The sequence below is a fragment of the Elephantulus edwardii genome, unplaced genomic scaffold (genome assembly GCF_000299155.1).
Source record: "Elephantulus edwardii isolate Elephantulus edwardi_28Jun2011 unplaced genomic scaffold, EleEdw1.0 scaffold00055, whole genome shotgun sequence".
Lineage (NCBI taxonomy): Eukaryota > Metazoa > Chordata > Mammalia > Macroscelidea > Macroscelididae > Elephantulus > Elephantulus edwardii.
In genome coordinates this window covers 12,511,421-12,583,125 of record NW_006399805.1, presented here as the reverse complement: position 1 = coordinate 12,583,125, position 71,705 = coordinate 12,511,421, and the positions used below count along the sequence as shown (strand labels likewise).

At 48.0% G+C, this 71,705-nt stretch overlaps 3 protein-coding genes across 3 annotated transcripts; 2 read left to right on the top strand and 1 right to left on the bottom strand.

Annotated features, from left to right (window-relative positions):
• The first annotated feature begins 42,238 nt into the window (after nucleotides 1-42,238).
• Nucleotides 42,239-43,216, top strand: LOC102843112 (putative olfactory receptor 10AC1-like). The gene has a single exon (XM_006887258.1). The coding sequence runs from the start codon at nucleotides 42,239-42,241 to the stop codon at nucleotides 43,214-43,216; it is 978 nt and encodes a 325-aa protein (XP_006887320.1).
• An 11,966-nt stretch (nucleotides 43,217-55,182) lies between these two features.
• Nucleotides 55,183-56,127, top strand: LOC102877379 (olfactory receptor 2F1-like). Its single transcript, XM_006887257.1, has one exon. The coding sequence runs from the start codon at nucleotides 55,183-55,185 to the stop codon at nucleotides 56,125-56,127; it is 945 nt and encodes a 314-aa protein (XP_006887319.1).
• Nucleotides 56,128-70,095: 13,968 nt separating this feature from the next.
• On the bottom strand, nucleotides 70,096-71,031 carry LOC102876987 (taste receptor type 2 member 41-like). Its single transcript, XM_006887256.1, has one exon. The coding sequence runs from the start codon at nucleotides 71,029-71,031 to the stop codon at nucleotides 70,096-70,098; it is 936 nt and encodes a 311-aa protein (XP_006887318.1).
• Between the last annotated feature and the right edge of the window lie 674 nt (nucleotides 71,032-71,705).

The window sequence follows — 71,705 nt, the reverse complement described above, 5'->3', positions numbered from 1 at the left end:
GCTTGCTGCAGAGGGTCAAGGACTGCAGCCTCCAATACGGATTGAGGCTCGATGTCAAGAAGACAAAGACTCTCACCACTGGACCAATTGGCAGCATCAGGATGGATGGTGAAGAGATTGAGATTGTTCACAGCTTTAGTTTGCTTGGCTCCACAGTCAACACTCTTGGCACCAGCAGCCAGGAAATTAAAAGACATATTGCCATGGGAAAGTCTGCTGTTAGGGACCTCTCCAAAGTACTGAAGAGCAGTGGTGTCTCTCTGGAGACTAAGGTGCATCTGATACAGGCCATGGTCTTCGCAATCACCTGTTATGCATCAGAGAGTTGGACAATGACCAAGGAGGATAGAAGGAGAATTGATGCCTTTGAGCTGTGGTGCTGGAGAAGAGTATTGAATGTGCCATGGACTGCTAGGAAAACAGATTCATCCTGGAAAGGGTCAAACCGGGTGGCTCCTTGGAGGCAAGGATTCTGAGGCTCCATCTAGCATACTTTGGACATGTTGTAAGGAGAGAGTGGTCCTTGGAGAAGGACATCATGCTTGGGAGGGTGGAGGGACAGCACAGGAGGGGAAGGCCCTCTATGAGGTGGATTGATTCAGTGGCTGGAGTAATCGGGATGGGAGAGTCAGAGACAGTGCAATTGGCACAGGACAGAGCAGAGTTTAGGGCTGTTGTACATAGGGTCGCTATGAGTCCGCAAGAGACTCAATGGCACATAACAACAACAACAACATCAGGATGTTGCCTAATCTGTCCAGTGGTGAGGATTTTTGTTTTCTTGACACTGAGATGCAATTCATCTTGAAAGTTTCAGTTTTTAACCTCCGGCCGAAAGTACTTGAAGTCTTCTTCACATTCAACAAACAAGGTTGTGTCATCTGCATAACAAAAGTTATTGATGAGTCTTCCTCCAAACCTTGTTAGCAGTGTTCTGCATTCTTCACAGAGTCCAACTTCTTGAATAATTTGCTCAGCATACCTACCAGGTGTGGAAAAAAGATACAACCCTGATGCATGCCTTTCTTCATTTTAAACCATATAGTGTTCCCTTAGTCTGTTTGCACAGCTGTGTCTTGGTTTAGGTATAGGTTTTGCATGAGTACAATTAAGTGTTCTGGGTTTGCCATTCTTACCCTGAAGGAAACTCTTTAAGAATTCTATTCTGTCCTTCAGGATAACGATGCATCAATCAATAACTGTCAGAGAAGGAAAAGAAAGCCAGTATTTTAATAAATTAAGATTGACAGAAATGCCTGCACCTTGTCAATGCCAGAAAACTTGTAGTACCCAAAACCTAACAGTTCTGTCACATTCTGGCTCTCGCAGGCTTCCTGTAATTTTAGCTATTTAGGAGACAAATTATTCAACACAATGTCAATAAAATAGCAAAATTTTTACTAGACAAAATTTTATACACCTTTGAAAACATTGACGATGAATAAACACCTTTGTGATTATTCACAGTCTACACTAAAATGGAGAAGATGTTCCAAGGAGGGAGGAAAGGGTTCTTCCTCCTCGTGCTTCTGGGTTCGGGGCACATGAGTTGAGGTCAGGCTCTCATCTTCTGCCTCACTTCTCTCTCTTGTCTCACTTTGAGAACCTCAATCAGGATCAAGAGGAAGTTCTAGAAGGGATCTCGAAGTTAGCACTTAAGGGAGGATCTGCTCCCAACTGCTGGTGCTTGAAGCTCCGGTCTTCATCCGGAGGCTGGACAACAGTCTGCAAGGCCTGCTAATTGCCTCTCATTGTGGCTGTGGCCAGGTGGGACTGACTAGCCGTGATGCTTGATGGGACCCCACACAGGCTCCAGCTGTTGTCGACGTGCCCTGGCTGTCAGATAACAGAACATCTAGACTCTCTGCTATCAAAACACAACCTGGAGTGAGTACAGAGTAACTGCTTTGTAACTGAATTATCAGTTGCCCAGTGCTGCAGCCAAACACAAAGAAGGGGTACATACCACCACGTTTTATTAAGAGGCCTGGAAGTTGACAGATCTGGAAGGCAGGAGATCTCTCCAGAACTGCCTCCCTTTCCTTCATATGATTAGACTTCTTACACCTTTTCTTCATTGGAAACATTTGACCCTTTCAAACAACTTCTCTGGCTTAATTGCAAACACAGGGTGAAAGTTAACCATTAATCACTGCGCTTACTGAGGCTCGTCTATCTAGTCTGCAGAAGGACACACAGGTCTTTGTTCTGCTCCGACCAATCGGATGATAAAGAGTCACGGACATGAACAAGGTGGAACTCATAAAGAGGGCGACCCTCACAGTGTCTGCATCACACTGGCAAGGCAGCTGCATGGGACCGGGAGCTGCTCTCAGGTGATGGTGACAGGACAGCCATGATCTGCCCAGGTACAGGAGGAGAGGCGCAGGGATGCACCCTGGGTGGTGTTGGTGGCTCACAGGGCATCTGCCTCCCGCCTCCTTCGCCGCAGGGAGGTCATCTGCATCTGTTCCATGAATTCCAGTGAAACTGGGCTCTGGGGTTTCAGTGAGTCGGTTCAGGGAGGTGTGCATGGGGGCTGCAAGGATTTAGCAAGGTGAGGAAGATCCCAGCTTCTGCAGTTTCCTGGAGAAGCCCTGGCCTCCACTTACCTGAGGGACAGATGGCTAAGATTACACTGCCCAAGCCGACGTCAATTCAGGCCTGAAGGTGACGTGAAGCTCCAGGCTGCCATTCTCTCAAGCACACCCCAGAGCAGAGGGCCAGCACCACCTGCTTTACAGATAGGAGGCTTGGGCCTTGGGGGTGGGCGTGGACAGGCGGGTGGGCGCCCTGCCAGAGCCAGCCTATGAGGTGAGGGGCTGTCAAGGCGGAAGTCAGCGGGATGGGGAGCACGGTGGGAACCGTTGTAAAGACAGCATATGGGAGGCTCCAGAACATTTGCCTTTTGCTGCCCTCTCTGGTCAGTAGGAGGTCTCCTGGGACCCTTTCTGACCCACCCACCCAGTCTGTCTGTGGAGGACCAGACCCCGCCCCCTGAGGAAGCACAGGGCTCTCCAGGATTTGCCTGGGGCTGAATTAGATCCAACGCAATGAAAAGATTCACAGACAAGCAAATGAGGGTGGTCAGAGAGAGAGAAAGGAGATGTAGTGGACACAAGGGTGCTCAGACGCCAACCTACCCCCTTCCAGTGAGCCCTGCTGCTTGGTTGCTCTTTCTGTCACCCTGCTCCCCGTGTGTGCATCAGATGGCACACACACCGCACAACACAACAAGACACACCCTCTACGTGCACACACCACACGGCACAGGCACTCCCACCATGTTACTAAACAGATAGGCTGTGTGTGCACACGACTCTCACACGACGTGAACATGCAAAACCTATACCCGGACCAGGCGGCTGCTGTCTGAACAGAGCAAGGGACCACTGCATGGTTTAAAATCAAGAAAGGAGTGCATCAGGGATGTAGCCTTTCTGTGTATATTTCCGTCTATATGTAGATCTGATCATTTGGGAGGCTGGGCTTTGTGAAGAGGAAAGTGAGTCAGGATTGGAGGAAGACTCATCAACAACCTGCAATGGCACAACATTGCTCATTGAAAGTGAAGATGACTTGAAGCATTTACTGCAGAAGGTCAAGGACTGCAGTCGTCAATATGGATTGCATGTCAGCTTCAAGAAAACAAAGATTCTCACCACTGGGCCAATTGGCAGTATCATGAGAGATGGAGAAGAAATTGAGATTGTTAACAATTTCAGCTTGTTCAACTCCACAATCAACATTCTTGGCACCAGCAGTCAGAAAATCAATAGATGAATTGCTTTGGGATATACCTGCAGTCGGGTATCTCTCCAGAGTGCTAAAGAGCAATGATGTCTGTCTAGAGACTAAAGTGCACCTGATCCAGGCCATGGTCTACTCAATTGTTGCTATTTATCTAAGCTGGACAATGAAAAAGGATGACAGAAGAACAATTGATGCCTTTGAGTTGTGGTGCTGGGGAAGAATATTGAACATTCATCCCCTGGCCTGCAAGGTCAACAAACAAATCTGCTCTGGAGAGGCTGAAACCAGGTTGCTTCTTGGAGGAAGGATTGTGAAGCTCCGTCTCACGTACGTCAAGCATGTTGCCAGAAGGGACTAATTCTTGGAGAAGGACATCATGCTGTGAAGGGTAGAAGGTCAGCACAGGAGAGGAAGATCCTGGATGAGGTGGGTTGACACAGTAACTGCGGCAATATGATCAGATTTGTCAGACTGTGAGGTTGAGTTAGGATAAGGCACAGTTCAGAGCCATTGTTCACGGGGTTGCTACGGATCATAGTCGAGCTGATGGCATACAAAACAACAACAACAACAATCTCTTTGGAATTGGTGTCTGGTTCTTAATTGTTCACATGACCTCTGTAGAACCAATCAGGGCCCTTTCTGATGAATAATCAAGACACTTATAGAAATTAATCGATTTCCGTCTGAGATCATCGTTTAAAGGGACCAGGTATGTCTGAGACTAGCTGGAATTATCGCTCTCCTCACATGAATCAAGTCTAAAGGACCAAGAAGTCAACAAATGAATGTAATGGCACATCAAAGTGCAGAGAGAAAAGCCTAGATTCCACATCTGTCTAGTAGTGCTTCAGGCACTGGAGACGTTCCAGACGCTTTCTGTTCTCTTTCTTACTACTCGTGTTGTCTGTCGTCCGTGATCAGAGAAGTCTCTCTCGCACATTCACCCTCCCTCCAGCTCTCCAGTTCACTATGGTGTGGTGCTTCTCCCGCTTTTTTTTTGTCACAGAACATTTGCCCCAAAACAAAGTACCTGGGTTTTGTGTCTCTTTTCTAACAGCAAAAAGATTGCAACACAGGGCAAAAGCTGCTGCGTCCGTCCCTGCTGAAACTGGGTCACTGCTGTGGCACTGAGGACAGTGGTCATCACAGCCTCCACTTCTAGAATTCCATGATTCTGGGGTCAAACACCCCTAGTTTGGATTGCTGGGTTTCTACCTTCAGATTGGCAGAGGGCCAAGGAATCAAGTTCTTCCCCGCTTTGGAAAGCCAGGAGTCTGGTCAGTAAGGCTGGCTGGTCTTTGTTTCATCTCTTCAATTATGATGTAAAGTTGATTTCTTAGTGAAATCTCTTTAGTAGCCGTGTCCTAACCATGCACCTTACCATCACCCATACTCACTGAAAGCTGCACTGCCAACCAAAATAAGCACGGTTCAAATGTATTTCTCTTTGCATTTCTCACCATAACAGGGCCTAGCGCCACAGAGAAGCTCCTTAGCAATGAGAACGCTAAAGAAACCCACAGAAGACTCACCAAGAATTTCCAATCGCTGCCCCCATTGAATATCCGTAAGGCCTGTGATATTGTGTGATACTCATATGTTCACGGCTCTAGGAGAAAACTTCTGTATAACTTTCATTCTTCCTCTGGGTTTTTCCTACTTCGTAAAAAGCAGTATAAACTTTGGTTCTATTTGCGTCAGATTGAATGAGAGGAAACTTTCCATTGATGCAATTTACCCTGTTCTTTAGAGATCTCAGATTCAGTCCTCCCAAGAATCTGTTCGCTGTTATAAAATAGGACAGACGCCAGTGGGGGGCACGGTTTAGGGAGAGAACAGGGAAGGAGTGGATGTGTAGTGAAGTCTGCATTAGAACAGACGAGGAGAACTGTCTGAAAGGAATATACGACCAGGCAGTATGTGTATGACAACCATCTGCAACAAGGGGCACATTGTGGGGTCGGGGGAGAGAATGTACAACAACGGATAAGAAAGATAAATTGGAAAAAACCTTTTAACAATTTTGTTGTTGTTGTTAGAAGAAATGATGGGAATTCTGGGGGAGAGGAGGTAATTAGCTTTTTATTAAGTTCCCAGGCCCTGGCGTTTCAGCTGCCTCTTCACTTCTTTCCACGTCTGCTTCTGTTCCGTCCTCACTTAAACTGCAGCCCACATTCCCTTTGGATAGATGTTTCTCTCTCCAGGCCGTCATATCCCCAGGGTCCTGTTTGTATCCTTACATTCTGGGTCAAATCAGACTCCAAATGTCAGGATGATCCCCACTCTTTCTGTCACCAGCAGCCTCTGTCACCAGTTCTTCGCCGTGTTTCCTCAAGATGGCAGGCTAAGCACAGACTGCAGCCTCATCCCTTTCCTAAATGACTAGAAAATAAAGATCTTTTTCTAAAGCAGCAAGGGGACATGAGAAGGCAGGTTCTGCCTGAAATATCTGGAGAGAGGTGTCACATGGCAAGAGGAAACCAAGGACCAGAGCAGGAGAGAGGAGGCAGGAAGGAAGACGTGGTGCTCAGGGCCCCCTGGACTTCTGTGAAGGCTGAAGGAGAAAATGGTAAACAGTTAGTAACGATGTTCAACAGCATGTCCTGTCATCCGTATTCATTGTCCAGCTCTCAAACGCATAGCAAGTGACCGAAAAGACCACAGCCTGAATCAGGCACACCTTAGTCTGCAAACTGGCATCATTACTCTTTGGTATTTTGGAGAGGTCCCTGGCAATGAGCTTGCCCCAAACAATACATCTTCTGATCTCCTGGTCCTGGTACCAAGGATGTTGATTATAGATCTAAGTAGGATGAAATTATTGACAGTTTCAATCCTTTCTCTATCATGACGTTGTTTACTAGACCAGTGGCAAGGATCTTTGTTTTCTTGATGTTGGGATATAATCCACATTGAAGGGATGGTGGATTTATGAGAAGAAATTTGATATGTGAATCCAAACATTAGAGGTTTGATATATGGGAAGACGGGAAATAGGCAGTGGGATAAACGCGAACCACTTTGGGTTGACAGTGCAACTCCTTACCGTTAACCCACCAGAGTCTATAATGACAGTGGGATAAATGATTTAAAGAAGAGGTCAGGGTAGAAAAGAAAAATTTAGAAGTCATTAAACTACTGATGGTATTCAAAGATTTAAGCTGATCTAAATAACTTAAGAACAAGTGTACGTTGAGAATTCTGTAGGCTCATATTTAGACCTGGAGCTCTGGTAGCCTAGTGGTGAGGTACTGTGCTGACAACCCAAAGGCTTGCAGTTCAAACCCACCAGCTGCTCCTCGGGACAGGATGGGCTGTCTCCTCCCATGTCATTTACTGTCTCTGAAAACCTGCTGGAGGGTCAGCTGTGAGAATAGTACAAAACAGCAAAAGCAACATTTCAACATAGGCACATGAGATTGAGAAGGATTAGTCTTTTGAGATGAGAAAAAAGTCTAAACGTTTTATGATATCACAGAAGTGTGGGGAGGAAAGTATTTTTTCAATAGTGGGGGTGGACATCAACGGTCATATGCTGTTGAAAACATCTGAGAAAGTCAAGCAAATGAGGATGAAAAAGCAACTTTGGGTTCTCCCATCGTGCAGGCTGTTGGTAACCTTGACCGGGTGGTAGTGATTTCTAGACATCGACCTGGAAGGAGTTCAGGAGAGAATGGAAGATGAGGGATTTGAGATGCTCATTTTGGAAATGTTTTGATTCCTTTTTCTTGGTATAAAAACAGAGAAATGAAATGTTACCTGGAGGGTTAAAAGATCAAGAAGGGAGGTATTTTTTAAATTAACAAAGTGCCAGAGATTATGTGATATCGTTGTTGTTGTTATATGCTGTCAAGTTACCTGCAACTCATAGCAACCCTATGTACAACAGCTCTGAAGCCTGACGTGTCCTGAGCCACCAGTCTCGCTGACTCTGACACACCTAATCCCATCTCTCCTGTTACCATGTCAATCCATCTCATCCAGGGTCTTCCTTTCCTACACGATCCCTCCACGCTTCTGAGCATGATGTTCTTCGTCAAGGACCAGTCCCTTCTGGCCACATGCCCAAAATATGTGAGATAGAGTTTTGAAATCCTAGCCTACAAGTAGATACTTGATTTCACTCTCTCCAAGACAGACCTATTTGTTCTCCTGGCAGTCCATGGTATGTTCAATATTCTTCTCCAGCACCACAATTCAAAGGCATCAATTCTTCTGTCATCCTTAGTCATTGTCCAGCTCTTTAATGCATAGCATGTAATTGAGAAGACCATGCCTGGATCAGGCACACCTGATGTCTCTAAACCGATGTCATTGCTCCTCAGCACTCTGGCGAAGTCCCTGACAGCAGACTTCCCCAGTGCAATTTGTCTTTTGATTTCCTGACTGCTGATAGCAAGAGTGTTGATTGTGGAAGCGACCAAGCTGAAATTGTTAACAACTTCAATCTCTTCTCTATCCATCATGGTGCTGCCAATTGGCCCAATGGTAAGAATCTTTGTCTTCTTAATGTCTAGTTTCAATCCATATTGAAGACTACAGTCCTTGATGTTCTGCAACATGTGCTTCAGGTCCTCCTCAGTTATGGCAAGCAAGGTTGTATCATCTACACAGAGATGTGAATAATCCAGTTGTTGTTATTGTTGTTGTGTGCCAACATAACGACAATATTGAGTCAACTGTAACTCATAGTGCCTCTGAGAACAATGACTATGAATCTTGTCCTATCCCGAACTAACGTCGTCATCTCTGACACACCTGATACCATTGCCATAGTCACTGCATCACTCCATCTTATCCAAGGTCTTCCTCTACTGTGCTGACTCTTCACTCTTTCAAGCATGATGTCCTCCAAGGACTAGCCCCTCCTGACAACATGCCCAAAGTATGTGAGACAGAGTTTCAAAATTCTTGCCTCCAATGTTTCACTTTCTCTCAGACAGACCATGGTATGGCAGTACTCTTCTCCAGCACCACAACTCAAAGACATTGATTCTTCTTCTACCATCCTTAGTCATTGTCCAGCTCCCAGACGCACAGCAAGCAACTGAGATGACTATAGCCTGGATAAGGCACACCTTCGTCTCTAGACGGGCATCGTTGCTCTTTAATACTATGGAGAAGTCCTTGACAAGTTGATTTTCCCAATGCAACTTGCCTTCTGATTTGCTGTCTGCATGTGCCAAGAGTGTTGGTTATGGATCCAAGCAGGATGAAATTATTAACAACTTCAGTCTTTTCTCCATCTATCATGACAACTTCAATCATAACAATTATCATAACATAACAGCCATCATATCATAACATAAGTTCTATCATAACAACTTCAATCTTTTCTCCATCTATTGGAACAAACCAGTGGAAAGGGATAAATTATGCTTCAAAAAACTTGAAAGGGAGAAAAGGAGAATTAAATTTAGTTTCATGTGGAATTAAAAACTCATTTTCAAATAAAGGAAAAGGACTAGATAGAACATGAGCAGTAGGTCATACAGACAAACTAAGATTCTATAGAGTTACTTGTCCATCAAGATTCCTGTCCAAGAAATGAGAGATTCTCACAGCTGGAGCTCTCTTGATCTGATCAGACAAGATCCCTGAAACCATTCTTGAGTTTCACTCTCTGAATGTCTACATCTTCACCCGTCTATTGGAGTTATTGATTTATAGTTCCAACTGGGCCCACACTAGTCTACTTCTGGGTCACCTCAATATATGTTTAGAATGAATGTGAGAATATGTATGTCCAGAGCACAGACATCTAGAAAAGGGAATTTCACTTGTGTGTGCTGTTCTCCCCAGTGGCCAACCATCTCATTGTAAATGGGAGATTCTTAGTAACCATTTATCAAGTAAACAGATCCAAAAGGAGGAGAGGGAAAGACCCTCCATGGCACCACCACCTGGAGAACAGCACAGAACGATGTGGGGAGAGCGGACCAACGGATCAGGAGGGAAAGCATTTGGACTCTTGGGCTGCTCCTTTGAGCTCTTAGGACAGTTTTCTCTGTTTATAAAATAAAGAAGGGAAACAGATCAAGGTATCCTTCATCTCAGAAATAATTTGACTTGAGGATTATGAGACTCAAGTTAGGCACTATGACTCAGTCAGGAGTCTTGTGAAAGGTTTGTTGTGTTTTCTAAAGAATTGAAATTGATGAAGAAATGGCAATTTTAAAAAAGTTCTTTATCCCAGCATGTATGCTTCACTAATTAGGAGGGTTGTGAATGCCTGTGGGTCATGCTGGGGCATAAGGCACGGAGTCCTCCAGAAGGAGTACTGTCCCTAACGTAGGCTGTACCCTAGTGTGGGTTACAAATGTCACCTGAGGAGGACCAGAGAACCCACAAGCTAAACCAGAGTCCCCAGCATCTCCTAAGGCCTCTGTCTTCTCTGCATTAAACTCACTCATGCAAATTACTCAGCTGGGTTTTAATTAAAACTCTGTCTCAATTTTTCCCTTGAGTTTTTTGTTATTTTTTTTAATCATCTGCACTTCATAACGTGAGCCCTCACCTTATGTTATCTCTCTCCCCCTTTCCTTAAGCCCTTCTCCAGGGCTCGGAGTAGGAAGAAAAGAGAATAATGAGGTCCCAGGAACTGGTTCAAAGCTGCAGTAAAACTTTTTAAATTAAGCCCTTGAGATTTTTAAAAGTGGTAATTAGGACACACGCTTAGAAGCAAACTAGCATAACCCCACCATCTACCTGGCGTAAACCTGTGCCCACAAGCCTGGCAAGGCCAGCCGACTCCGGCCATGGAACAGTCTGCCCCACAGTGCACGGTGCCCTCTATGACTGTGAAAGATGCCCTAAACTCCCTTGTTGCTGGCAAGTGTGGCCATTTGTAATTTCACTACTAGGATCAATATCCTGGACAAAATCTATGGTGACAAGAATGTAGATTTCCAGAAATAAATCTAAGCTCCTGAGAAATAAGAAAAATCATAAAATGGTGGGGAAACTATGTAAAGAGAGAGGATGAATGAACAGAAAAGCTACTCCTTTGGAAAAAAAAAATAATGAGCAAATTGGTCAAATCAGGGAGCGAGAGGACACAGAGTAACCATTTTATAACAAAGGAGAGGATTTCACTGGCACTAAATAAAGACAATATATTTTCAAAACTGAGTTATGTAAAAATATATTCAGTCCCCTACCAAAAGCACAGCCCAGGAAAAGAAAATTTATAAAATTCTTCAGATTCCAAAGCAATTACACTTTGAAAGCCACTTTCATCAAGAACATGATGTAAACTGAGAAAAATACCTGCAAAGCACATTTCTGATGCAGAACTAGACGACTTGGTGAAGTCTCAGAACTCAGATCATTTTCAGGAACAAGTGATGCGATTTTTAAAGTGGGAAACTAGTGAATGGCATGCAAGCATGAGAAAAAAACACTCCACATCATTTATTGTAAAAGATATTTTCTTTACACGTTTCTGGATTGGATTTATTTTTACTTGTTAATAAGATCATATGTTGTTGTTGTTCAGTACCATCAAGTCTACTGAGACTTACAGCAACTCTACGCAATAGGTCTGAACCCTGCCCTATCCTGAGCCAATCTCACTGCCTCCTAAACACCTTCATAAACTGATTTTAGAATTAGTGAAGCTTTTCCTATTTTAAATGTTACTTAGTATAAACATCTGAGTATATTTCATCTGACACTTGAAATGATGCTCTTTTACATACATACTTGTCTGTCTGTCAGTCAGCTGTACTGGTGTAGCTCGTGGAGTGCTGAGTATGTGCCATCAGTGTCTGAAGGACCAGAAAGGTCCCCCAAGGTGGTGCGATTGTAACAGAGCTTCTAGCTTAAGGCAGACTAGAAGAAACATAGGCCATCACTTCTGAAACAATGAGTCTTCAAAAACCCTATGAACAGGAGAACATGGGTAAAATATTAGAGGTGGAGCCCAGATAGTCACTCAAAAATGAGTTGAAACAGTGGCAAACAAGATCCACAACAAGGTGGACTGACATGATGATTTCCGCGATGGGTTCTAGTATGTCAGAGATGATGATGTTATCACAGGACAGGGCAGGGCTCAGGTCAGCTGTTCATAGAGCCAATATAGTCAAGACAACAGCTAACAACATGTGAAACTCTATAGCCACACTCACAGTTTTTTGTTCATGTACATTGTTTTATGCAAGCTTGCATTTACATTGTTTCATGCATTCATTCATACACATTGTATTTTATGTAATTAATTACTGTTGATCTATGCCTATTACCACTCTGGCTTTTCAAGTCCCCATTGAATTTTTCCTATTCTTTCATCTACCCACTAAACTCAGCCGTCCTAGTGATTTCCAACCTTCTCTTTCATCTGCTCCCTTCCCCAGCCCTTTGGATGTGTATACATATCTAATCAGTAATCCTTCTATTAATATTTTTACTGGTTTATTTACAATTTGAATACACTTTTTCACAATGGATATTTCCCATTTCCTTTACACACAACCTCATCAAATTGTGCGATCCTGTGTTTAACCACCACCACCACACTGCCCATCCTCACCTGTCTGCTTCCACCTCCCCTTGAATCCTCATGTTCATTCTATGATAATGGTTTTATACAGTATTTGTCCTCACGAGACTGAGTTCACTCAGCGTAATGCTCTCCAGACCCGCCCAAGTTAGGTAGTAATTTTCAAAATCATTGCTCCTGCATCCTGCACAGTATTCCATCATGTGAATGTACCATAATTTCTCAATCCATTCTGTTGTGGTTGGACATTTGGGCTGCTTCCATGTTCTTGCAATGAATAACACTACTATGTATATTGGTGTACAAATCTTCATTTGTGCCCCAGTTTTCATTTTCTCATATTCTAAGTACTGGAATAGCTGGGCCATATGGGATTTCTATGTTCAGCTTTTTGAGGAAGCGCCACACTGCCTTCCAGAGTGGTTGTACCATTTTACAACTCCACCAACAATGTATAAGTGTTCCTGTCTCGCCACATCCTCTCCAACATTTATCACTTGCTGTCCTGTTAAACTTCGTCACTGCTGCTGGGGTGAGATGGTACATCATTGTGGTTTTGATTTGCATCTCTCGCATTGCCAGTGATTTTGAGCATTTCTTCATGTGTCTGTTGGCCATTTGAATATCACAGTTTTAAAGATTGTGAGAACAAAATTTAGTGAGACGCATCTGATTTTTTTTTTACTTAGTTTGTACATCTTGTAGTTGTTGTTGTTGTTAGGTGCCATTGGGTGGTTTTCTACTCACAAAAACCACACGTGTAACAACAAAACACTGTTGGGTCCTGTGTTATCAACAATGGTTGCTGTTTGGGTCCATTGACATGGCTCTATGTTAATCCATCCCATGGGGGGGGGGGTCTTCTCTTTTTCTCTGATCCTCCGTTTTACCAAACACAATGTCTTTTCCAAGGAGCCAACCCAGCTCATGATACAACCATAGATTCTTGCTATAGATTGTTGTTGTGGTTAGGTACCGTTGAGTCGACCACGACTCACTGCAACCGCAACGATGGAGCTGAGCATTGCCCCGTCGTGTGCCATCCTCAACACCACCACTCTCCTCGAGCCCATTGATGCAGTCACTGTGCCCAGTGATCTTCCTGAAGGTCCTGTCCTTCGCTGACCCTCCACCTTCCCAAGCATGATGTCCTTTTCCAAGGAATGGGCCCTCCTAACAATATGCCTGGTTGCACCTTCTCCAAGACATACGTGCTTGTTCTTCTGGTAGGCCTGTTGTTGTTATTTGCTGTCATGCTCGCTGTGACTCATAGCAACCCTACGAACAACAGCTCTGAACTCTGTCCTATGCTGTGCCGTCCTCCTCATCTCCAACACAGTCACTGTATTGACCCATTTTCTTGAGGTTCCCCTCTCCTTCACTGGCCCTTCAACTTTCCATGTATGATGTCCTCTCCAAAGGGCTGGCTTCTCCTTACACCATTCTTAAAGGATGTGGGACAGAGCCTCAAATGAGCTCCCTACATTCACTGTATCCAGTATAGACATTGTTCTCTTGGCAGTTCATGGAATGTCCTGTACTTTTCTCCAACACCACTAGTCAAAGGCATCAATCCTTCTTCTGTCATCGTCCATCACTGTCCAACTTTCAGATGCATAGCAAGCAACTAAGAAGACCGTGGCTTGGATCAGATGTACCTTAATCTTCAAACTGACATCATTGCCCTTGCGTACTCTGGAGAGGTACCTGACAACAGATTTTCTCAATGTGACTCATCTTTTGATTTCTTGACTGTGTGTGCCAAGACTGCCGATCCAGATAAGATTAAATCGCTAACAACTTCAATCTTTTATCTATTGACCTAGCAAGGAAGATTTTTATTTTCTTGATTTGGGGATGTAATCCATATTAAAGGCTGTAGTCCTTGGTCTTCTACAGCGAGTGCTTCAAGGCCTCCTCACTTTCATCAAGTGAGGTTGTGACATCTGCATAGTACAGGTTGTTGATGCATCTTCCTCCAATTCTGATGCCACAATCTTCTTCATAAAGTCCATCTTCTGGAAGAAATTATTCTGTATGCAGCTTGAATAGGTATGGGAAAAGGATAGAACCCTGATTCACACCTTCCTTTATTTTAAACCATCTAATGTTCCCTTAGGTCACCACTGGTGACCTAGTGACAAGAAGCTGTGCTATAATCCCAAAGGCACATGGTCGAATATGCCAGCTGTTCCTCCGGAGAAAAATGGGAAATCTCCTCTCATGCGATTAACTACCTCTGAAAACCCACCAGAGGGTCAGTTCTGTTTATGGCACACAACAACAATGTTCCCTTGCTCTGTTGCCACACCAGCTTTATTCTAGGTGTAGGTTTCACGTGAGCACAATTAAGTGTTCTGGGATTCCCATGCCTCTCAACATTAACCATAACTTTTTGTGATTCACACAGATAAATGTCTTGCATAGTCAATAAAACACTGGTAGACATCCTTCAGATATTCTATGCTTTCTGCCAAGTTCCATCTGACATCAGCAATAATATCCCTGGTGCAGTGGCCTCTCTAAATCCAGCTTGGCTTTCTGGAAGTTCTCTGTTGCAGTACTACTCTAGTCATTTATTTTAAGTACTTAATAAACACCAAACTGCTCTCTGCTTACCATGTACACCAGACCTTCTTAACCTTGTACCCCTACACTTCAGAATTAGTTTGACTTTTTTGAGATTTTATAGGAAAAGTTTTCACAGGTTCATATTTTAGAGTGGGCACCTTTAGTTTTGACACTGAAAGGGAATGTGGTTTAATTCTTAAAGGAATGGAGTCATAAAACATCACTGAGAATCACTGAAGTATATTTTAATAAAAATTCCTTTTGCTTTACATTCTTTAAAGGACTGTAACACCTAGTCCGTTTCCATGTCTTCCTAATCTCATGCCTTGACTGCATTTACCAGACTCCCGTGCAATTAAGAAAGATCATGGGACTGAGTTCTAGTCATTGGAATGAAAGAGGGAGTGATGCTCACCACTTCCTGGACTGAGCTCTGAAATGCCCCGGATAATACTTCATGCACTTTTGCTTCCCCTATTACCTGCCAAATCCAGGGCCTCTAGGGAAGTTCTAGAAAGATTGCTCTGGAGATTGAAGAGATGTAAAATGAAAGATGTCTCTGTCCTCAAATCACCACTTGTGACTTGAGCAAGAATAAAACTTACAGTGTTAAAAATAAAATAAATTTTCTTACTGTTGTTGTTGAGAATATGCACAGTAAAACTTGAAAAAAGTTGGCGCAATTTACGATTTCAGTGACATTGATTTTAAAACACGTTAAAAAAAGGATCCATTTTCACAAGCATGAAGTGACAGAGCTCTGTTATGTTACCAATTGGGGTGAAAAAAAATCCTCAGAAACGTTGACTCTATACTAAAGGTGAATAATGTCTCCTTAGACGCAACCTTTCATGTTAATACTCATTACTGGTGGTCCAATTCCAAGAAAAAGTACTCCCCAGACAGTTCCTTCTTACCCATCACCTCTGTCATGAGCACAGAGCCCTGGCAGCTTAGCCGAGGCAGTTTGACTGGTAACCCTAGTGGCTGCTCTCTGGGGATGTGAGTCCACCAGCAGCTGCTGGAGAGGAAGGCGTGCCAGCCCCTCCCTTGTGATGACGGCCTCTGAAGACCCACTGGACGGTCAGCTAGGAGTAGGCTCCGACTTGACAACAAGGAGTTTGTGTTTTCTGTCAGAATCCATGTTATTCTGGTGCCATTTTAACAGGGATGTTGGCAAGTTCAAGTTGACTGAAAGAAGTGCCAAAAGACAAGTAATAGGGAAAGTATATTGAGAATTAAAGGATATAAGTCTAAGGACAAATATGATACTGTCCTTTTAATACTTATGAGGCTGATTTTAGCAGAAAGAGGAGACTTGTTCTGAATAATTGCATCGGATACCTGTGCCGTGTCCACCTTCCAGATCTGGGGGAGAAGATCCACCTTATGGGTGTGTGGTTGACCTATTTTAGGGTAGACTTGACAAGACTTCATTTGTTGCTTGAATTTCAGAAGCTCTTCCTCTGACTGGGGACAGCTGAGATCCTCAGGAGCCCATACTGCTCAGAGTCTGAAGGTCACGGCCTTTCCCCACGGCTTATTTAAACTGGATACATAGCACAAGCCTCCTTCTGTGAGGGCATGGCACAAGTGTCATTAGCCTCATTTGTGGTCATTACGGCAGGGTTTATCCTCAAAGGAATCCTTCGTCCTTCTTTCAAGAATGTCTGGGTCGGTGGCAGCCTCTAATGCGAGTCTTAGAGAAGGGGTCCTCCGCGGTCTGCCGGCCCCTGTTCCTCATCTCTCTTGTTCATGTGTATGAAAATGGGAAGACTTTCATCAACTGCCTGTCTGCTTTACTCCTGACCAATCAATCGCTGTGCAGTCAGCTCTGACTCGCGGCGACCCTGTGTGTCAGTGCAGGACACGCTCCACGGTGTCTTCAGAGCTTGGTTGTGTGGAAGGAACACCACCAGGCCTTCCTTCTAGGTGCCTCTGGGTGCCCTCAAACTCAGCCCTTCAGTTCTCAGCCAACCCAGTTAACTGCTTGTATCACACAGGGACTCCACTCTACTCCTTAAAACCCAGATACATTGTTGGTGGCATTGTAAAATGGCACAACCACTCTGGAAGGCAGCTTGTTGTTTCCTCGGAAAGCTAAACTTAGGTATTCCATATGACCCAGCTAGTCTCAGCTTGGACTATAAGAAAATGAGGCAAAACCAGGGACTTGTACACCAATGTTCACTGCAGAGTTATTCACTATCGCAAGAACGTGAAAACAGCCCAAACATCCAACCACAATAGCATGGATTGAGAAATTATGGTACATTCATACAATGGAATACTAACAGCATGAGGAGCAATGATTTTAAAGTTACTACTTAACGTGAGAGGGACTGGAGAGTATTATTATGCTGAGTGAACTCAGTCCCAAGTTGACAAACACTGTATACGACCATTATTATAGAAACAGAAAACTAGTACAAACTGTATGCGGATGTTAGGCGGGAGGGTAGGAGCAGAGGGGTGAGGCACAATTGATGGGTGGAGGGTGGACTGGGTTAAGGAAACGGGAAAGATCTTGTGTGGAAAAAAGATGTACACAAACTTTCTAAGTAAACCAGTAGTAAATAAAAAATAGTGTATTAAAAACCCCAAATAACCCAGGTAGTTATAATCAGAAACCTCCACAAGTCACATCACTGTTTCTCACCCAGCTCTGCTCCTCTGTGTTACCTCTTGTGGCTGTAACATTAGAGGAGACTCTGACCTCCATCATCGCACCCACAGCGGGATCTTGGCCAGAGAAATAAATATAAAACACAGAAGAATTCATAGACTCAGAAGTCACACTCCCAGAAAGGTTGTCATTCTAAGGAGAACGTAACCGAGACATCATCACCTCTCCTGCTCGGGTCCCAGAATAAGATAACTGAGCAAAGCAGCCGGCAGTCAACCACCTGAAACATAGCTGCCTTAGTCAGTCTGCATAGGCACAAAGATGAATAAATACACATGCTTGCTAGGCAGTGGTAAGCAACCGTGAGAATCCATTCTCTAATAATTACACATATTTTAACAAAAATAATTTCATGAGAATATTCGTTTTTGTGATGATATGATGTAGTCTGATATCCTAGAGGAAGAATGAAATTATTTATATTTTTTTTTCTCAGCCATAAAACTACAAAAGACAAGAAATAACTCCAAGGTGATAAAATCACTTGAGTTTCTTCATGATTCATGGTTTTTTGATGGTACACAATTATCATTTTCTTAAGGAAAAGATAAATTATTGAAATGTTACTGAGAGCTAATAAAATTAACTGGAATCATCTATAAATCAGAGGGACCAAGGCAATTTCTGGACTGGAGAAGGCAATGAAAGCGGAAAGTGTCTAGCAGGAGGAGGACCTCGGTTATGATACCATGGATGGAATGGATGGCCTTGAATATTTTCAGACCTATATGAACTCTTCTGAGGATTCAAGTCCCAAGAAAAGAGAACGAGCTTGGCTCACCAAGGAACACATGCACATCTCCAGAAGAAATCAGGATCCCTCATTACAGCTCCTTCCAGGTGATAAAGAGGTAGAGCTAAAGGTAAAAAATGTGCAGAGTGGAGAAAAACGAGTAGCAGAACGAAGAAAGAATTTAAAAACTATACGTATTGTTCTGTAGAAACAGGTAGAACTACCAAGACCAATGGCCCTTCATCGTCCTTCAAGATTGGAGCTGAACTTACTCTTGTGACTCAAGTGTCATCTAAACGACAGACTGGTTATATGGTGACCACCACCAACAGGGATGTATGCAGTCCTTAGAATAATGAATCGTAAGACATCACAAGGGCAGCACTTACTCAGGGATAAAACTCGGAAGGCAGGAAGGACAAGTGGGAATGGGGAATACAGGAAGGAGGTGGGGGTGGCTGTTGCATTGTGAATTACAATCAGTCATGTGTAAAATGAGCACAAGTTGTTGAATGAAAACCAGTTTGTTCTATAAATTTTCACCTAAATCACAAGAATTTGTAAGGGACCATTGTTATAAAGTAAAGGCATAAAAACAAAAAGCAAATAAATGAACAAGAAGTTGTCTTCCAGAATTGGTAATCTCCACAGACCTTAAATGTTTTTGCTGTAGTTACCTCCAAGTTTATTCTCATTCAGTGCAGCCCCACGTCCCCGGTCTGACCGCTTTAGCCCATTGTTGCAATCATTGTGTTGATTCGTCTCCTTGGGCATCTCCCTTTTCTTCTCTGACCTCTATTTTTCCAAGAATAATGTACTGTCCTAAGGACTGATTCCTCCTGACAACATGTGCAAACTATCTGACACAGTCTTATCGTCCTTCTAAAGAGAACCCTGGCTGGACATCTTCCAGAACAGACTTAGTTGTTCTGTTGATGGTGGATGGTATACTCAGTATTCTTCCTAAATCTCAGGATTCAGAGGCATGAATTCCTCAATCTTCCAAATTCGTTGTCCAGCTTTGACGAGCATGTTGAAAGCAATGGAAAATGCCCCGGCTTGTATCAGACAGGCTCAGGGCTTCAAACTGACACCCTTGCTCTGCAGCGCTCTCAAGAGGCCCGTGGCACCAGGTTTTCCTAATGCAATACGTTGTTTGGTTTTGTGACTGTTGTTTCCATGAATGTTGACAGTGGGTACAAGTAAAATGAAAATCTCAACAGCATCAATATTCTCTCCACTTACCATGATGTTGCTTGTTGGTCCAGTTGGGAAGGGTTTTATTCCATTTGTGTTGAGGTGTAACCCACATTGAAGGCTTTAGTGTTCAATATTCCTCAATAAGTCCTTGAAACCCTCCTCACTTTCAGCAAGCAAGGTTGTATCATCTGCATATCTAAAGTTGTTGATGAGTCTTCCTCCAAACCTGATGATGCTGCTTCTTGGATTACCTGCTCAGCACACAGATTTAACGGTGGTGGTGGTTGTTATGTGCCATCGTGTCATCTGTGACTCATAGTGACCCTATGAACATTAGTTCTGATATATACCTGCCCCCTGCCATCATCACTGCATCAGTCCATCTCAGGCAGGGTCTTCCTCTCCTGCGCTGATCCTTCAGGCATACAAGTCTGAAGTCCTCTAAAAACTAGTCCTTTCTGGCAACATGCCCAAAGTATGTGAGATGGAGTTTCAAAACCCTTGCCTCCAAGGAGCAATTTGGTTTCACTCTCTCCAGGACAGACCAGCTTGCTCTCTTGGTAGAGAACAATATGTCCAATACTCTTCTCCAGCCCCACAACTCAAATGCATCGAGTGACTTGTTGTTGTTGTTATGTGCCGCTACATATGATAAGGAGACAACACCAACAATTACCTTTCCTAATCTATATTTGTTCCCATTCCAAAGAAGGGTGACCCAACTGAGTGTGGAAACTACAGAACAGTGTCATTGATTTCACATGCAAGCAAGATTCTACTGAAGATTATCCAAAACCGATTAGAACAGCACATCAGCAGAGAATTGCCAGAAGTACAGGCTGGGTTTAGAAGGGGTCGTGGTACTAGGGATATTGTTGCCGATGTTAGATGGATCTTGGCTGAAAGCAGAGAATACCAGAAGAATGTCTATCTGTGTTTCATTGATTATGCAAAGGCGTTTGACTATGTGGATCATAAAAAACTGTGGCTGACTCTGAGAAGAATGGGAATCCCAGAACATTTAATCATGCTAATGTGAAACCTATACTTGGACCAAGAGGCAGTCGTCAGAACAGAGCAGGGCAACACTGAATAGTTCAAAATTGGGAAGGGTGTATGCCAGGGATGTGTCCTATCTCCATACCTTTTCAACCTGTATGCAGAGCAGATTATCCGAGAGGCTGGGCTCTATGAGGAGACGCATGGCATTAGGATTGGTGGAAGATCTATCAACAATCTGCGTTATACAGATGCCACAACCTTGCTCGCTGAAACTGAGGAGGACCTCATGCACTTGCTGCAGAGGGTCAAGGACTGCAGCCTTCAGTATGGAGGGAGACTCAATGTCAAGAAGACAAAGATTCTCACCACTGGACCAATTGGCAGCATCAGGATGGATGGTGAAGAGATTGAGATTGTTCACAGCTTCAGTTTGCTCGGCTCCACAGTCAACACTCTTGGCACCAGCAGCCAGGAAATAAAAAAACGTATTGCGATGGGAAAGTCTGCTGTTAGGGACCTCTCTAAAGTACTCAAGAGCAATGGTGTCTCTTTGGAGACGAAGGTGCACCTGATACAGGCCATGGTCTTTGCAATCACTTGTTATGCATCAGAGAGCTGGACAATGACCAAGGAGGATAGAAGGAGAATTGACATCTGTGAGCTGTGGTGCTGGAGAAGAGTATTGAATGTACCATGACTGCCAAGAAAACAAACAGATTCATCCTAGAGAGGGTTAAACCAAGCTACTCCTTGGAGGCAAGGATTCTGGGGCTTCGTCTGACATATTTTGGACATGTTGCAAGGAGAAACAGGTCTTTGGAGAGGGACATCATGCTTGGTAGAGTAGAGGGACAGTGCAGGAGGGGAAGACCCTCTATGAGGTGGATTGATCCAGTGACTCGGGTAACCAGGATGGATGTGTCAGAGGCAATGCGATTGGCACAGGATAGAGCAGGGTTTAGGGCTGTTGTACATAGGGTCGCTATGAGTCGCAAACGACTCGATGGCACGTAACAACAACAACAACAACAACAACCACAATGTTAAACCATGCAGTGATTTTTGTTGTATTTAAATGACTGCTTCTTGGTCCATGTACAAGTTCCACATGAACACAATTAAATGTTCTGGGATTCTCATTTTTTATGATGTTATCTACATTTATTATGATCCACATAGTAAAATATCTTTGAATAGTCAATAAAATTAAACATTTTTCTGATATTCTCTGCTTTCAGGCAAGATTCATCTGATGTCAAGAGTTTGATTTTGGCTGAAAACCTTTATTTTCACATGAACCTGTTTTTTAGAAACCTTGATAGGGGTGGAGAGAGAATGCTCCTGCCAATAAGGGAGTAAATACAAATGACCCACCAATGAGGAAAGAGAGAGTCCACAGAGGTGGATGTGAAGGTTCTGTTCTGGATGGTGGTGCCAGTAACGCCAGAAGACACCTGAGTGGAACACCTGGCACTGGAGCAGGAGTGGTCGGGGCCCGGAGGGGACAGCCCTCCACAAAGGTAGAGCTGGCATCTGCCAGATAATGCGGAGATGGGCTGAGACATTTACACTCTTGGCTCAGTGTTCATGGTGAAATAGTTACAAGTACACAGGAAATTAAGCAGTCAAACCAATGACGTCAAAACTGGACATCTGTCTGTGGTAAACAGAAACAGAATCATCTCAAACCATACACAAAAACCAACTCAAGGTGATCAGAGGCCTAGGGGTAGAACCCAAAACACTAAGATCATAAGAGATAAAACAGGAACAAATTTAGAAGCCCTGGCCTACAGCATAAATGGGCTTGCGAATAGCCTAACATGTGCAAGCAGGAGAGAATAAAATCAATGACTGAGACCTTCTTAAAATCAAATCCCTGTGTGCAACAATAGGATAACAAGGAAGCCCACAGATTGGGAGGGGGGAGAAGTGAGAGGGAAAGAGGAGGGGGAGGGGGGCTGGAAACAAAATGTTTGGCAACAACATTTCAGACAAGGGTCTCATAACTAAAGTTTATAAGCACTACAGGGTCTCCCCTAAAGACAACTAATAACTCAACCACAAAATGGACAAAAGACATAAAGCCTTTTCAGAAAGGAGGACATTTGGATGGCCAACAAACACATGATGAAATGTTCAAAATCATTAGCAATCAGAGAAACAAATCAAAACAACAATGACATGCCATCTCACTCCAGCAGCAGTAGCAAATTTAACAGGCCAGCAAGAAATAAATGGTGGAGAGGATGTGGAGAAATGAGAAATCTCAAGGACTGCTGGTGGGATTGTAAAACCGTGCAACCACTCTGGAAGGCAATTGATGCTTCTCAGAAAGTCGACCATAAAAATCCCATATAACCCAGCTGTTACATATATCCCAAGGTAATTAGAGCTGAGTCCACCTATGTTCATAGCAGTGTTATTCACAAGAAAATGGAAACAGCCTGAATGTCCATCAACAAGTAAATGGATTGAGAAATTGTGGTACACTCACACAATAGAATCCTATGCAGCACTGAGGAACAATAATTTCATAAAAATACTATAATACAGGGGAGAGTCTGGAAAGCATTATGCAGAGTGAAATGACTCAGTTACATACAGACAAATACTGTATAAAACACTATTGTGAAAATAAGACAGTAACTGAACAAGATACACATAAATCTTCAAAATGAGAAGGGAAAGGGTTGCACAAGAGGAGAAGGAGAGAAAATGATCAGGATAGCAGAGATTATGGGAACTTGAAAAGATGGGTTATAGTAGACATAGCTCAACAGAAATTAATTATATAAAATGTATATAAATTCTTGCATAAAACACAGGTAGAAATGAAACACAATGTATATGAATGATTGCATGAAAAACAAACTAAAATACACACACACACAAGTACACAGGAAATCAAGCAAACCAACAAATGAGGTCACTATTAACTCCAGGTAAGACAAGGTCCTTTGCCCCAAAGATGTCATATTTGGTGACTCTAGCTTAATCTACAGTTCAGGCATGAGTAATACATAATTATTAATATTGTTCTGTACCATAATTATGATTCAGTCTGTGGAAGAAAGGGAGGGGTGCGTGTGTGTGTGTGTGTGTATTTATGTATTTGTGTTGGGGAGAAGGAGTATAAGGAAGTCAAGCTGTCATTTACCAGAGTAGGAAGCAGAGAGAACGGCAACACTGGGAGGTAGGAGTGGGGTATCAGAAAAGAATTTAAGATCCTTTTTTAAAAATGTAATAAAAGAGATAGACTGTAACCTGAGGATGATAAGTCAGTTAAGGAGGAGTGAGTGTGTGGTTGTTACTAAGTCTCATTTAGAAGGCTCCGATCTATGTACTATGTATATATATAGTACAATGTATGTACTATGCACACCTAGAAGGTTCCTGCCAGTGCTACATACAACAGATAAAGTGGCTGCTGAGCGCGGAAGCTTCCTCACAGTCATTGCTGTCTGAGCCAGTGCTGCACTCCCTGCTTCAGCCCCTCTCCGTGTGAGGATCTTCCTTTGGTTTTGGCTGACCCTTTACCATGCAGAGTAAGGACTGCTCTCGCATAACATGTCCAAAATACATGAGACAAATGGCTTCCTCCACTTCCAAGGAGCATCCTGTTTGCACTTATTCCAGGAAAGATTTGTTTCGTCTTTTGGAAGTTTCACCAACATCCAAGTTCAAAGGAGTCCGTCTCTCTTTGGTCTTGTTATTCCTTGCTCAGCTGTCACACGCATAGGAGTCTTCACTTCTAAACATGTTAAACAGGTCTTTTGCAGCAGCTTTTCCCGACGCAATATATTGTTTGATTTCTTGGATGTTGTTTCCATGGGGGGTGGCTGCAGATCTAAGTAAAATTAAATCATTGACAATATCAATCTTTTCTCCACTTAGCATGATTTATTCATTGGCCCAGTTTTGAAGACATGGAGTTTTTTGTGTTGAAGTATAATCCATCATGAAGCCTTTCATCTTCGGCACTAAGTGCCTCGAGTCTTCCTCGCTTCCAGCGACCTCTTATCTGCCTAGTGCGGCTCATTAACGAGGCTTCCTTTATCCCTGGTGTCATTTTCTTCATGAGTCCAGGTTGTCGGATTATTTGCTCCGCAGACAGATTGAGTAAGTGTGGTGAGAGGAATGTGATAGGGGTCTGATTTTGTTTTTCAGTCTTCTAGAATTATTTTCTTTTTAACTTCCATAATAATAAAAGTCTAGCTGCTCTGTGGGAGAAGGATGGGCAATCTCTTCCCATTTGATTTACTGCCTCTGAAAACCCACCGGAAGGTCAGCTAGGAGGCAACTCCAACTTACTGGTAAACAACAACAACAACATTTTTAAAAGTGCATTTCCTGCATGAAGATGAAGTGGAATGTATGATAAGACGCACAAAGAGACCTCTGAAGCACACAGCTGAAAGTAAGGAGCCGGGCTCTCATGCCGCCACACTGAACAGTGGTCCTCCAGCTCCGCCTGGGGGCATGGCTCCTGCCAGGGAATCTTCGCAGAATTCCACGAATGCAGAATTACACAGAGGAGACCACAGAAGGGCTCTGAGAAGACGCTGCTCTCTTGGCTCTTTAGCAAACACATTTTCTCTCCTCGTTTTAGAATCATTTAAGAGCGAAGTTGAGATGTGCGTCTACCTAGAGGCCTTCTACAGTCAAGAATCGTGGTCCTAGCTTGTGCAGAGGGTCCGTCCTTAAGGTGAGCAATGATCCTCTGTGGTCCTTTCTTAGGAGAGAAGAGTGACCGAGACACACGGTGCTTCACAGGACTTACATCAGCTCTTACTCTGTTCTCTCATCCCCACACTAGAGAAAGCAATGGCTGGGCCCCTTCAGACCCGAGGCATCACTTCGTCCTCAGAAGCCCTCACAGCAAGCCTTTAGTATAAGTAGCATTGCCATTACCTTTCTTTTATAGACAGGGAAATGGAAGAACAAGAAAATTCTTAATTTGTTCAGTTTCTCCCAGGTAAAAATGGTCACAATGGCATTTAAATCCCAAGTGTGTTCTTTACTGCTACATCCATGGGCACTGTCTGTGGATCAAGCAGAATGGAAGCCTTAACTATGTCAATCCTTTCTCCATTCGGCATGATGTTTCAAATTGGTTCTGTCTTAAGGATTTGTGTTTCCTTTACACTGAGGTGGTCCTTGAAGTCTTTGGATTAAGTGTTTCAAGTCTTCTCCACTTTCAGGGAGGAATCTGCGTATAGCGGATTGTTAGGGAGCCTGTTTCTAAACTTGATGCCATTTTCTCCCCCAGGTTCCCAAGCTATTCATTAAGCATACAAATTTAATAAATATGATGGAAGGGTACAAACTTGATGCATGCCTTCCCTGATTTTAAGCAATGCAGTGCCCCTCTGTTCTGTTCCAATGACTTCTTCTTGGTATAAGCACCGGTTCCACATGAGCACAATTAAGTGTTCTGGAATGTTCATTCTCCTCAATTTTATCGTAATTTGTTATGATCCATACAGGCAAGTGCCTATGCATGGTCAATAAAACAGAAGTTACTATTTTGATAGGATTCTCTACTTTCAGCCAAACACATCCGATCTCAACAACATTTCCTGCTCCCTGGCCTCTTCTGAATCCAGCTTGATTTTCCCTCAGTTTCTGGTGAATGTATTGCTCCATCCTTTTTTAATAACCTTCAATAATATCTTCTTTGCATGCAGTTATCAAATTATCATATAATAGTTGTTGTTATTGTTCATTGCCATTGAGTCAAGGTCAACTCATAGTGACTCTATAAACAAGAGACCTAATGCCTTTCCACAGCTATCATTGTTTCTCCAAGTTCATAGAGTTTCCAGAGGCATGTGGTTGAGAAAGTGGATGCCACTCTTTCTTCCCAACCCGTTTTACAACTGGGAGCTCCACCAAACACTGTCCACATTGAGGTATTGGATATCCACATGGCACAAGGTTCAGCATCATAGCAAACCCAGGTTACCTCCCATAGCACATTGACAAAGAGTGATGTGCAAAGTGGAAGAATGTTCCTCCAGATATAACAGCACTAGTGTCATTCAGAAGTGGTTACGTGTTGTCGAGTTGAATACGACTCAGAGTAAACTTTGCACAAAAGACCTGAACTCTGTTCTATGATTAGCATCATTTCTGTACATTTATAGAGTTTAGAGAGTTTGTAGAGTTTCCAGAGGCATTTAGTTTAGGAAGTGGATGCCACTCCTGCTTCTCTGCATAAATCAATCTGGAAGCACCTCCAAACATTGTCCATGATGGGTGGCCGCTATGGTATTTGACACAACTATGGCACAGTGTTCAGCGTCACAGCAGCTCCAAGTTGTTCAGTACAGGACACAGACAAATAATTGCTGTGTCTTTTAAAGAATATTCTTCTAAAATGAATACATTTTAGAATCCTACAGGTTTTAAAACCCTTGGGCGGGGCCATACCCTTACCCTTATTTTAATGCTCAAGGGCCATTCATTTTTGAGGGGGGAAAAAAGAACAGTAAGACACCACAAAAAGGACCCCAGAAACTTCCCTTGCCTGACTGCCATCAAGATGAAACCACCATCGAGACGACCGCCAGCGGCCAGCCGACTTCCAGAGTGAAGGGAGACTCCAAGCCTCCAGGCCCTAGGCCAGCCCACAGACCCACCTCCGCATCAACAATTTTAAATCCACACCTTCAAGTAGAGCTCTGCTCTTACCCTCAGTCTAAGGCTCAAGTACTGTTTGAGAATGTCCTCATTCTTTTGGATCACATCCTCCCCCCGCCGCCCCAACCAACAAAAGAACACAAATACAGATCTCTTCCAGACAGTTGACTGGATAGCTGCCTCTCAAAGGTGTTGGTGTAGACAACTGAGCACCTCTCTGGCTGCGTCTGTTTGTTAGAACACACCTCCAATAATGAGACACGTTATTATAAATGGAACACGGCACACACCACGTGCACAGTAATGTGTCTATTGCTCAGTTTGACCCACTAAGCCATTGCTTTAATCCGATCCAGCTATCTCGACTCTGCCCGCCCTGCAAACCTGTGACCTGTTTTCATTATCGGCAGTGCGTGAGATCCTCCTCGTGCAAATAAGCACGATAAGCATGTTAGTCTGTCCACAAGTGGATTGGCTTATCTCACCACTAAATTGAGCAAATTCAGTGTCAGGAAGTGGGAATTGCACGACTGGGAAGAAGACGACGCACTGGCTATGGCTTGCAGCCTTCAGGGCCAGATGTTCCTGGGGCAACCCTTGGGTTTTGCTGTTAGCGGAGAAGCTCTCAGGACTGAGGGATTGTATCTTGCTGTTAACCTGAATTGGCTGTTGTTGTTGTGTATCATCAAGTCAGAAGTGACCCTTAGCTGACCCTCTGGGGGCTTTTCAGAGGCAGTTAGTCACATGGGAGGAGATTGCCCATCCTTCTTCCACAAAGCAACTGGTGAATTCAAATTGTATGCCTTTGGGATTGCAGCAAAGCTTCTTGCCATTAGGCCACCAGATTATTAAATTAAACTAAAACTGCCCAATCAGCAGAGGATAAATTAGACCTGATGTGCCATCAAATCACCTACAACTCATAGTGACCCTCTGTACAACAGCTCTGAATCCTGCCCTGGCCTGAGCCAGTCTCACTGACCCTGATACCTATCTCAGTTACTCATGAGTTACTAGATGAGTTCCCATCTGATCCTGCGTCTTCCTCTCCTGCAATGTCTCTCCATCCTTCCAAGCATAATAACCTTCTCCAAGGACTGGTCCCTTTTGGCCACATACCCAAAGTATGTGAAATGGAGCTTCAAAATCCTAGCCTCCAAGGAGAAACTTGGTTTCACCTTCTCCAAGACAGACCTGTTTGTTCTCTTGGCAATCCATGGTGTGTTCAATACTCTTCTCCTTAACCATAACACAAAAGTATTAATTCTTCTGCCATCCTTAGTCACTGTCCAGCTCTCTGATGGACAGCAAGTAATTGCAAAGACTATTGCCTGGATCAGACTCACCTTGGTCTCTACACTGACATCTTTGTTTCTCAGTACTCTGGAGAGGTCCCTGACAGCAGATTTTCCAAGTACAATTCCAATTCATCTTTTGATTTCCTGACTGCTGGTGCCAAGACTGTTGACGGTAGGGCTGAGCAAACGGAAATTGTTAACAACCTCAATCTCTTCTCCATTTATCATGGTGATGCCAGTTGGCCCACTGGTAAGAATCTTTGTCTTCTTGATATTGAGCTTCAATCCATATTGATGTCTATGATGCTTGAACTTCTGCAGAGAGTGCTCCAGGTCCTCCTCCGTTTCAGCAAGCAGGGTTATGCCATCTGTATATTGCAGGTTTAGAGTTCCCTAATAAACCCCATAACTGTAAACATGGTTCTGTGAAGTCTGTGTGGTCACTGCAGTGGACTTCTGACCCAGTCAATTACAGAAGGAGATTGCACATCCTTCTCCCACGGAATAGCTGGTTGCTTTGAACCAGGGGCCTTGAGACTGCTGCACAGCTTCTTGCCACTAGGCCACCAGACAGAACACATTCTAGTGTTTTCTTTGCTGCAAAATGGAGACATAAGCTCCCCCAGAGTTCCTATTTGTCCTTTTGTTGTTGTTTTAGATCCATAACTTCATCACAGTGGTGCAACTCAGGGCTCATAGAGGGACCTTTTCTTGTTTCTGTTGCTCTATTGGGGCACAACTCATGGTAAGTCCACACACTACACGATCAGGTCACTGTGATCCATTGGATTCTCACAGGTGGACTTATGGGAAATTTCCTAGCCTCTATTCTAGCCCATTTTAGTCTGGAAGCTCTATTTAAACCTCTTCAGCAGCCTAGCAACACACAGACTTCTATGTGTTGAATTATCGTTCACAAAAATAAATGTCAACTTGACCAGTCCATGATTCTCAGTGATAGTTACCTATCTATGTAATTAATTGGGCAGTTAAGTGCAGATGCAATCACTCCCATGATTTGATCTGATATGATCAGTGAAACAATTGTATTAGGATGGGATGCAACTCTCCAGCCCTAGAAATGCTTCAGTTAGCAGAAGTTAAAGCCGGATTCAAAAGAGGCTATGGAAACAGGGAAAATGATTGTTGATGTCAAATGAATCCTAACTTAAAGCAGAGAAAACCTGAAAGATACTTGTGTTAGGTGCTGTCGAGTTGAGTGTGACTCATGGTGACCCTATGAACAGTGGTGTGAACCCTGTCCTGTCCTGTGCCGTCTTCACACTTCCTGACGTGATAGAGCCCATCGTGGCAGTCATCGTGGCAGTCCACCTGGTGAGAGTCTTCCTCTCCCTTGCTGACCAACCCTTCCCAGCAGCATATCCTCTCCAAGGAAAAGCTCCTTCTGGCACATCCCTAGTGCACTTTGGGATGCCACATGCCGGAAGTCTGTGAGGCAAAGCCTCGTCATCCTTGCCTCCAAAGAGCACTCTCTCTGGCTGCATCCTCTCCAAGACATGTTTGTTTGTTCTTTTGTCAGTCCATGGGATGTTCAGACCTCATCTCCAACACCACAACTCAAAGTCATCGATTCTTCTGTCATCTCTATTCATTGTCCAGCTCTCAGATGCATAGTAAGTGATTGGAAAGACCATGGCCTGAAATAGACACACTTTAGTCCTCAAACTGACATCATTACTCCTCAATTTGGAGATGTCACACCTGCAGACTTTCCCATTGCAATATGTCCATTGATTTCCTGACTCCTGGGACCAGGGTGTGGATCCAAGTAAGATGAAGTTTGGTGACAGTTTCATTGTGTTCTCCGTCCACCATGATGGTGCCTATTGATCCAGTGGCAAGAACCTTTGTTTTCTTCTTTGAGAAGCAATCTGCACAGAAGGAGACATTCCTTGATCCTCTGCAACACGTACTTCAAGTCCTCCTCACTTTCAGCAAGCAAGGTTGTGTCATCTGCAAAGATACTTACTTTACTATATGAAACGATAAATTATGGGTAACATTGAAAACAATGGGAATTCCATAGTAATTATACTCGTATGAAACGTGTACATGAACTAAGAAACAGTTATTAAAAAAGATGACGGGTATGCCACATGGTTTAGAAAGGGGTGGTCCAGGGATATATTTTTATTCATATCTATTCAATGTAAATACCAAGGAAATAGTTCGAGAAGCTGGACTATATGAAGAAGAATGCGTCATCAGTATTGAAAGGAATTCATCAACAGCTTGTGTTATGCAGATGATACAACCTTGCTTGCAGAAAGTGAAGAACAATGGAAGTACTTGAATATGGATTATACTCCAACATCAAGAAAACAAAAATCTTCACCATTATACTAGTAAGCAACCTGATAGAGGAAACATTGATGTTATCCATTTAATTTAACTTAGATCTGCAATTGATACTCATGGTAGCAGCATTTACCAAATAAAAATACCTGTTGCCCTGGGGCAATGTGCTGTCAAGAACCTTTACTTTAAAGTACTAAAAAGTGAGGACATCAGTATAAAGATTAAGGTTAATCTAACCCATGCCATAATATTGTAAGTACTTCATATGCATGTGAAAGTTGCATGGTGATTAAGAAAGACTGAAAAGAATTGGCGCCTTTGAGCTGTGGTACTGGTGAAGAGAAGTGGATATACCATGAACTGCAAAAACAAATGAACCTGTGCGAGAAAAAGGCAGGGATGGTGAGATTTTTGCCTCACATCCTCTGGGTTTGTTGTGAGGAGGGGCCATTGGAAAGTGATATCATGCTGGGAAAATCAAGGGTCGACAAGAGAAGAAGACCGTCCAGGGGATGGACTGACGCCGGGCCTGCCACATGGGCACCCTGAGCATGGTGGGATCACGAGAGCACAGGGTCAGGGGACTCTGTTCTGTACTGCAGGGACCCTACAAGTCACAGTGGACTCAATGGCCCCTGACAGCGACAAACTGTGAGAAAATACATTTCTATCCATTAAGAGCGTCCCTTATATTTCTGTTATAGCAACACTAGATAATGAAGACATCAAATAAGCCTCCACTGACAGAAGATTTGTGTCGGCACATGAGCTGTATGGGCTGGGAATGGAACCAGGATGTGCCACACGGCAACAGAGAATTCTACCCCTGCCCACCATTCACAGGCCCATTTTTTTAATTGTGATTTTATTGAAAGCTTACAGCAAGACTGGGTTTTTATTCATTCATTCATTGATACACATCTCCCCTTCCCCTTCCTCCCATCACTTTGTGATGCAGGTCTCATTCCAGATTGTTAATTGTCATACATATAATGTCTAATCAGATATCCTTTCAGACGGTCCTTCCTTTCTCCTGGTCCAGCACCCTGTTCATTATCTATCCTTTCTTGTCCTGTTCTCCCTGCTCCCTATGTCCACCCTGTTTTTATAACAGTGGTCTTATGTAATATCTGTCCTTTTGTGACTGAAATAGTTCACATAGCATAATGCCTTCCAACCTCATCCATGCTGGGTAGTTTTTTACAAATGCATTGTTTTTTAGTGCTGTCTAATATTCCATCCTGTGGCTGTGCCACAGTTTTTAAACCCACACATTTGTTGGTGGGCACTTGGGCTGCTTTCATCTCTTTACTATTATAAATAAGGGAGCAATAAACATGGATGTGCACACATCTGTTTGAGTCGTGGCTCTAGTGTCTTTAGGGGATGTTCCCAGTGGTGGGAGGTGGTGGTTATGTGTTGTCAAGAAGGAACAGATGCATAGCTGAGCCTCTGGTGGGTTTTCAGAGGCAACAAATCACACAAAAGGAGATTATTCATCCTTTTCCCACCAAGAAGCTGGTGGATTTAAACCATGTGCCTTTGAGATTGCAGTGAAGCTTCTTACTACTAGCCTACTGGAGCTGGGTCAAATGGCATTTCTATTCCCAACTTTAGAGCAAGTGTCACACTACCTTCAGCAGTGGTCATACCATTTTATATTCCCACCAACGATGCCCAAGAGTTCCATTCTCTCCACAAGCATTTGTTGTTTGTTGCCATGTGGAACTTTGCTACTGTTGCTGCGGTGAGATGATCTCACTGTTGTTTTGATTTGCAGCTCTCTGATAGCCAGGGATTTTTTTTTGTTTTGTTTTTGAATAAACTTTTTTATTTTATGCAGGTTTACTTGCAAAGTTCATATGCATTGTTTTTCACACATAAGTAGGGATTTTTTAACATTTCTTCTTCTGAATTTCGTCTTTGGTGAAGTGTCTATTCATATCTTGTGCCCATTTTGTTAATGAGTTGTAAAAATCACTTATAATTGGAGACTTCACATTTGCAGCTCCAAGGTGGACCTTATCCTTGAGCACCAGGTTATACGTTCACCCACCAGTTGACATATACACCGGAATGTCTAATAGAAATAGTGCTCATGAGCCCTAGGACCCCATGTTCAACTTCTGGTCCCCACTACCAGAATTAAAGCCATCCTGGGTCTTCTATCCCTGCAATGTCACCTCTGTCCTTCTTGTGGTTCAGGAGGAAAATCATCTTGACCCCTGTGCCGTCCACACTCCTTAGCCAATGCATCATGTGATCCTGCTGTTTCTATATTTAAAACACATCAAGGCTCTGACCACATCTCACCACTGACGTTACCCTGCTGCTAACATCAGCCTGACCTCGTCACCTGTGTTATTACAGTGTTGGCTTTCTTGCGTCCGCCCTCCTACAGCCCATTCCACACACAGTAACGGGAGCAATATCTTGATCAGTTTTGAGGTCACTGTGGCTTCCTATTCCCCTCAGAATGAAAGCCAATGTCCACATAACCCAAGATACCTCCTGCTGGCCACGTCTGCTCTGTCCTCTCCCAATCTGTCCAGGCACTGTCACCTCTTTGCTGTGTCTCCACACCCAGGCCTGCTCCATCCAGGGCCTCCAACCAGCTACTGCTTCTCCCTGGAATGTTCTCCCAGGTGTCCACACAGCTCTCTCCTTCCGTGCACCTTCCCATGAATGCATTCTCCAGACATCCTCCTGAAGATGGCATGTCCCCTCCACTCCCCACCTCCTCAGGGTTCCCTATCGGGCTGGTCACCATCTGTTGGGCTGTCGGATCGAATTCATTTAGTGACCACCTGCCTCTTCTGCCAAGAACACAACTCCAGGAAAGAGTTTTTCTCTTTTTGGTTCCCCACTTTCTCCCCAATACTCCCTTAAAGCCTGCACAGAGAGGGTGCTCCATGCACAGAGAGGTCACTGTGGGGTCCCTGTGGGTGAATGATGGACTAGGAGGCCATCGCTGGCCCATGGTCCTACCGCACGTGCACATGAGTGTGTAGAGCTGTCTTCAGCAGACAAGAACGTGATCCGAAGGGGGTAGGGGGCTAGCCAGAGCTGCCTCGCTAACACCCCGGGGTCTGAAGGGCCTTTGCACAAGTGTGACCAGGGACAAAGGACTCCATGTATCTACCTGCATGTCTCTCTGCTCTGGTCAGTTGTTATTGAACTGTGTTCCTCTGAACAATATTTGGAAGTTCAAACTCCGGAACTGGTGAGTGTGGCCAGGTTTGGGAAGTGGGTTTTCTTCCACAGATGTTGTCAGTTAAGTTAATGCCGATTTACTAAAGTAGGATCAGTTCTAATCCTAATTCCATTTCAGTGGTGTTTTCTAAAAGGGCAGATGTGAAAATGGAGTCCCACAGAGGGAAGACAGATGCCGTGTAATCTCAAAGACAACTGCATCTGGAAGCAGCAAAGGACTGTCAAAGCCTCAGTCAAAGGCTCCCAGCAGCCACCACGAGTGGGAAGGGAGGTTTGGTCCATTTCCTCGCTCAGAGTTTTCGGGAGCAGCCGGCCTTGCTGAGACCCTGGTTAGGGCTCCCAAACTCCAGAACAGTGAGACAATACAGTTCTCTTCTTTAAAGCCACCCACACGTTGGGGTGTTATTATGGCAGGCGGAGGACACCACTGGGCAGATCAAGACATCTTAGACTCTGCAGGCACCTGGCATGTCCCCAAAGGTGCGGAGCTGCCGCCTGGCCCAGTGTGCAGAGATGGGAATTGCTTTGAACAAGAGAGAAGCAAGGGGGACCCTTGGGGAGGGAGGGCACCGGAGGGACAGGAGGTGCTGTGGGCAGGTGGGCAGTGGTGAGGGGAGCTGCCGTTTCTCTCTGGATGATCCGCATGGGCCACCCCGCCTGCAGGTCTCCAGCCCAAGGTTTGTAGTGAGAGATTAATCACCGGTGCGTCCCTCTGTCCTCCCTCTGGACCCGCAGGCTCCTCTCCCATTGCTCACCCTGCAGGGGATATAAAGTGAAGGGCAGAGTCCGACCAGCCCGCTAATCACGCTGCCTGTGGGGCGGCCCCTGGGGTCCCTCCACTCTGCCACACTCCCCGGCGCATCCTTCCCTCCCTGTCTCCCCGTGCTTTGCCCACTGCAACTCCAGGGCCCTGGTCTTCATTCTTTGTGAGTCTTCTCCACGCTTCTCTCAGTCTTCCCTCTCACTGAGCTCAGGTAAGGGGGTGTCTGGGGCAGGAGGTGGACAGAGGGCAGAAGGAACAATGAGCATGGACTCAAGGAAGACCAAGCACATCCAACGAGGTTTGTCCAAAAGATGCAGTCAAGGGAAAGGTGAATTCCCAAGCCTGTGCCCGCACTCCCCGTGACCTAGCTGGTGTCCCCACCTCAGTGAGCTCAGAACTCGACCACCACTGTGGGCCCTCTCATCCTGGGTGTGAGCAGGGAAAGGGGACAGCTAAAGACAGAAAGCTGTCAAGATCCGCTTCACAGTCCCTGGAGGGCTTTGCTCAATGGTGCCTCTCCTGCCCAGCTTCCCCAGATAGCCATGGGGGCATCTTGCTGCCCTCTCAAGGCTTTGGAGGAGAGGGATGTCCAGTGACATTTGTTAATATTTAATAAGCACAAAAAGTAGAGTTGTTAGTGTTGTTATATAACATCAAATTGGAACTGACCCATAGCTCCCATGGGTGTTCAGAGGCAGTTAATCACATGGGAGGAGACTTTGGGTCCATCCCACAGACCAGCTGGTGGATTTGAACAGCATACCTTTGGTTGGAAGCACAGCTCTTTACTAAGCCACCAGAGCTCCCAGAGATGAACTAACACACATTAGTTCTTAGAGGCAGAATAAAGTGCCTATAAGATCATCCAGGAGGATTACCCAGTTCCACAAACACTTGTCCATGGAGGAGAGAAACCAAGAATGAGCTTCCTAATTCCTTCAGATTCAGCCCAGGCACCAAATTCCAGGTAGGGACACGCACACGCACACTCACACCGCCCCAGGGATGGTCTTTGCAGAAAGCCGTGTCCGTCTGAGATCAGTCCTCCTCATCCTCATCTCTTGCTCTCTGAACCACCACAGGCTCTGGAAAGAGCCCCTAGATCAAACCCACTCACACGGCTTCAGGGCTTCTGAGGGGCAAGAGATCTCTGAGCTCCTGGACACCAAAGCCAATGGCAGAGCCTCCTTGAAAGTGGCCCGTGTGGGTCAGCATTGTTTCCCACCAGTGCTTCAACTGTCCTAGAGGATTCTGACGTGCCCTGATGAATCGTGCGTGTGTGTGTGTGTGTGTGTGTGTGTGTGTGTGCGTGCGTGTGTCCTCATCTCCCAAGGCATGGCCTTGGCTCTCAGTCTCTCTGGCCAAGATGAGACAGAGAAGCATCTTCTGAAAGGAGTGTCTTTGGTATTCTGGAGGGAGCTAGCTTGGCTTTTTAGTAGACCAAGATGTAATTTCAAAATTAAAAATACTTTGACGGTGACTAAACAGATTGCATGGAAAATGAAAGTGGATTTAAAAAATAAACTCTGGCAGATAAATATGTAACAAAGCATTTGCCATTTCAGCGGTCAGTGGTATCAGTTATGTTTATTAAGCTATTGTTAACAATCATCACCATGATGTATTTTCTAATTGTCCCATCCCTGCTAACAGACCACCTTTGAGTCTCCCTAAACCAAAGGTCCTGGTCAGGGTGAACAGATATTCAGGCACCAAACGCCTCTCAAACTCAGGCGCACAGTGACCTTGTGGTTACGTGAGATGAGATTGGCTCTCACAGTCCCAGAATTGGGGCAGCCTCTCCACCAGGCCCTCTTGATGTTCAGCATTAAAGTGCTTATTTTTGAAACTTTTCCCTCTTCTGGTGGAAAGCAGGTTTGGAGACATTCGTTTAAACCGATGCTGCTTTTTCAAGCAGAGAGCTTCTTTAAAAGCATCAAAGGCAGGGTGCCAGCCCCAAACGCAGTGGGAAGCCTGGGTTTCATGCCCAAAGCTCCTCTGAGCTCATGAGCAAAAGAGGGGCCAGGAAGCCTGAGATGACCCTTCACTCAACGCCCTTACCCCTCCACTGGCTTGTGGAGGTGAGAGAACCAAGAGCAGGGAGCTCCAGGCACCAGAAGTGAGTCGCTAGTGATTCCACACCGTCAGGAAAGAGGAGGGGACGGGGGCCAGATGGCGAAGCCCAAGGTAACTCCTTCCTCCAGAGCCAGCCGACTGAAATACCCTGTGAGCGCCATTTTAAAGATGAGCTCCAACATGGGCACAGAAGTGCAATGTGCAGTGGAATCTGTCAATACTCAGAAAGCACCACGTGAGGAAAAACCAAGAATATTTGGGTCAAGAAAGCGATTTCCTATGAAATCTGCTTAAATGCTTTCAGACGATAAAATGGCCAGCAAGACATTACCCAAGCTTGCTTTTCTACCGCTCCCCATCAGCGGGGCTGGACCAGGGGGTGCTGTATCTTGAAACAAAGAGCCAGATGAGCAAATGCGAGGACCATCAGCTGTCGCCCCGGGATCAAGGCGTAGGCCAGAAACATCAAAGGAGGCCCCCCCAAGGCCCCTAATCCTCAGAAGATAGTTCACTCCTCTGAGCTTAGAACAAAGCACTGAGAGATGGTAAAGGAGCCTTAATTCAGGGACTTTCTTTCAGAAAAGAAATCTAAAATATCCACCAGTGCAAATGTGGGAAGTAATACGTTTTAGGCTGTCATGTCCTGAAGAGATGGCCTGTGAGAGTCAGGAAGAGGTATCATTGTAGGGTGTTGTTGTTGTTGTTATGTGCCGTCGAGTCGCCTGCGACTCATAGCGACCCTATGTACAACAGCCCTAAACTCCGCTCTGTCCTGTGCCAATCGCACTGTCTCTGACACTCCCATCCCAATTATCCCAGTCACTGAATCAATCCACCTCATAGAGGGCCTTCCTCTCCTGCGCCGTCCCTCCACCCTCCCAAGCATGATGTCCCTCTCTAAGGACTGGTCTCTCCTCACTACATGTCCAAAGTTAAGTTAGACGGAGCCTCAGAATCCTTGCCTCCAAGGAGCCACCCGGTTTAACCAGGAGTCAAAACCATGCAAGGGGTGTAGGAATATGACGTTATAGGCAGACATCTTTTTTTGTTGGCTTTGTCTGGCACAGTGAAGTGGGCTCTCTTCCCAAGATTCTAATCATCACACCAGCCCTGTATTAGAAGACATCATTCCTGTACTGATGGGAAGAGGCTGAGGGTCAGGGAAATGGAACCCACAATTAGCAAGGCTCTTACATGAGCGAGCCAAGATTTCCATCCAGGTACTATTCCTTCCATAGCATGCATGCTCAGAAAGACATGGAGACTTAAGAGAAAAAGAAGAGAGAAGTGGAGACAGATGGAAGGAACGGTGAGAGAGAGAGAGATGGATAGTGGAGGGGGCAGGAAGACAGAGAAATGATTGATAAGAGAGGACCAACAGATGGATAAGGAGATAATCAGCAGGAAGGTGGGTGGGTGGGTGGATGGATGGATGGATGGATGGATGGATGGATGGATGGATGGACGGACAGACGGACAGACAGGCAGACATAGCTAGCTACCTAAAGTCAGCAGTATCTACATCTGTGTCTGCTTGGAAGCCACTAGGTGGTGTACACAGTGGTGCACACAGTCCCCGTGCTCAGCTGTTGATGCAGATGGGAGGTTCGTGGTGCTTTGGGAGAAAGGTCTGGCAAGCTGCGGTCACAAAGCAGCCTTTGAAAACCCATGGAACACAATCCTCCTGACTCACGAGTCAGCACTGTGTCAAACAGCAAGCGGAGAGACAAGTTCATGATGGAAAGATGACCACCAAAGCTCGTGGGCAGGGCTGAGGGGACCGCAGGTTCCAGTGGATGTTGAGCTGTGTGCAGGCGTCACTCTGAAAGCTTCTCACTGCACCCTCACGGACCCCCTCTGCCACCACCAAACTCATCAGGGGCGTGGGGCCGGGGCAGATACCCACCACAAAGCCAGACAAGCGTCCAGCAAGTGGCTCTGCAAAGATCTGCTGTGAGGCCCCTTCCACGCACCGGGTATGGAGGCTAAGGAGAGGGCACCACCTTTAACGTACAGCTTGTTATTCCCATGAAGCACTGGATGAGGAGAGGTTCCAAGATGAATTTGCCCCAAGCCATACCACACACGCCTGTGAGAAGCCAGTGAGCAGACTTCCGTGCAGAACATCAAGGTGAACAACGGTCACTCACTGCTGTGGTCGCACCACTGGTCCTTCTGCTGCTTGGAGACACACGGGTTTGAGTTGCTTCTGGAAGGCAACTTGGGAAGCTCGGCCTATTCAAGAAAGAGTTGTGAGGCCAGGCTCTGGTGTAACTCCAAGACTTCAGGCTAGTCACATCCTCGCTGAGCCACCCCAGCCGTACCAGTCCCGTGTTCTGTGGCCTGTGCACACCACACGGTCCTAGGCAGCCGTTTTGCATTCTCTTGAGTGCACTCTCACGAACCACTCAAGTGACCTATTGAAACAGCATCTTTGTGACAGATAATCTTAGAAATGCTGTATCCCAGCTTCCACAGGCTTCCAGCCAGGCTCCCAGCCAGAGCCAGATGTCCTGGGCTGGCAGCCAGCTCTGCTCTGGTGCCCGCATGGCCCACGCAGCCAGCAGCCCAGATCTGCAGGAACAAGGTGTGCAGCGTGGAGGAGCGGTTATCTGCAGACACGCCAGGAGGTGATCTGTAGCCAGCTTCCACCTGCATGTCCATCAGAGGACCTCTGGGAGGAAGGCTGAGGACAGAGACGCCACAGAGAAGAATGGTGTCTGGTGGGAGGTGAGAGATGTGGGAAGAGGGAACAGAGCTGGAAGGGAGGCACACAGAAGACTGTGCCTCAGGAAAAACCTGAGATCCAGGAGCTGGATTATTTGGCTGCAAAGCCTGGTTCTATCACCCTGGTGCTAGTCCGCAGATGCTGTAATGCTAACCCAAAGGCCATATATCTGCAGTGGTTCGAACCCACCAGCAGCTCTGAGGGACAAAGACGGGCCGTCTCCTCCCATTACAATTTCCAGCCTCAGAAACCCAGTGGAGGGTCACTAGGAGCCTCAGGTGACTCTGATGAGAGTTGTACACCACCTGAATTTCTGAGCCTTGGTCCTCTCATCTGTGAAATGGGTGTAATACACGGTGACTACCGTCTGGTTGTTGCTAGGATGAAGGTGTTAGATGAATAGCTTTCTCTGGACTGAGGGCTGGAGTTTGTTAGCTGCTCTCTCGGACCCTGACAGCAGCCTCACCCGTGGGGAGTGGAAACATGCTGTCCAGTGCCCCATGTGCAGAGAAGCTGCCCCGCAGGGTCTCCAACCCGTGACAGTCTGGAAGCACAGAGTTAGTTAGATCAGTCTTGCAAGGATGGGTTTGAACCACTGACCTCTCAACTAATAACTGCTGAATCTTTTGCACCACCCAGGAAACTCAAGGAGCCGGCTAGTCTTGTGAGGTTAGCGGACACCTACAAGGCTGAGGTGATGGCTCTCCTGTCCCCAGGGCTGGGGCTCAAACCTGGAGGGTTCTCCTTGCCTCTGCAATTCTGCTGCCGGATGGACCTGGGCTTTAGATGGATGTCATCAAAGCAGTGAAGGTCAGGGCTCTCCATGAGAAAAGGCACCCCTACAAGTCTGAGGGTCTATGGCAACATTCCCCCAAAGCTCAAACCCACCCAAGACCCTCCTCCAGCTCCTGGGATTTCAGAGTGCCCTGGCTGGCTGGGAGGCCCTCTGGTGCACGGTGTGCTGCACTATTAACTGGAAGGTGAGCTGCTGTGCAGGGCAGAGTCCTGTGAAAATTTACCACCTCAGGGACCTGAGGGAGGGTCACCGAGAGTACAACTCCAGGCACAGAGCACAGGTTCTGACTGGCTGCTTTCAAAATATGATAGGGTGTCCTAATCTCAGGTTTGCTGTCATAGCAAGAGGCACTTGACCTGTTCCTGCACTGCTGGGCAGCGTGGCCATCTGTCTATTGCCCTCTCACCCCGAGGGAGGAGGAAAGGAAGATGTCAGAAGGATGACCAAGGCAGAGCTGGGACATCACACTGTAACCATGGCAGCTCTGTGGCCCCGGAGGACCACCATGCCAGCCACACATTCTCTGATCCACACCTGAAGCCACAGCACAGGTATGTCACATTCTGTTTTATTGTATGTGTTCTAAACCAGTGGAAAGTCATCGTAGCCCTCTCAGACCCACCTGTGTCACCCCCTGCTCCCCCCTTCCATGGTAGGAATCCTGAATCTGCAGGTGCTGCCATCCAGTGGCAGGAGTCTGGTGGCCGGGGACCATAGGGTCCCCCTCAAGGGCTCCAGGGTTGCAGACCCAACTCTCTGCAACAACCTCCCAGTGTCTGCCTCACCTGGGCCCTCACCTAGAGTTACAGGCACTGTTCTCTGGCTCACCGCTGGGGGGATACATCCTACCTCTGACATGGGCTGTGTACAATAAATCACAAGAGAAGTAACAGTAGAGTGCACTATTAAAACGTATTAAGAGATAAGGAAATAAAAGACGTCATTAATATGGATTTGAAAAAAGTCCAGTTTGCCCTCCGGATGCTCCGCTGCAGACACCCTTCTCCAGGCCCGTCCCCCACCGGGAGTGGGCAGGTCACCCAGCTGGCCTGCAGTGAGTCACACGGAGGAGGAAGTCGGGTCTGACACGATTCTGGACTGTGCTGCTCCCCAGAAAGACGGGTTGGCGCACACATGTCCCCTTCCGGTCTGGCAGAGAGCTAAAACACTCGCCAGGGCCAGGTACAGGCTGTTCCAGATTATTCCCAACGTGCCAAGGAGAGACAGGCCCTCCCACCCACCACTCCCTGCAGCCAGCTGTCTGGGGGGCCTGGCCAAGGGAGTTTCTCCGGATGGCTGGATAATATGGCTGTCTGGGGGGCCTCAAGCTTGTTCCAGCCTCCTCTGCGCCCACAGGGGGCCCTGGGTTCGCCTGGGTGTAGATCTGCCCCACTTTTCAGCAAGAATGGGACCTCTCCAGCCTCCAGAACTGGATTTCTCTGAAAAAAATATTAAAGAGTGTGAGATTACTTCTGAGGTCTTCTCCAGCGCGGGGTCCCTGACTCTGAGACCGCACAGCATACAACTGAGGAAGTCAAGGGGCTCGGAGTGGAGGGTACAGGCACACGTATCCCTGCAGCAGACAAGTCGGCCCCCGCAACGCAGGGAGATCACCACCCATACCTGATACTTGAGGGTGTGTAGGGTCCAAGAACTACTAAGTGGTCTATGGAGACCCAAGCACCGTTGGAAAGTTAGGTCAGGAGTAGAGTGCACTGGAAGAAACCGGAGAAGAGAGGGTGCAGGAACCCCAAGTTCACGAGAAAACCCATGACAGTGCTTTTCCCTGTGATGAAAAAGTGCACAGGAGGGGTGCCCCCGACACGCACCCCTCCAGCTCGCCCCGGCGCTAACTGCACTGTGTGTCTCCCTTCCTCCCCACGCCAGGCCCAGCCCATCCACAGCTCGTCCGCCCGCCCAGCGTGGTGCCCAGCAGTGCCCAGCGGCGCATGGACAGCGCCCTCAACACCAGCGTCCAGGGCTTCCTGCTGCAGGGTTTCTCCGAGTTCCCGCGCCTGCGGCCCGTGCTCTTCCTGCTGCTGCTGGCCGCGCACGTGGTCACGGTGGCAGGCAACCTGCTCATCCTGGCGGCCGTGGCCGCGGCCCCGCACAGGCCACCCATGCTGCTCTTCCTCGGCCAGCTGTCGGCCATCGAGCTGGGCTACACGCTGGTGGTGGCCCCGCGTGCGCTGGCCGACCTGGCGGTGCCCGGCCCCGCGCGCGCCCACCCCATCTCGCGAGCGGCCTGCGCGGCGCAGATGCAGCTCTTCGTGGCGCTGGGCGGCGCCGAGTGCTTCCTGCTGGCCGCCATGGCCTACGACCGCTACGTGGCCATCTGCCACCCGCTGCGCTACCCCGCCGTGGTGACGCCCGCGCTGTGCGCGCGCCTGGCGCTGGCCTGCTGCCTGGGCGGCCTGGCCGTGTCGCTCGGGCTCGTGGCCGCCGTCTTTCGCCTGCCCTTCTGCGGGCCGCGCGTGCTCGTGCACTTCTTCTGTGACATCACCGCGCTGCTGCACGTGGCCTGCACGCACGGCTACGTTGACGAGCTGCCGCTGCTGGGCGCCTGCACGGTGCTGCTGCTGCTGCCCGCCGCGCTCATCCTGGCGTCGTACAGCGCGCTGGGTGCGGCCCTACGGCGCCTGCGCGCGCCCGGCGGCCGCCGCAAAGCCGCCACCACGTGCGCCTCGCACTTGGCCGTCACCTTCCTGCACTACGGCTGCGCCACCTTCATGTACGTGCGGCCCAAGGCCGCCTACGCCCCGCGCCGCGACCGCACGCTCGCGCTCGTCTACACCAGCGTCACGCCGCTGCTCTACCCGCTCATCTACAGCCTGCGCAACCGCGAGGTCACCGCCGGCCTCCGCAGGGCGCTGGCCTGGCGGCGCTGGTCCATCGGCTGCCCGGGGCGGGCGCTGGGCGAGGCCTGACGGTGGACAGGCTCCCCCATCACCGGCCCCCACGCGGGGATCGTGCCAGGGGCACTGGGACCGACTCAGGACAGCTGCCCAGCTGTGGCCCCACCTTTCTCTCTTCCCTTGAAAAATGGCCAAAGACAGAGCAGGACCCTCCAGACCCAGGCTCCTCTCAGTAAACATCTGCTGGGTTCTCACCCGACCCCACCCCTTGCTGGGCCCTGCGCGGCCTGAGGCTACAGCGAAGAAAGTGTAGATCCTAACTGCCGAATCCAGGACAGCTGGGCAGAGTGCGCGTGACCAGGGCTCATCACCGATGGTGGAGGCTCACAGGACAGGACCTCGGAGCGGACCTGGGGGGTCAGAGAAGCTTTGAGGCAGAGGAGACAGCTACAAGCAGAACTGAAGGTGGGCAGGGGCTACCTCGGTGGCAGGGTGAGATACGCCTTGGTTGGAGGGCCTGGTCTCCGGTGGGAGGGCGTGGGACCCCTATATGAAGAGAAGGCTTTAATGCAGTCTGGAGAGCAGTCACCGGTGGGGCCCAGGCAGCAGCTGCAAGAGGACCAGGGTGTCCACAGAGGACAGAGATAATACAAGAAGTAGAACCACTGGGCCCTGGCAGGATACGGGGAGAGGAAGAAAGGAGGCTGTGGTAGGGTCCTGTGGCCACTATAACAAAGAACCACAACAGAACAGCCTACCATGCCAGAAATAGTTCTCACGGTTCAGGAGACCAGAAGTCTGCCATCAGGATGTGAGTTAGACTTCTTCCTCCCAAGCTGCTAGGAAAGGTGTTTCCTTGCTACTTAACCCAACAGTCCCAAATATTGCTTGCAGAGTGGCTGTATCTCTCCAGTGCCTGCCTCCATCATTTGAGTGTTTCCCTTTGTGTCTCTTCTTCATACAAAGACACCAGTAACTCTGGGTCAGGACCACCGTAATCCAGGATGACCTCACCTTAACGTAACTAAACTGCAAAGACACTATCTCCAAACAAGGCCACATTCACAAGTAACAGGTGGTTAGCATCTCAGTGTGTCTTAATGAGAGACACAAACCAATTCTTACAAAGCCAGGAACTCCTGCCATGAAGGTGAGGTATCAACCTCTGAGCCACCACTGCCCTCTTAGGTCCTCTTTAATCAAGGGCTACGTCCACTAGGAAGCTAAGGACGTAACAATGAAAATCATATTGGCCGTTTGGAGGAGGTGGCAGTGAGCATGGGGCTGGGTGGACAAGTGGGAGAAAGAGTGGGAAAGTAGATAGGACTCGGTACAGATGGCACTGAAGATCTAAGAGGCTGAGGAGTCGGGATGACGGGACCAGCAGGCTCGCTGAGATGTAGTGCACAGGAGGAGAGCCGGTCAGCCGGGAGAAGGGGGAGGTGACAGGTTGGCCTGTGTACAAGATGAACAGTCGGAAGTTGCATGTGTCAGAAGACTCGGGACTAGAGAAGCATTTGGACGTTTCTGGTAAGTCAATGAGGATGGGTGTGGCTGAGGTGGCCCACAGAGAGTGGGTCCAGTTTGAGCAGAAGCAGATCTGAGACCCCAAGGAGCATCACCATGACGGTCAGACTGACCGCTTTCTAAGCTTCATGCGAAGCATGGCATTCGGTCATTATAAAAACTCAGTGTGGAACACCACCTTCAACAAAAAACAAGAGGCAAGGAACAAAACCAAGCTTGGAAAACATCTGATCAGTGCCAAAGCTTGGTTTCTCTAATGCATGAAGATCTTTTTCAAACTGTAAGAAAAAGACCAGCAACCAGAAAGGAAAGGAGCAGAGGATATGAACGGACTGTTCATGGTGAAGAAAACGGTCGTGGTCTTTACTCAAAGGAGAGGAGTTTGAATTCACCAGCTCCTCCAGGAGAAAGGTGAACAGTGTCCCTCCAAACAGATTTGCCGCTGGCCACCGTACATGAAGGACATGGCACTGTGGCAGAACCTACTTGATGGCAGTGGGTGTGGTGTGGTTAGATCTGGTTTCATTGGAAGTTGTTGTTTATCGTCAAGTTAGGACCGGCACATAGCTGACCCTCAGAGACACTTAATTGCAAGGGAAGAGGTTGCCCATCTTTCTCCCGGGGAACAGCTGGCAGATTTGAACCACATGCCTTTGGGTTAACAGCACAGTTTCTTATTGCTAGGCCATCAGGTCTCTATAGGAAGAGAAAGGCAAAGTAAATTTAACAAGATGCCCTATTAATGGATTAACAACACTCTAAAAGGCGACAGTCTGAAGGGAGGGTGGGCATTCTCCTATGTTGTTGGTGGAAATATACCTGAGTCACTTCCCAGAGGGCTGCTGGGGAATGTAATTAAAGGCTTGCTCCATCTGTCCCAATAATGCCACTTCCCGGTTTTGATTCTATAGAGGTGCTTACCTGGTGGTAAAACACGTCTGTTCTAAAACAGTCATGACAGCACCACTCAGTAAATGTGCATGGGGAATGTTTTCCATATCAATCCGCATGTGAGTAGTTGGTTGGTTTTTCTTCGAAGTACTTTTAAGCTCCTGTCAATGAGTGATGCAGTTTTAGGTGTATTATCAGCAAGATCCCCTCCCTGGAGGACAGCGTGCTTGCTAAGGTGTCAGCAAAAGACAGGAAGACTCTGAGTGGTGGGGGGACTGGCATGGCAGCTCTAAGAGTGGCCTGCTTGGCTGTGCTGAGGGTCATTAGGAGTTGAAATCAGCTGAGAGGTAATGGACAGCGTGTTGGATATGAGGCAGCCTCAGATTTGTGTGGTTATGTGGAGAGAGTAGAGTGGACAGTGACGTTACAGAAGAGTCAGCCCAGTCCGGCTCTTCTGCAGGAACATCTGACCTTTCTTTCTGTTTGATTTCCATTCTGGAATGTTCTCACACGTCTTCTCAGGCTGATTCTTTACCATATGATACCATCTAAATGCAAATATTGACCTTCTCAAAGGGCAGCCTTCACGGAGCCCTCTATCTCCTCCTCTCCCCTCGCACCCTGTCAGTCTGTCCTCCCCGGTCATCAGTGACTTCACAGTCAATGTTGAATACCATCTTGTTTATGGGCTTCTTCCAAGAACAGGGTCTCTGCTCGTCACAGAATTCCCATTTCTAAACAGCACCCAGCACAGAATAGCTGCTCAATAAATATGTTGAATAATTAATGGGTTTATGTGTGTGGTATGCTAACATTTATATACAACATGTAGAATAGGATGTGTGTGCTTCTGTGTATCTAGGGTGTTTCAGAAACAAAAAACTTGTGGCCACATTAGAAGTTTAGACCCAGAGGAGCAGAGGTGGCGGGGTGAACCAGGGCATCCCTTCATCCTGGAAGTCAGGGTCAGCAGTAGGATCCTCCATTGTTAGGAAGGTCAGAATCTTACCTTTTATGCTCCTCATGGGGTGTGTGTGTGTGTGTGTGTGTGTAGTGGTGGTGATGGTGCAGTGATTAGGCTCCAGAGGCCGGGGTGGGGTGGGGGTGGGCGACGGGAAGCTGCTGAGCTCTCAGCAGGGAGGGGAGTGAAGGAAGAGGGTCCCCACAGGAGAATCTGCCATGAGTGGAGAGGGGGCAGCCTCATGAAAGCGCCAGGCTGGCCCCGGGAGCAGGTGGATGAGCCAGCGGAGGAGACACTGACTCGCCGTGTAGGTGGATCTGTACGCACGTCCTGGACCTGCTGGGATAATTCTTGGGGAATACTAGTTCAGTCTGTTTTGTCTTTATTATTCTAATGTATCCCAGATAAATCTGTTGGCTTAGTGGTAAGGAGTTGGACAGCCAATGCGAAGGTACACAGTTCAAATCCACCAGCTGTTCCGTGGGAGAAAGAAGAGCACTCTTCCACGTGATTTACTGCCTCAGAAAACCCTGGCAGGTCAGCTGTGGGTTGTTTCTGACATGATGGGCGCACAGCCACAGCAACCAGATTCCAGGTGGTTCTGAGAAGACTGGAGCCGCGGGCCCTTCAGACTTAACCCCCTGAGGTTCTCTAACTGAGGGGCACAGAGACCTCAGCATCACCTGAGCCTTCCCCTCTGGCAGTGGGATGAGAAAGGAGAGGAAGCAAAGTGTCCTGATAAAGTCCCTGGGACAAAAGTGACGGGATATGGAGACATCCAAGCTGTCCCTGTAGTGTGAGAAAGGCCCTGTAATGCCAAGGTCTTAGGGGCGGGGGCAGGAAGAACAGTGTCTGAAGGTGAGTCTGGACATGCACCTGGCTACCACCAGCAGGGGGTACTCGTGAGTTCCCAGTGCTCCATGGGGAGGAGCTGAAGGCAGCAGAAAGAGCCGGACTCCCTGAGCCTGTCAGCCCAGTGCAGAGAGAGCACTGTTACAGCCGACAGCAACAGGGGGTCCCTATGGGGTCACACAGTCCAGCCTCAGAGGTGGTGTGTTGGTGTGCATGCACACGCATCTGTGTGATACACGTATGCGTGTATACGTGTGTAGTGTGGTGCAGTGTGTGTGTGGTGTGTATGCATGTGTGAGTGTGCGTGCATCTGTGCATGTGGGTAAATGTGTGTCTGTACGTGGTGTGATTCACCCAGTAAGCTTGGGCAGTGAGAGAGCATAGGTAACTCACTGCACTGCACCCCATGTGTCTGGGTACTGAGGTAGCAGACCTGGCACTCGCCACCTCGACAGTTCACAGTTACCACAGTGGTAAGGAACGTGCGTGATCCAGCGGTGTGCGCTGAGATGTGAGGTGTGGAGAAGCTGCCTGTGTTGCTTCGGGCTGGGTGTCAGCTTGGTGGGGCCCCAATCCTCACTGGTTTGACAGTTACTTAGATGTCATTATTTGCCAATTCGTGATCTCTTCATCTTCCCCCCCCCCCCGAATGTCAACTTTTGTTTAATGACCTTGTGTTTGGGACCTAACTATACTTAACTGTCCAGTGTTAACACATAATAAAGCAGTTTTGATAAAATGGTTCTTTAATTATCACTTACCAAGTCCTGCTTTTTCCTACCACCACTACCTACCTCTAAAGTGGTTTCTCACAGATCACATGGTCATCCGTACACAGGAAACTCAGACCTGGAAATACCGTTTGGTTTTAAGCTATTCCTGGGTATGGACATGGAAACAAAGCAGTGGTCAGTTCCTGGCTGTCAGAACCACGGAGAGATGAGTTATAGCCAGGACTACTGACGTTTAAATCGGGCCGGGTCATCCACAGCTCAGTGACTTGCTTCTCAAAAGGTGTGTCTTCACATTCTGTTGGAGCTGAGCTGGGGGAAAGTTAATGAAATGCACAGAGGTGAGTGGGAGAGAACATAGCCGGGAATGAGACGGGAGCAAACTGTTCACAGTGATGAGGAAGTCTGCGGCAGAAAGATAAGAGAGCCGGCCAGCATGTAGTTAGGAAGTGGGCAGTGAGAGAGCAGACACGCAGGGGTGGCAGGGAAGGCCCAGCCAGGCAGTGACCCTGGAGCTGCACAGCGCAGAAGATGCATCCTGTCCAGGGGCTGGAGGACCGAGGAGTGTTTGAAGAATTGGCTTCTTCAGTGACCCTCTTGGTGTGGAACAGGCTTGAAGGAGAGGATTTCTCCCGTCTTGAGTTTGGATCCCCTCCCATAATGGAGTGACTCCATTCCCAGGCCTCAGAAGCTCGTAGGAAAGCAAGCCTACATACAAATGAAGTACATACTGGAAAGCATAGGCAAACACAACCACCGGGTCCTTAAGGCCTAACCCAAACTTTTTGTTTCACAGATTAAGAATCTGAGACTAAGGACCAAAGTCATAGAGCAAGAGCCATTCTGCAGGCCCTAGTCCAGAATGTGAAGTAAAACTTCCATTCCTGGACCAGCCTCAGAGGGCCAGATCTTTTAGATAATGAAGTCTTGTTAAATGGCCCATAACTATGGGGGAATTCTTTCGAGTTCCTCACCAAAAAGTCTTGCGTTTTCATTTCTTCTTAACTAAAGACCCATCTCTAATTCCTGTTGGTTCAATGGACCTCACACTCATTCTTTGCTGTCAAGTTCGAAGTGACTCCCAGCTGACCCTCAAGTAGGTTTTCAAAGGCTATAAATTGCATGGGAGGATATTGCCCATCTTTTCCCCACAGAGCAGCTGGTGGATTTGAACCACTTGCCTTTGGGTCCACTTCACAACTCCTTACCCACTAGGCCACAAAAGCTTCTCTTAGTATCAACCATCATATGTAAACAATGAGAGTAATGTCAAGTGATCTCAAATGGATCTAAAAGAATGTCTATTTGTGCTTCCCAGGACACTTAATTTTGCCCATGCAAAACTTTGACCTAGACAAAGAGGCTCTTCTGTGAACAGAGCAAGGAAAATACATAATTTAAAATTAAGAAAAGTGCATGTCAGGGTTGTAGCCTTTCTCCATACCTATTCATTCTAAGGGCTAAGAAAATTATTCGAGAAGCTATATTCTATGAAGAAGAGACTGGCTTCAGGATTGGAGGAAGACTCATCAACAACCTGTGTTATGCAGATGACACAACCCTGCTTGCTGAAAGTGAGGAGGACTTGAAGTGCTTGCTGCAGAAGATCAACCAATACAACCTTCAATATAAATTGCATCTCGATGTAAAAAAAAAAAACAAACCCAAACATTCTCACCACTGGATCTACAGGCAACATCATGATAGAGAAAAGTTTGAAACTCAATGGCTTCATCTTCCTTGTATCCACAGTCAATACACTTCATGCCAGCATTTAGGAGATCAGTATTGCACTGGGGAAGTCTGTAGCCGGTGACCCCCAAATTTGCAGAGCGATGATGTTAGTTTGAGGACTAAAGTATTCCTGATTTGGGCTATGGTCTTTTCAGTCACTTGCTGTGTTACTGAGAGCTGGAGAGTAAGGATAGCAGAAGTCATGCCTTTGAGCTGTGAGGTTGGAGAAGAGTGCTGAATATCCCATGGACTGACAAGAGAACAAACAGGTGTGTCTTGGAGGAATGCAGCCAGAGTGCTCCCTGGAGGCAGAGGTGATAAAGCTTTGTCTCATATACTTTGGGCATGTTGCTAGGAGAGGCTATTATTCATTGGACAGGGACATCATGCTTAGGAAGGTGGAGAGATGGCAGAGGCCTCAACCAGATGGCTTGGTGCCGTGACTACAGCAGTGGACTAACGTGTGTCAGCGATCATGAGAACGACACAGGCTAGGACAGGAGGCAGATGTGTTTTTTTGTAGGTCGCTGTGAGTCGTACTTGATGACTCCTAACAATAACAACATCCTGTCCCATTGTTTTCTGTGTTCCTGGTTAGAGAGAGGAAAATCCTCGACAAGCTGGATTGACACAGTGCCTGTAGCAATGGACTCAAGGATATTAGAGATCTTGAGAACGTCTGTCTCAGCATAGGGCAAGGGTCAGATCTACTGTCCATAGGGTCACTGTGAGTTGTAGTCAACTCAGTGGTTCCTAACAAGCAGTAATTCCAGAGAAGTGCGTATCACTTTGTGGAGGGGTCTAAGAACGAGGAGATAAGCTTGGCAAAAGCTGCCAGAGCTGTAGGTGGTATGAACAGATGCTGTGGGGGCATTCCATGGAAATGTGATCTGGGAGACCACCAAAAGGCCTACGGGAAGGCTTCCCTGACAGTGAACTCGGGACTTCTCGGTGACTCCCAGGCCATAGACATAGAGGCTCCCCTGATGTCCTCACTAACCTTGGTGTACAGGGCAGGGGAGCTTGGCATTCACCCCCACTTAGGAAGGAACCCTAGCTCTGACGCCTCCGCTCCTCGTCCCCTCTCCAGGAGGCCCAGCCTTGTGTAGATGACCTGCACACTCAGCTGTGAACAACATGTTGGCTACTATCCGAGTCTATCCAGAGGCAGGACTATCCAGAGCTGCCCTTCAGGGTTTGCAGGACTGTGGATCAGAGGGTTCCTGAGGGCGGGGATGATGAGACTTGGTCTCGCGTGTGTTTGCCGTGTTATCAGGAGGGGCAAGTCCTTGGAAAAAGACACCATGGTGGGAAAGGTAGAGAGGTCAGACCAAGAGGAGAGCCTCAACACGGTGGATTGACCTGTGACAGCACTGGACTTGAGGATGATGGACGCGGGGCAGCGATGGCACAAGACAGGACAGGGTTCAGACCTGTTTCCAGAGTCACCAGGAGCGGCAGTTGACTCAACACCTAATCTTTATTCCATTTCAACTCCAGTTTCAACAAGAAGTCTTTACAAAATCAAATTGCCCCAGCTTTCTACTGCAGAGAGACTGCTGGATTCAAAGCCTTGGCTCCTCTGTTAGAAGCCGAATGCCTCAATCACAGCACCGCCAGAGCTCGATGTGTGTAGGTTTCAGAAGCTGTAGTCTCAGCCATCCTAACGGTGCCATCACCCCAGCTGGACCAGGGAGAGTTCATTAGCATAGGAACAAGGATAATTAAAAGTTTTCACAAAAATAGTTTCAGAATATTTATTCCATGGAGAGACTGGAAGGAAGGGTGGTGGCTGAGGGTGGAGAGATAGGGGAAGAATGAGGGAAAGAACAGGGTAATTGCCCCCTGGGGAGCCCTGCATTCTTGGAAGCTATCAGCCAAGACTGAGTGAGTCATCCAGCACCCGGAAGAGGCTGGACTCCTGCTCCAGGACTTTCGGAGATAACATGTGCCTCTCCCACCATCTGAACCCCATAGGTGAGGGGAACACTTGATGCTGAGAGCCCCCACAGGGGAGGGCGGGAGGAAGAGGCCGGATCCCAGATCCTGGGGAACAGGTGAGACTGTCCTGGGATACCCCCGCCCCCGGCACTCCTCTTACCAGGTGCAGCTGAGGGAGCTTGGGGTCCTCCCTCAATGACCCTTCCCTCAGCAGGCCTCACCCGGGGAGTGTTCCATCAGCAGAGCCCCAGTGTTCAGTGTATTCAGACATTGGTGCCAGAACTAGGAAGGAGGCAACAAGGAGAAGGTTCTGCTCGGCGTCTGTTTGCATTATTTGGGGAACCAGAAGAAACCGAGATCAACTTAGCAAGAAACAAGAACCATGGGAAGACCTACCTGCTACTGTCAAGTCCATTCCAGCTGACGGTGACCCCACAGGACACAACAGAACTGCCCGCAAGCTCCCAAGGCCATGAATCTTTGTGGAAACAGTCAGGTTTGTCTCTCTCAGAGCAGCTGGTGGGTTCAAACCCTTGACCTTTCAGTCACAGTCTAGTGCTTAGTCACTGCACCAGCAGGGCTCTTTATAGACAGATTCGGTCTTTTTCTAGAAAAGGGGTTGGTGACAAGTCACAGCCATTTATGAAGCCAAATTTCCGTAGGAGGAGCTTGTCGGCCCTGCTCCGGTGGACACATGGGGTGTCTTCAGGGCTCCCCACTCTTGAGTTACCTGGCATGGTCTTTAGAAGGAGGCTCCTGTTTCAGAAGCCACAAGTTGTCATCTTGACGCCGAAGGTTCTCCAATCTCTGCTGCCCTGCCCTTTCTCCTGAGCCCCTGGTTTTCAGTTCACCCTGCTCCCACTCACTGCCATCCCCAGAGTGTTACCGTGTGATGTGAATGCTTTGATCCCGAAACCCACTAGTGCATTCTGCCCCTGACCCCCTGCAGCCCCACTGGCCATCTGTAGCCCCACTGACCACCTAGGCCCCACTGACTGCAGTTAGAGAGTTCAAGGTCTGAAGAATTTCTTTTTCTTCGTAACATTTTAAACTGCAGTTTCTGTATAGTCACGGTGACGGGGGCTAGAACAACCTCTCCAGAGCCAGAAGAACCTTGATGTTGATCTAATCGAACTTGCTCATTCTGCAGAAGAGACTGTGATTCAGAAACACAGCTAACTAGCCAGAGATGCCTGGACAGTTTGTTGAGACAGGCAGATTCAAAGTAGGTCTCTGTGCTCAGTGTGAATCAGCTTAAACCACAGCGACTTTTCCAAGAAGCACATGCGTGGGCTGTTCCTGGGCTGTTGGTGCGACTCTCTGACTGTTTACACAGCTCGGCTCTGGTTCTCCGGTTACTGGGCTCGAGGCTCCGGCTTTCCCTGTGGCCCTCCGATGAGGTCATGGTGACTCATTCTCTCTCCCTTTCTACCAGACTGAGATCCTGCAGAGGAGGACGGGCCGTGTTGAGTCCTGCCACCACGGGACTTGACTTCCTCAGTGCTCAGAAGTGTTCATGAGAAGAGCAAACTGGAATGAAATTCTCTGTTCCGTAACCCTGAAAAAGACTGTCTTCATAACAACAGCTTCTCATCTACACAGGATGTCACTACTCTGTGGGCTGAGATAGGAACACCCGCTGGACAGGATAGGAGTGTCCATGCTGCTGGGGCAGGTCCCGTGACCACATATCCAGGCGACAGGGTTTGTGCAGAGGGGACTCTGGCCCACATTCTGTCCCCTCTGCAGCCTTCATGGTGCATGGCCCTCCTGGTTCTCGTCGCTAATCACTGGGCCCTGGTGACCTTGTTCACATGGACCTGGGGTAAGACAGCCACTAGACCAGCCAGTCAGTCGCCCTCAGCCCCAGGCTGTGACGCGTGAGCAGAGCAGAGGTGGCCGCACTGGGCGCTCAGGCCGAGAAGTGGATCGCTGGGTCATTCTTGGAAGGTGCCTGCGGGTGGACTGGAACGGCCAGCCTTTCCGTCAGCAGCTGCAGGTACACACTGGTTCTCAGTGACCTCCCCTCGCACATCACCGACTCCCCCAGCCTGGAATCGATGCATCGAGGTTTTCAGCAGATGACTTCACCAGTTAACCTGTCAGTTACCTTCGCAGCTGGGAGGACTGTCAGGACTCGCATTTCAGGGCCAAAAAACCGATGGTGTGTCCCTTCTTCCAGACTATCGGGAAGTCGCTGACCCAGGACGCTGGCGGCGGAGAGCTCAGGGCCCCCCTCTGGCTGCTCAGCGGGGTCCAGTCTCTGGGTTCAGTCCCTGCAGGCCCCACACCCTCCTCACCCTCCTCGCCCACCTCTTCCTCCTCACCCTCCTCGCCCACCTCGCAGGACATCACTCGCCAAGCCGCACCTGAGCAGGGGCCCCCTGCCCACCTGTTCACTAAGGCAGAAACAGAGCGGCGTGGGATTTAATTACAGAACTACAGACTTAATTAGTGGGGCACTGACCTCTTTCCTTCTACACTCGGCACGATCGCATGCAATTAATTTTTGTCATCATTAATTGAATCACTGTCCCTGGTTAGATTGTGAGGACCCAGCAGCGCACACGCCGGCCTCTCGTTTGGTGCTGTCTCCACATTTGCTGGGAGATGCTTGTTCACGAATTTCACTTTCTCTTGACGGGCAAAATGAGAATGATGGGAGGATTCCTCTCCAGGCGGTGAGCTCGGCCAGGCCCTCCCTAACACCTGAGGAGAAGCTGGGGCAGCCTGCAGGGAGGGTGTCGGGAGACCACCTGCTGCTTCCCGCCTCTCCTCACCCCCCCTTTCCCTCCTCTTCCTTCTCTTCCTCTTGCTTTCTTTCCTCTCATTTTCTTTCTACACTGACATGGTCCCCTCTGCACTAGGAACTGCTGTTGTCAGCATCACCGAGTCACCTCTTGCTGGTGACCCCAGGCCTGTTGGAATGACGCCCTGCCCAGCTTGGCGTGGTCGCACACTCTGGTCTCCTGATTATTCAGATGTTGAGCGCCAAGCCGTTCTTCTGCCTCGTTCCTCTCACTTGGGAAGCTCAGCCCAGCCCCTCGTCAGTGTCACAGCAGCACAGAAGCCTCGGCCACCAGATGGAAGCGTGGCTGCAAATGGAACCTGGGAGAAAGACCTGCCACTGAGCTGCCTTCGCCTCGTTGGGAGGAAACCGACGCTAAAGCAGAGGGAAGATTTCCTCGCTGAGTGAGAAGAACAAGTGTGTGCCCCCGGAGACTTGTCCCCCAGCCTGAACCTCCCCACGTCACAGAGGAAGGGGTTGGTGGTCAGGGACTCCAGTCCTGCCCCAGCCTGTTGAGGGATCAAGGGCCAAGGGCCACACACAGATCCAGAGACAGCGACCTTCGTTTACTCCCTCATCTCCTCTGCGCCCCGCAGTCCGGCCTTTGCACTCCATGAGCAAGGACAACCTGACCTGGGTGAGTGACTTCATCCTCACGGGCCTGTCCAGGGACCCGGCGGTCCAGGCTGGCCTCTTTGTCCTCTTCGGGGCCGCCTACCTGGTGACCCTGCTGGGGAACGGGCTCATGGTCCTGCTGACTGGGCTGGACGCCCGGCTGCACCTGCCCATGTACTTCTTCCTGGGCCACCTGTCGGTGGTGGACATCTGCTATACGTCCAGTGGAGTGCCCCAGATGCTGGTGCACTTCCTCCAGGAGCACAAGACCATCTCCTTCGCGCGCTGCGGGGCCCAGCTCTTCTTCTCGCTGGCCCTGGGCGGCACCGAGTTCCTGCTGCTGGCCGCCATGGCCTACGACCGCTACGTGGCCGTGTGCCAGCCCCTGCACTACGTGGCTGTGATGCGCCCACCACTGTGTGTGGCGCTGGCGGCCGCCTGCTGGCTGGTGGGCCTGGCCAACTCCGCGGTGGAGACAGCCGTCACCATGCGCCTGCCCACCTGTGGGCGCCGTGTGCTCAACCACGTGGCCTGCGAGACGCTGGCGCTGGTGCGCCTGGCCTGTGTGGACGTCACCTTCAACCAGGCGGTCATCGTGGCGTCCAGCATCGTCGTGCTGCTCGTGCCCTGCTGCCTCGTGTCCCTGTCCTACGGCCACATCGCTGCCGCCATCCTGCGCATCCGCTCCAGTCAGGGCCGCCGCAAGGCCTTCAGGACCTGCGCCTCCCACCTGACCGTGGTGTCCATGTCCTACGGGATGGCCCTGTGCACCTACCTGCAGCCCCGCTCGACCGCCTCTGCGGAGCAGGACAAGCTGGTGGTCCTCTTCTACGCCGTGCTCACGCCCATGCTGAACCCCCTCATCTACAGCCTGCGTAACAAGGACATGCAGGCCGCGCTGGGCCGGCTGCGCAGGGGGCCCCCAGGGGAGAGGACAGGGTGACCGTGTGGTGCACGGCCGGACCACCTCGCGGCACAGTGAGCGTGTGAACATGACTGTGTGTGAATACATGAGGGTGCGCGTGTGAGCACTGGTACGTGTCAGTGTGGGTGCACACGTGTGCATGAGAACGTGTGTGTGGTCATGTGCCTGGATGTGTGTGTGAATCTAAGCAAGAGTGTGGCAGTGTGGAGTCGAAGCTGCATGTGTGCATATGAGTGTATGTGTGTGCGTACATGGGAGTGCAAGGAGGAGGGAGTGTGTACATGGATGTGTGTGTGCTGTGTGCACCTGGGTGTGAGTGTATGTGTGTGTGCATGTGAGCAAGTGTGCATTTGTGAGAGGGCACATGGAGGTGAGTGTGGACGTGTGACTGTAAGTTGAGGGGGTACACGTGTATGTGAAAGGTTGTTGTATGTGAGGTGTGTGCACAGGAGAGGCAGGAGGACCGCCATTCACACTCCTGTGTTGTTGTTGTTGTTGTTTGGCCCCAGCGAGTCAGTTCTGCGTCAGCGACACCTTGTACCCCAGCATGGACCGCATCCTCCCGATTGCGGCTGGACCTGAGCCTTCTCTGTAGATAATGAGGAAAGAGTTTTCTTCTGGACTCTAATTTTGATCTTTGACTTAATCCAAAATATGAAATGACAACCGTCTGTAAAGATACACACCCAGCAGAAGCTGAACAGTAAACCAGGCGGGGGAAAGGAAAGATGAGTGAACTCAGGCCGAGGGTGCACAGTTACCCCATGAAAGTCGTTCGTGGTAAACTCTGTGCTGAGCTGCATGTGGAAGATTCCCTACAGCCAATCAAAAGGGAGAAAGGAAAGGGGAAGCTGTCCAATGGCCTAATCCACTGTGCCTCTGGGATGGAGCGGGCCTGAGGCCAGAGGGCAGCGGTCATCATGTGACTCACACACGGCCCGCCCAGGGCACTGGGGCAGGAAGTCACACAGTCCTTGTCACAGAGGAGCAGCTGTCCATGAGAGGCACTGTGACACCACTGGGTGCACACCTCTTCAGTCTCCTGTGACCAGGGGTCAGAGGTGCAGCTGGCAAAGGGCCTGAGGGCCCTGAGGGCCGACTGGACAATGTGGTCAGAGCCCACACCTGACCAAACACAGGCCAGGCCACACACGGCGAGGGAGAAGCTGGGAAGGAGCCCACGAGCTCCAGAAACACTCGTCTGTGCTTCCAGTCCACTGATAAGGCTTGAGGAAAGCTGGTGCTTCAACCTCAGGCCGCACAGGGGCCCTGTCACCCCAAATGATAGCGAGAAGGACTTGTAAAGCCACTCCATAGCCTCTCAGATCCAAACACAACTCGTCTCTGCTTCATCTTGCTCACAAAACAGAAAAACTTAACTTGGGAAAGATTTGAACTTGGGTTTTTTTCACCTGCTGAGAAAATGCCAGCGAGCTGGGGAGAAGGGAGTGAATGGGCTTTAAACTTTGCAGTAGAGCTTTTTCAGTTAGCATTTCAGACCTTTGTCTAAACTCTTCATTCTTCTCCACGATTCCCAGTCATCCATTCCTTTCTCCAGTCCCTTGCAAAGCCCTTCCCCAAGCAAAGCCGCAGCACTGGGTTTGGGCCCCGGTGCTGCGTGTGGATCAGCAGAACAAGCTCTTTCTCCTCCCAGGCTGGTGAGAGAGAGAGAGCGTAAGCATTTCGAACTAGATGCGGTTGTGTTTATCCATCTCACACAGCTCTGGAACGTGCAACTTTGAGTCATGTTCTCTGAACCTTTTCACATAGCCTGGTGGCTAACAGGTCACCCAAGTAACTTTGCAGGCAAACTGGTGTATGTTTCTGAAAAAATGTTGTATAATGTCAAATATCATAGTTGTTGTTTTGTGTGCCTTCGAGTCAGAACCAAATCATTCCTGACCCTCAAATGGGTTTTCAAAGGCAGTAAATTTCTCGGCAAAAGACTGCCCACCTTCTCCTGTAGAGCACCTAGGGCATTCAAACCATGGGCCTTCGGGATTGCAACATAGCTTCTTTTCTTAAAAAAAAAATTATTATTCTCTTTTGTGTATGTGTACCGTCAAATCAGATCTGATTGCCCCTCCTTCTCCAGCTGAGCATCTGGTAGATTTGAACCACATACCTCTAGGATTGCAGTTCAGCTTCTTGCCACTAGGCCACCAGAGCTCCTTGTTAAAACATTAAACATAATTAAAATATACGTTTTGTTTGTAAAATAACACACATCCATTCTCCATGGCAGTTGTGCACACAGGTAACTTGTCCAAAAAAGACATCAATTCATTAAAATGCAGTTTGATAAAAATAGGGGGTAAAAATATCATTCCAATTACTCCCACTGGGGAAAAAAAAAGTCTCGTGCTTCGAAAGCCCATTCTGAGCAGAATGATTCTTGAGGTGATGTTTCAGAGATGATTAAATGAAAGAAATGATAGGAAAGTTCCATATGAACACTTAAAATATAATTCACAGCTGAATATTGACCACAGGCTTCCATTAATTTTGCCATAAAATGATGAGCCAAATAAGAGAGTTAATTCATGGGATAATTGTGCCTAAAGTTCACCCGATTTTTCAGACAAAACCCCAAACTGAGACACCATGACTTCCAATGTATTAAACAAGAAGTTAGAGCACATTTGCCTTAATGTGATTGAAGTGAAGACTTTGAACAGGTCACTCCCCTCGCTGCCTGAGGCCTTGATGACACTGCCTGCCTTGGGAATGTCTTCCACGTGCTCCCAATGTTCATCCTCTTATCCTAACCCTTCCGCCTTCCGAGCTTTATCCCTGGAAATACGCTGCTTTTTTGGTCTTTTGGTTGACTCTAGAAGTATGTTTCTCCCTGGAGTTAGCGATCGTCTTACAGGCATGTCTGCTGGTAGGCCAGAAGTAGAGCACAGGATGGTTCCTGTCCAGGTGTGAGGGTGACTAAGGGCCATACTCTTGGGGTTCCACGAGTTTACCAGATGTAAGCTTTGCCTTTTTTAGAATTTGAGGGTTTTCCCTACCTTTTCCTCCCACTCTATCAGAGCTTTGCATTGTGATCTCTGGAGAGGTCTGCACAGGCAACCGGGCACCACCATCTAGTGCTTCGTGGATCTCGGCAGCCCAGGATCACACGGTTCCACTGTACAATCTTTGATTTGCTCCACTTCACTTTGCGCTGATTGGAGAGAGACTAGTAGTCACAGCTTGGATGACCACTTGCAAATAATGCCTATTTTCTGTAGAATGTTTATCATGTAGGGGACCAAATCCCTGTAGTTTCAAAGTATTACTCTGATTGCTCCTCAGGATCCAGCCCAGAGGGAACCCCAAATATAATGTTAATGAAGAAGGTAGTGAGGCTGGAGCCCTCATTCCGTGAGCTCATAGTCTTGGGTACAGAGCACTCACGTATGGGGTCTTCACCACAAACTTTAAACAGCTATGTAACTACCTATAAACTGTTATTTATCAAACAATAAATCAAGGGGCTCTGGTGGCCTAGTGGCAAGAATCTGTGCTGCAATCCCGAAGGCACAGGGTTCGAGGCCACCAGCTGCTGCGTGGAAGGATAGTCAGTCTCCTCCCGTGCGATTAACTGCCTCTGAAAACCTGTCAGACGGTCAGCTACAGGTTGGTTCTGACTCGATGGCACACAATAACAGCAACATTAAACAATAATACAACAGTGAAGCAAAAAGGATAAAAATTTGATAGGGGGAAAAAAGCTTACTTGACTAACTTAAAATCCACAAATTCTTGGCTCTCGATGTGCGTTCCAACCTTTCTAGAGTGCACCTTCATTCATCTCGGCACAGTTCACAAGGCAGGAAGGCGGAAGCAACCTAAATGCATAACAGCAGAGGACTGGGTAGACCAGCATCTGGCTGTCCGCACAGCACGACGGGCTCAACCAAGCACTGGCACCTGCTGGGGTGTGGGTCACCTTGAAATCATTATTCTCTCATCATGGGGGTGGGGGAAATATGGCCCTAGCTGCAAAATCTAGACTAAGCAAGTGCACAGAGATCACGATTAGTCAGTGGTCACCACAGGTGAGCGAGGAAGGGGACGGGAAGGTGTACCCGGAGAAGGCGTGCTCCTCCTAAGGGCAAGAGGAAGAGTTGCAGACAGAGAGGAGCAGCTTGTAAACATGATGAACTTAACTGACGCCATTGACTTGCACATGCAAAAAAGGTTGAGAGGGTAAATGTTTGCCGTTTCCCCTCATTTTGTTAAATGTTTAGCAAGGTATTTTATCACAGTTTCTAAGAAAAGCTTCCTGAAAGCACAATCATGCCAAGGTATTTAATAAGTTGTTCTAATACTTTCTCCCTTAGTGAATTTCCGGAAACCGTATCATGAAATGAAATATTATAAGGCTAATAATATTTTTCAAAGACATTTAATGTTTCACTGGAACTTGTTTATCCAAGACTTAACCTAAACCATGAGGAATACTTTGCATGAAAGTATATGTCTAATTTTAAAATAGAAAAAATGTAAACCACTATGTCATAAACTTGGCAAAGTCCATGTAATGTGGTGTGGTAAGGGATCCAACTTAAAATGCTCATAAAATTTTTATAATATTTCATTACAAATTTAGCAGAAATATGATATTATTACAATAAAAATTCTTTTTACGAAATCTGTAGAGCTGTGTATGCAAAAAGTAAACTTAGAAACCTTTTCTTTGAGTCTTCAGGTTTAGGAAGAGAGATCTGACTTTGTAAAAGTTAGTCACAGTCAAAGGACATGTCCCAGCATCTGTTCAAAAATGACTAGACAGACGAGGAAACAAAAATATGATTCATCAGTGGAACAAGTCAGCGAACACTCGGACACAGAGCACACATTAGCAGAGAAGTGCTTTCTGATAGCTACTGTGGACATGCTGCAGGTGATCCAGGAGATGAAACGAAAACACAAACATGAGAGAAAAGGAGAACTTTTAAAAGAACCAAACAGACCTTCTAGACATTGAAAAAGGAAAAATTAACTAGATGGGATCATTATTTCAGGCAGAAGAGAAGGCCAGTGAATCTGATGGTCCAGCATTAGAATCCATGCAATAGGACAGGAAGAAAGAGTCCTGAAAAAAGGAGGAATCGAACTGTGAGATCTTGCCGAGCTGACTAGTATAAGTGTCACTGTGCTCCTAACACAGGAAGAGAGACTTTCAAAATGGTTAAAGAACTATGGACTGCAGTATGGCGCTTCTCAAAAAGTTGCAAATGGGAATACCATTTTACGCAGCAATTCCACTACTGGGAACATACCCCAAAGAGGCCATAATTGCCACCCAACCAGATATATGTACACCTATGTTTATCGTGGCTTTGTTCACAATAGCAAGGAGTTGGAAACAACCTAACAACGAATGGATAGAGAAGCTGTGGTATATTCACACAAGGGAATACCACACTGCATTGAAAAACAAGGAATTCATGAAATATTATACAAAATGGGTGACCCTGGAGGACATTATGCTGAGTGAAATATCTCAGTCACAAAAGGACAAATATTGCATAGGGCCACTGTTGTAAAATGGGACTAACATCGGGGTTGGGGGGAGGCTGAGAAAGATGGGATAGATTATGTATACTGCATTGAAATAGATGAGAGAGAGAACTATTTAAAAGGGATATATGATTAGGTATTATTGTCATGATAGGAGTCCAGGACAAAGGCTGAATAGTGGAGTGGACTTGGGGGAGGGATTGTATAACAATGAAAGAATTTTTCTTTTACTTTTCAAAGAGAAGAATGAACTTGGGGAAGGGGAGGGGGCAGGGAGAAAAGAGTGCAACAATGAATGAATGGAAATTCAAAATCTCTGTAAACGTTCATTAAAATTAATAAAAAATATATATATTTCAAAATGCTTGAAGAAGCAATGGATGAAACTTTTCCAAATTTGACAAATACAGAAACACATACATGTATTATTCCAGAACATCAATAAATCTCAAACAGAATAAACACGTGTACACACACATCCACACATGCTCTCGCACATAAGCATGTATGTGCAAAACATGCACACACACGTGTTTGCATGCACATGCACTCACACCGACATGCGTGCATGCATACACGCAAACCCACGTGTACACATTCACTCACACACATAAACAAACACACTAGGGAATAACATACCAAATTGCTGAAAATGAAAACATAGAAAGCAGCCAGAAAGAAAAAGTCATATTACGTTTAAAAGAACACATTATGCTTAAAGATGTATTATGTTTAGACAACAATTAACACAGGATACTAAGGGAGTGAAGAGCTAACGGGCCGAGCAAGGAAGTCTCTGCTCACCTCCTTTTGCAGTTTATTCTCTTCATAAAAGAACAAGACAAAAACACAGCAACCCTGTCAGACCAGGTGGACTCTGCTTGCGAGGCTCCAAATCCTCCAGAAGCCACCCCTGCACCTGTCCTGAACAAAGCAGCTGGGAGAGTCAAACCGCCGGCCTTTCCAGCAGCAGCCTAACGCTTAGCGCCCCCGCACAACCAGGGTGCCTGTGGTCCCTTCAGAGAGTGAGCGTTTGCTTGCTGCCAAGCTCTTGGACATCACATTCCGCGACCACAGCTTGGTGTCTCAGGGTGCTGACAGAGGACAGAGCTCTGGAGGCGTCTCAGACCCTGAAGCAGGGCTGAGAGATCGGGCCTAGGGTGTACTGACAAAGCCGGTGTCCTCCTTAGAGATTCATTCCTACAGTGGCACCTTCTGGCCAGAGCAGGACGGGAAGCAGGAAGCAGAAGGCCATTTCCCTGACGTGGTGCGGGTGGTCCTCCTCCCTGGTCCTCAGGACCCAGAGCAGAGCATGGAAGCGGCCGCTCCCTCCTCCCTCCACCCTGGTTCCGTCCAGCCACCGCTCCAGTTCTGGTTAGAAAGATGCAAACGCGTTACCCTTCCATTCCCTTTGCCCTTGAGACCCTTTGCCCATAGACAACACACTGGTGTGTACGCAGCTCTGTCCTGAGGACGCAGTAGTTTGTGCCTGGGTCCAGGTTGTTGGGGAGCACTGCCTTTAGGCCAGGTTGGGAAGCTAAGTGTGGGGACTAGCAGACTGTAATGGTCACAGCAGCGCCCACGGCCAGTGACAGGTGCCGAGCAGTCCCAGCCTCCAACACCTGGAGGCATCAGAGTAGGGAGCTCCTCAAAATCTGGAGTAGGAGGAGGTGGGGTTGGTTTGTGCCCTTTGTTTGCACAAGGCGACAATGACCTCCTCGTCCTTCCATGGGCAGAAGGCCAGCACAGGGCACACAGGGAGCTGCGGGCCAAGGAACTAGGCCTGAGGCAATAGACGCACTTCGCCAGGATCCGAGTCGCCCCTCACGGGTGCCATCTGTGGCCCACCAGTTTCCAAATACTGTCCCTGCCAGTCACTGCTGTGCCAATCCATCTTTTATCAATCACTTATTTTACAGGCAAACAAATGCCAGCATTTTTCCGGGGAAGCAGCGTAACCACAAGGAACTGGGTGGAGAGTTGTAGCTGATACAGTTCTTTAGAGCCAGGACAAGGCGGACCCACCCACATGAGAGAGGCGTGAGGCCCAGCCTGGGTCATCCAGAAGCAGGGCCACCTATGGGCACCACGTGCTCCACCAGGTGATCCACAGGGGACCTGAAGAGCCAGGTGGCAAACCAGGTGATGGTGCCCTGTGCTGCCATGGGCTGTGCTGACGCTGGAGGGCTCAGCCGTGGAGAAGGGAATTTGGACCTCAGCCCGGGAGGAGAGCTGGTCCCCATCATGGGCCTGGGGGGCTCATGTAGTGTTTGTGCAACTGTACTCGTGTGTGTGTGTGTGTGTGTGTGTGTGTGTGTGTGTGTGTGTAAAATGCACTATGCTTTAAAGGCCTAGATAAATGATGACTTCAGCACCTCTGGAATCTTTATAGCGCTGGACTTTTCCCAATAAAACTCAACAGCAACTTAGAAAAGTTCAATATTTGTGGCGTGAGCTGCCATCCACAATCACAGTCTTCATTCCACCCCGTGCTACATGCCACCTTTCTCATCTACAGTCCATCCAAGGCCACAGAGAGCAGCAGCTCGTCTGCCATCACTGCTGCTTGTCCCGGCCAGCCCAGTGTCCTAGGGCCTGACGGCGTGAGTGCAAGGGAAGAAAATCCAGTCAACAAGTGTGTTGTGTTTGCTCTGGAAGACAGTTCTGGCATTTCCTCAGAAAGCTGACGTAGAAATGCCATATGGCCCCGCTATTCCACTGCGTGGTATATACCCTGAGAGGAAGAGAATGGAGGCACAGATTTGTACACCAGTGTTCAAGCAGGGTTGCTCACCATCGCAAGAGAATGGAAGCAGCCCAAATGTCCTACCACAGTCGAATGGATTGAGAAACTGTGGTGCATTCACACAATGGATTACTATACAGTACGCAGGAGCAATGATTTTGTAAATTATTACCTAACTAGGCAGGGACTGGAGAACATTATGCTGAGTGAACTAACTCATTCCCATAAGGACAAATACTGTATAAGACCATTAGTGTAGAAATAGGTAACTAGTAAAATGTGTATAAGGGTCTAAGGAGGGAGGGGAACAAAGGGGTGGGGATGGGTGGGGAGGAAGTTAATTATTAGGTTGCACGGTTTGAGGGAGGCAGTGGGTTGGGGAGGTGGGAGGGAATCCAGGGTGAGGTGAAATGTAGTCAAGCTTTATAGGTAAACCAGTGTAAAATTTAAAAAAAAAAAAAAGAAAGAAAGAAAAAGAATTGCAAGAAATAAGAATAAAGTCTGTGTGTTTCATCATGCTGAGGGCCAAGAGAGGTAGTGCAACGTGGGGCCTTTCTCCACAGTGTAGGGAAAAATACTGAAAAGCAAAAGGGAGGGAAGAAGTTACAAATTAATCCAAAAAGAGCAAAGTGCAAGGAGGCAGCATCTGGTTACTAGCTACTACCAGGGAGACTTTCAATCTGGTGACTGGAGAGACTCACGTAATTTGCCGAAGGATTGAAAGGGAACAAGATTTGAACCCGGCCTTGGCAAATGTCGACTTCAGGCACCTTAGGGGGTGGGGGTGACAGTGAGAGAAGGGATGGACTCAGGAATGTCTGGGGAATGGCAAAATTTCACTTTGAGGAGGTTTGGGGAGGAGGTGAGGCTGGAACATGGAGTGCGCACAGCAGGGGCTCCGCTAACAAGACTTCAGCCCGGGTGGGAGAGCGCAGGCCTTCACATGGGCAAGCCCAGGCCCCCCAGCCCGCCCAGGCCATTGAGTCCGTACCTCCTATCAGGTTTTGAAGCTGTCAATCATTATGGGAGGAGATTACCCATCTTTTTCCTGTGGAACAGTGAGCGGGTGGTTTCGAACCACCGATCTTCCAGTTCTCAGGGCAATACCCGTGTGCTATGCACCAGCATCCTCTACAAGGCACTATCTTCCTCATCGCCAAACTGATAACACATCCTTTTCTCTTCTTTGCAAGTAACACCCTCTCCTATTTTCATGCTGGAGGGAGTTTGTGAACTCCCCCTTCCCATGACTCCAGAAGCCTTCAAAGGCCCCGTAGAGTTTCAGGTCTAAGGCCGGGTGAGAAGCTAGAGGGTGTAGAGTGGGAGCTGTCTAGAACATGTAGAAGTGAGCAAACGGATGGCAGAGTGGACAAGTAAACAAGGCGTGTAGATGGAAGGGCGTGATGGCCAGAGTCCCCTTCTATATGTGAGAGCCCTCATATTTGTTACTGTGAAAAGACAGCCACGCCACATGGGTGACATCCGAGGGGTGACAGGAAGCAGGACTCTGTTGGTGTCTTGTGAGTGTCTCCTGTGATAATAGCCCTGCCTTTCTGATGTCATCCCATCTCAAGAGGCCCCCACCTGGGGGCGTGGGGGTGGGAGGGAGTTGTGGTTTGCAGGAATTTGTTCTGATCTTGATTCACCAAACACAATCTAAGTTACCAAAGCCTCCAGAGACGGCAGCCGAGGCCAGTCGCCCAAGCTTTCCTTTCTTTTTTGTGATTTGAGTGAAAGTTTACAAAGCAAATTTCCCATTCAACAATTCATACAATTTCTGCTTAGTGACGTGGGGGATAGTTGTGCAGTGTGACTGCCCCTTCCCACTTCACTTCCTCCCTCTCCTTCCTGCTCTGAGTTCCTTTTGGGGCCAAATGCTGCCCTTTCAGTCTTCCGGTGGTTGGCTGTTCTAAGGAGCGTGCTCCTTGCTGGTGGTGGTGTTCACCTTGCACATGTCTGTTGACTGCAAAGTGACTGTCCAAGCAGAGATGGGGGGGGGGGCGGTTAGTTCCTGGTTTGAAGAATATCTGAGGTTCAAAGACCCGGGGTTCCACTACTTTTTTATGAGATCTGTCAGGACCCAACTGACTTTTAAATACAAAGGCCCACCCACCAGATCCTGTTTGCCTACACAAGAGGCTTACCACCCACAGCTGATTGTAAATGAAATCAGAAACAGCAAATCAGCTTATACTTGATTGCTAACACAATCAAAAATGCCCAAACAGCTGGAGAAGGGTGCTGAACATCCATGGACGGACAAGAGAACGAACTGATACGTCTTGGAGAGGGTGCAGTTGTAGTGCTCTTTGGAGGCAAGAATGATGAGGCTTGACCTGACATACTTTGGACATGTTGCTAGGAGGGGCTATTCCTTGGAGAAGGACATGATGCTGGGAAGAGCGGAGGGTCGGCAAAGGAGAGGAAGATCCTCAACCAGGTGGATAGACACAGTGACTGCTGTAACGGGCTCTTGTGTGTCAGGAAGTGTGAGGATGGTGCAGGATAGTACAGGGTTCAGATCTTTTGTTCACAGGAGTCACTATGAGTCATATTCAACTTGACATCACCTAGCGACAACAATGACGATAACAACAAGGTAGAACTAGTCTGTTCCATGATTGGATTTCTTTCTACATTTTCCTCCCATTCTGTTCAGGAGGGTCTATGGCCCCAGGAAGAGTTGGCTGGGCACCATCTAGTTTTTCTGGTCTCATTGTTTCCTTGAGCCTTTTCTGTTCTTACGTTTCCTTTGCTCCAGAGAAGAGGCCAGTAGAGGCATTATAGATGGCCACTGGCTGACTTTTAAGATTCTAGTCACGGTAGGATATTGAGCATTGCCTTGTGGATAACAGCATGCCAGCTGATGTAGCTGTCCCCAGAGACTGTGCACCAAAGTCCAGTGACTCATTTCTTCCAAGTTTTTGCTTATATTTCAGAAGTTTTCAAGGCCTTGCCCCATTTGCTTTGCTAGATTTGTACGTGTATTTATATCCGAGTACTGTGTAGAAATGTCCTCTTCCAGACCTATATGTAGTGGTGTTTGTAGTCACGTTCGCCCACACATGCCTGGTCAGTTTGTGCCTCTGCCCATGTACCTGCTTGGAGATTATCATTGACACTGCAACTTCTGTTGCCTGATCTCTTGTCGCCGCTCCAGGTCTCCCTTGGCCTTAGAAATACTAAGCAAGCCTCCACCACTTGCTGTGGTTGGCTTTTCCCTTCACTCACATTAATGTGGCATTTCCCTCTGCTCCCTGGTAACCATCCATCAGAGAATGTTTCTCTATGTACATTTGACTTTTATTAATCGGGGCCTCATGTAGCATTTGCCCTTCTGTGATACCTTGGTCCACTCAGCCTGACATCCATCCTGAAACGTTAGGAGGTGTTCCAGGGGTTTCCGCTCTTCCTGAATGCAGCACCACTCTGTGTCGTGTGTATGGGGCACAGTGAGTGCATCATTTCATCTGTTGTGGGTACTTGGGGTTTTCCATGAAAATAAATCAGTGCTTAAAGCACAGGAGAACAAAACTCAGAGTCCAAGATGGTGCAGAAGGTGACCCCCTCAGGTCTCCTGGAGAACAAGGAAAAGAAGGGAGGGAGTGGTACTAAAGGTGCTTGGAAGGAAGGTGGGTAATGGCCCTTCGGAAAGACCTGGACTTTCCAATGGTCTCCAGCAGGCTCCCCGATGGAGTTCCTCGGCTTCTCTGAGATGTTGTCCAACTCCTCCTAACCCCAAACAAACATAGTGTGGGGACCTGGAACCCGACTGTTCTGCAGAATGTGGGACCCATGGCAAGTGTGCTGTGCAGACTTCAGGAACTATTGTCTAAAGCACCATGCTCAGGTTAGCCCCAGCCCCAGGAAGCCTCCCATGCACCGCGATCTGCCGTCGGCCGTGCCCCGCTGCACCCAGCACTCCAGTGAGCACTGAGCGATTCTCTGTCCCTGATAATTATGGGTAATGAGACCATTACTACGGAATTATACTATTAATGGGCTGTATTTAATTTTTAATTAAACTCAATAATTACATAATGTTAAAATCTATTCTATAATAAATATACTATGTAATTATTATATATAATACTCCTAACTACCATCATTTTCTCCTTTCCTCTTTATGCCTTTAAGGGAGAAAAAAACCACCAGAACACCTCCCATCCGTTTTCTCTCGCCTTCCTTATTTGATATCAAGATGCAGGTAAGAGAATAAATTTCTCATCTAGGATTATGCTCTAGCGAAGCCTTTCCCAGCGAGTCCTTATCTACAGAGTTTCACTTCATCTTGATCATGTTACATTTGCCTCACACACACGCACACACATGTGCACACATACCTGGACACATGCGTGCATGTGTATATTCACCTATACACTACATATGTGCACATGAACAGACACACATGTGCGCGCGCACACACACACACTGGTTTTGAACCCACCATTCACCGCTTAGAGCTGTACCCATCTGTTCCCATGAGGCTGATAGCTTGGAATTCCTGTGAGTCGATTCCACTCAGAATCCACCTGATACCAACGAGATTGAACAATTACACACATATACATACGTGTATGCTTGTTGTTGCCACACATACATACGCTGTTGCTGTTATGTGCCATGGAGTCACCTGTGACTCATAGCGACCCTGTATACAATAGCTCTGAAGCCTGCCCTGTCCTGAGCCATCTCACTGACTCCAGCAGTGAGTTTACCCTAGTTACGCTGTCAGTGCACCTCATCCTGGGTCTTCCTCTCCTCTCTTGTCTGTCCTTCCACCCTCCCTCCATACACACAGCTATTACATGTAGACATAGATGCGTTTTTAAGAAAAAAATTTGAGCCTACCTCAGAGACATCCAAAATTGTTTCTAAAAACCTTTGCACTATAATTGGAGCAAATAATTTTAAAGCCAATATTTAAACATAAAATGGAACAAGATAACTCTCCTTTTTTTAAAAAAAGTAAGTTTTTAGACAGACACTAAGTGAAATACTTGCATCTTTGTTTTTCAGAATGAAAATGTCATGTTTATTCAATGCAGCTGTGACTTTGTGACATTTGCTTGGGATAAGGAGGGGGGATGTCCCAGGAGCACTGAAAAGGGAAGAGCAATGACAGTGGCCTTTCTCTAAAGGAATCCTAGGCATGGAGATGCCTGGCTGCACTCAGATTTCAGGGGGAAGGAAAATCTGAGGCAAAACAGTGGGAGCGAGGAGAAAGGGAGGGTGTCCGGTGATCATGCATGGCCCTGAGATTCTCCAGGTCGTGGAGAGCAGAGGCATCCCCACAGGAAGGACCCCTGGCCTGCTCTCCTCTACTCTGGTCCCTCCTGGTGGCTATTCCACTCGCCCTAAGGTCCCTGCACCCTCCCCCTCACACACACACACACACACACACACACACACACACACACACTTTCTCCTCCTTCCCCCCAGGCAGATAATACCAGTTGGAACAAAAGTCATGGCTGTGAGCTGCAGGCAGCCATATGACAGAAGGGACAAGCAGGAAGACGCCGCGATTGTCCAGTCTGACCTGCTGGACAGTGTGGGTTCCCGGACCTTTCCTCACTTTAACAGAACCCACAAGAGGAAGCCGCTGGGAAAGGTCAGGCCCCCTTTCCTTCCCAGCCCAGCACTGTCTGCCCACTGGCCATCCCCGGGCTGTGGGCTGTGGTCCCGCATCCTCACCGTTTTCTTGGAGGATCTGGAACAGGCGCCTAGGCCTCCCAGAAGCCCCTGGCCAGCAGCAGCAGCTGCCTGCACGCCCCGCGGAGCTTGAGGTTGCCGAGAATGAGAATGAAGGGATGGAGCGAGGTGCACAGGTAGATGAGAATCTGCCAGGGCCAGTACCAGTCGCTCTCGGAGGTGAAGAGGCCCACCGCATCGATGATGAGGGACACGAAGGACAGCGCGTACAGGGTGAGGAAGGAGACCAGGGCCTTGAGTGCGCGCACGTGCGCCTGGGCGCGTGGGTCCTGCGGGTCCTGCGGGCGGGCGGCGCGGGGCCGCATCCTGCGCACGTGTCTCCGCAGCGAGCTGATGAGCAGCGCCATGGAGGCGAGGAAGAGCGAGCAGGGCACCGACAGCGTGGCCAGCTTCAGCGGCAGGAAGTAGTGGATCTCCAGCCTATGGCTCCACTCGCGGTAACTCCGGTTCCCCGAGAATTCCCCCATCAGGAATCCGTGGTACATGGCGTGGTTCCCCCAGAAGAACAGCAGGGTGACCACAGTGGACATGGCCAGGGAGCTGAGCAGCAGCCAGGGCACCGAGGCGGGCAGCCTCCACTTGAGCCAGAGGAAGGCCGGGTGGCCGAAGCTGGCGATCTTGGCGCAGAACAGCACGCTGAGCCAGGCGCCCAGCCAGAAGGTGGCCGTGTTGAGGAAGTCCCAGTGCAGGCCGAAGAGCTGGCGCGCAGGGCCCCTGGAGTACTGGCCCAGGTGCAGCGCGTAGTACAGGTTGTTGGCCAGGCCCACCCACTGCAGCCCGAAGCGCGAGCAGCCCAGGCTGAGGAGCACCAGGTCGGCGGGCAGCAGCCGCCCGCGCCGCCGCCACTCGCCACCCAGCGCCAGCACGATGAAGCTGTTGGCCGCGATGCCGAGCAGACACAGCAGCACGAAGAGGAGCATGAAGAAGACGCCCAGCACCGGCTGCATCCCGCGGTCTCCGCACCGCACCATCCGCCCTGGAGCCTTCGCGGGGAGAGGCTGTGTGCTGCACCGGCGGAGAGAGGACGCCCTGCAGGGAGGGAGGTGCCTGCAGGCCAGGACCGTGGGATGCAAATGCTTGCGGGCCCGGTTACCTCCGCCAGGTGCCCCTGATTTGCCTCCGGGGTTGCCTGCGTGCTGCCTCTGGGGGCATTAACGCCTCAGGTCTGTGGGGGTGTCAGTGCCTCCCTGATTGCCCTGGTCCCTGTGAACATCCCCTCCCAGCACAGCAATCCAGGCTCCAAGCTAAGAAGCAGCAAGTTGGGGGGAGACCCTGTGAGCCTGGGAGCCTCAGAGCGGAGCCTTGTGGAGTGGGCTAGGCTGCAGACGGACATGTGGGCCTGCGGGTGGACCCATGGGCCAGGGCAGCATTGGGCAACGTGGAGCAGCAGGGCCTGTTTTCTCCGGAGCACTGGCTAAGCTCCCTTAACTGTCAGCAGCGGGAGGAAGCGAGCAGGAGAAGGCAGCTCCCCGGAGGGTGGGTTCCCGCAGGCCCCTCACTGCAGGTGGTCACATCATCAGGATCCATGGCCTCCATCTCATGCCTTTCTGTCCACTTTTCTTCACCCCAGGCCTGGGTGTTTGCTTACAGCTATTCGGGATTTGCGCTTCAGTGAAACCCT

Bases quoted from the DNA above. Each gene is read 5' to 3' on its own strand.
- LOC102877379 (XM_006887257.1), top strand. From the start codon at position 55,183: ATGAGCAAGGACAACCTGACCTGGGTGAGTGACTTCATCCTCACGGGC.
- LOC102843112 (XM_006887258.1), top strand. From the start codon at position 42,239: ATGGACAGCGCCCTCAACACCAGCGTCCAGGGCTTCCTGCTGCAGGGT.
- LOC102876987 (XM_006887256.1), bottom strand. From the start codon at position 71,031: ATGCAGCCGGTGCTGGGCGTCTTCTTCATGCTCCTCTTCGTGCTGCTG.